Source organism: Canis aureus, chromosome 21, assembly GCF_053574225.1.
Source record: "Canis aureus isolate CA01 chromosome 21, VMU_Caureus_v.1.0, whole genome shotgun sequence".
In the NCBI taxonomy this organism is placed as follows: Eukaryota; Metazoa; Chordata; class Mammalia; order Carnivora; family Canidae; genus Canis; species Canis aureus.
The window spans coordinates 15,460,538-15,532,626 of NC_135631.1; the positions used below are offsets into that span (position 1 = coordinate 15,460,538).

At 38.5% G+C, this 72,089-nt stretch overlaps 2 protein-coding genes and 1 pseudogene across 2 annotated transcripts; 2 read left to right on the plus strand and 1 right to left on the minus strand.

Annotated features, from left to right (window-relative positions):
* Window positions 1-9,919: 9,919 nt before the first annotated feature.
* LOC144293283 (olfactory receptor 4C46-like) lies at window positions 9,920-10,849 on the plus strand. Its single transcript, XM_077864368.1, has one exon. It carries the CDS (start codon window positions 9,920-9,922, stop codon window positions 10,847-10,849), a length of 930 nt encoding a protein of 309 aa, XP_077720494.1.
* A 20,124-nt stretch (window positions 10,850-30,973) lies between these two features.
* Window positions 30,974-31,902, plus strand: LOC144293284 (olfactory receptor 4C11-like; annotated as a pseudogene).
* A 19,030-nt stretch (window positions 31,903-50,932) lies between these two features.
* Window positions 50,933-51,865, minus strand: LOC144293286 (olfactory receptor 4C11-like). The gene has a single exon (XM_077864369.1). The coding sequence runs from the start codon at window positions 51,863-51,865 to the stop codon at window positions 50,933-50,935; it is 933 nt and encodes a 310-aa protein (XP_077720495.1).
* Window positions 51,866-72,089: the final 20,224 nt, after the last annotated feature.

Here is a 72,089-nt window from a genome sequence, read left to right on the forward strand (position 1 = left end):
ATTCTAATCCTCTGCTCTCGAGAGAAAGTTTTCCATTCTCTAGGATTCATTTTCTTTACCCAAAAAAGTAAGTAATGGGGGGGGGGAATCACATTAAAGATCCTCACTGCAGTTCTAAGTTCCCATTCATATGTTCTGCTACCTGACTAATCATGACTTCTCTTGTAGCTAGTACAACCCAACCTACATAAAGGGACTAAAATGAAAAACTGAAGAAACTGAATGAAAACAAGAACATCCGATATGAGTAGGTGACTTGATTCAAACAATAGGGCAAATACAAGGCTGAAATGCATGGCTAGGAAAAGATATTTTCTCCAATGTGATAATCAAACAGGCTTTACTGAATACAGTGAGCCATGTATCACACATCTCTCCTTCACTTCCTGCAAACGGAATTTCCTATATATTTTTCTCTAACAAATGAACACATCACTGAATATTACTCTCATTTTTTAATTGTCTTTTTCTTTACAAATCTGATTATTCTAGTTATTGCCTGTACCTGGGTATTTATGGTGGAGTGTGTGTTTGTGTGTGTAGGTGTGTGTGTGTGTGTGTGTGTGTGTTTCTGTGTGTATACATTTCATTAAGAACTGCACATAGTGCTTTAAAAAAAATCTCTGATGTTGATGCATTCACAGAGCTAAAGATAAGAAAGACCTAAGTTATCACCATTTTTGGTGGAAGTTAGAATTAAGAAACCCTGGCCCTGGAAGCACACAAAATCATGCTTATTGTCCCAGCTTGGAATCTCAATGGACTTCCACCTGTTCATTGTTTAATGACGACTAGATCAATGTTTCTCAAACTTGTTTGATCATGGGTGTCATTTGGAGAAATGTTTGAACAGATAACAATATCTGTGCTATGAGATTCTAATCCATTAGGTGATAGTTATGGGGTATTCAAAATCTATAATTATAACAAGCTCGTCTTGTAATTATTACAGTCAGTAGCACATCTGAGCACTTAATTTGGAAGCAGCAGGACTGGATGATACTTGGTATACTTATATTTTCTTATACCTGGTCCCTAAGAAGGTAAAGGTTATAAATTAATTACTCTCAAAGACCAAGAAGCAGGGTATATGAAATCGTATTTTAGCTTCTATCCTTGGCTTTATACATTTATTCCTATTGAATAAGGTCCTCGGGGTCAATCCCAAACAGAAGAACTCAAAAAATCTACTCTTGGATTCTTGGAAAAGATGACTAAAAATTATTAGAACCTAGATTCTCCCCGCTTTCATTAAGGATAAATCTGGTTTATACCATTCTATTTCATAGACATATGATCACAGCCTTGGCAGTCAACCACTCTTGGAATTTTATAGTTTTTTACCTTTACAACTTGCTGCTGCAAGATAACAGATATTATTTTTATTAGAGCCTTCAGTAATGATAAAAATATGGAATCCCCTTCTCATTTTCCAGTTGAATTAATTAGTTTAGTTCATAATGGAAAACAATAAAAGTGTATCTCCCTATGTCTTCTTAGTAACGGTTATACTTCTTTACAAGGGAGTAGCAAACATTTTTGAAACATGTTTCTTCTACTACTCAATTTAATATGTAAAAACAATTTTCATGTTCCTCCCTATGTCATCCTTAATGCAAGAGACAGTTCAATAACCGCACATAGAAGATAATATAGATTTTAGAAAAATAACTTTATTTTTTAAAAGATTTTATTTATTTATTCCTGAGAGAAACACACACAGAGAGAAGCAGAGACACAGGCAAAGGGAAAAGCAGGCTCCATGCAGAGAGCCTGATGTGGGACTCAATCCTGGGACTCCAGGATCATGACCTGAGCTGAAGGCAGACACTTAACCACTGAGCCACCCAGGTGTCCCTGAAAAATGACTTTAAAAAATCACTTTGTCACCCAGCAAACACAATTCAAAAAATAATTCCCTCATAAAGTCAGAACATTACCAGGATGTCCATTCTCAATATTTATGTTCAATGTTTAATGAAAAGACTTTTACTAGAGAAATTAGGTTTAAATATAAATAAATCATCCTATTGAGAAAGGAAGAAGTAAAACTATTTCTATTAACAAATGACATGATCTCATATATAGAAAATCCTAAAGCTTCCACCAAAAATATATGAGAAATAAGAAGTGAATTCAATAAAATTGAAGGATAAAAATATTAACACAAATCAGTTGCATTTCAGATGCAAACATCAACCTACTTAAAAGAGAAATGAAGAAAGCAATCCCATGTACAATAGCTTCAAAATCAATAAAATACTTTGGAAGAAATTTAACCGAGGAAGGGAATGGCTTGTAGACTGAAAACCATAAGGCACTGATGATACAAATGGAACAATGCATAAATAAACGGAAAGATAGCCTGTGCTTATGTATTAGTAAGATTAATATTGTGAAAATGTCCAGACAACCCAAAGCAATCTATAGATTCAATGCAATCCTGATCAAAATTCCAAAGGCATTTTTCACAGGAAGAGGAAAAAAAAAAACTAGTGTTGGTTTCTTTGGAACCACAAAAATACCCTCAATGACCAAAGCAATCTTGAGAAAGAAGAATAACCTGAATATGCTGAGGTATTATGCTGAGTGAAGTAAGTCAATTGGAGAAGGACAATCATTATATGGTTTCACTCATATGGGGAGTAAAAGAAATAGTGAAAGAGATTATAGGGGAAAGGAGGAAAAATGAGTGGGAAAAATTAGTGAGGGTGACAAAACACCCTCCTGAGAGACCCCTAACTCTGGGAAATGAACAAGGGAAAGTGGAGGGGAGGCCGGCGGGGGTATGGGGTGACTCGGTGACAGGCACTGAGGAGGGGACTTGACAGGATGAGCACTGGGTGTTATACTATATGGTAGCAAATCTAACTTCAATTAAAAATATATTAAAAAAAGAAAAATCTGGAGACATCCCATACTTGATTTCAAGCTATATGACAAAGGTATATATTCAGTATGATATTGACATAAAAAACAAGCACATTAGACCAGTGTCACAGAATGAAGAACCAAGACAATTACATACACATATACAGTCAACTGATTTTTGACAAGTGTTCCAAAACACACAATAAGGAATTAATAGAATCTTCAAAAACAGGTTTTGAGGAAATTGGATATTCATGAAAAAGAATAAAATAGGACACCTATCTTATACGAATCACAAAAATAACTTGTAGTGAATAAAAGTCTTAAACAGAAGACCTAATAAGATAAAATTACCCAAAGGAAACAGCGAGAAAAGATTTTTGACATTAGTCTTGTAAATTATATCTTGGATTAGACAGAAAAAAAAAACAGAAAAAAAAGCAAAATGAACAAGTGGGACTACATTAAAACAAAGACTTCTGCACAGAAAAGGCAACAGGACATTGAAAGGCACACTACAGAATGGGGAAATATTCACAAAATATATAACTGATAAGTTTAAAAATCATAAAAGAAAACACATACTGAATTCATACAACTTAATAGCAAGTAAATAAATAATTCAATTAAAATTGAGCTAAAAAACCTAATAGCCATTTTTTTCAAAGAAAACTTATAAATGGCCAAGGATATATGAAAAGGTGCTCAACATCACTATCAGGGAAATGTAAATCAAAACTACAATTGAATATCACCTTACACCTGTTCAGACTGTTATTTAAAACAACACTAAAGCTAACAAATATTAGCAAGAATGTGGACAAAAGAAAACTTTTATACACTGTTGGTGAAAATTCAAAATGGCACGGCCATTAGGGAAAACAATATGGTGAGATTTCAAAAAATTTTAAAATGTACTACTGTAAATATGATGTGCCAATCCTACTTGTGGCAGTATTTAAAAGACTTAAATTCAGTATCTTGGGGGTGCCAGGCTGTCTTAGTTTGTAGAGTATGAGACCCTTGATCCTAGGGCCTGGAGCTTAAGCCTCACCTATGTGTGAGGCTTAAGAAAAAAAGTCATTTTTTAAAAAATCAGTATCATGAAGATAACTGCACACCCATGTTTACTCTAACATTATTCACAAAAGCTGTAATATGGGGAAAACATAAAAGTTCTTCAATAAATAAATGAATAAAGAAGATAAATATTATTCAGCCATTTAAAAAAAGGAAATCCTGCCTTTTGCAATGACATGGTAAACTGGGAGCATTACGCTATATAAAAGAAGCCAAAAGGGGAAAGACAAATATGGTATGCTATCACTTTTATGTAAAATCTGGAAGGAAAAAAGAGAACAATCAGAGAACTTAATCTGAGGAGAAAAAAGAGAAGTTAAAGAACTTAATCTATCTAATTAAAAGATTTATATTAAGCTCCCATAAACAGTGCTGTGTGGTATTGCTATAAGGATAAACATATAGATCATTGAAATATTAGGTTTCCATAAACAGACCTAAATGTATGATTTTTTAGTAAAGATGTCTAGGTAATTCAACGAAGGAAAGAATAGACTTTTTTCCCTACTGATTATGCTGGGTCAATTACATACCCATATGGAAAAAAAAAATGAACCTCAACTACTACTTCATATCATACCCCAAAATTAACTCAAAATGAGTCAGAGACCTACATGTTAAAAACAAACCTATAAAAATACTTGAAAGAGTATTTTAAACTTTGGGGTAGATCAATGTTTTTTAAATATCTCATAATGGGATACCTGGGTGGCTCAATGGTTGAGAGGCTGCCTTAGCCTCAGGGCATGATCCTAGGATCCAGGGATGGAGTCCTGCATCAGGCTCCCTGCAAGAAGTCGGCTTCTCCCTCTGCCTATACCTTTGACTCCCTTCTGTCTCTCATGAATAAATGAGTAAAATCTTTAAATAAATATCTCACAGTAAGCATGAGCTATAAGTAAAACTGAAAATTGAAACTTGTTAATATTTTAATTCCTTTACTCCCTGAATGACATCTTTCTAAAAATGAAAAAGCAATCCATGGACTAGGGAAAAAACTATGTATATAGACACGCAAACAATTTTATAAAGTATAAATATATAAACATTTTACAGACAATTTATATATATTATATATATAAATTTTATATAAATATATACTTTATATTTATTTTTAATATATAAGATATATATATATATATATGATTAAAAGGCCTATACCTAGAATATATAAAGAACGTTCAGACTTTAGTAATTAGAAACCCAGAATGACTATCTTTATATTGTACAAAGGACGCAAAAAAGAAATTTCCAGAAAAAGATCTACAAATGCTTGATCATAGCGTAGTTCTATTTTTACCTTTTTGAGAAGCCTAATACCATTTCCTAGAGTGGCTGCACTACTTTGCATTCCCACTCAGTGCAAGAGGGTTCCCCTTTCTCCTCATCCCCATCCTCATCTCTTGGCACTCGTATTGTTAATTTTAGCCATTCTGGCAAGTGTGAGGTGAGATCTCATTATAGCTTTGATTTGTATTTCCCTGATAATAAGTGATGTTGAGGTTCTTTTCATGTGTCTATTAGCAATATGAATGTCTTCTTTGGAAAAATGCCTATTGAAGTCTTCAGCCCCTTTGTTAATTGAATTAATTGTATTTGGGGTATTGAGTTTTATAAGTTCTATTTATAGATGGTACTTGGATGGTACTCAACTATCCAGAAATTGCACTGGTAGGTATTTGCTCAAAGAATACAAAAATACTAACTCAAAGGGATAGTGCATCCCAATGTTTATCTACAATAGCCAGATTGTGGAAACAACCCAAGTATCCATCAACTGATGAATGGATAACAAAGATGTGGTAGATATAAAACCTTGTATATATTTACATGTATGTATAATATATATATGATATATACATATGATAGAATATTACTCAGCCGTAAAAAGAATGAAATCTTGCCTTTTGCAATGACATGAATGGAGCTAGAAAGAATTATGCTAAGTTAAATGATTCAGTCAGAGAAATACAAATACTAAAAGATTTCAATCATATGTACAAATAAGAAATAAAACATACAGTATGGGGGCAGGGGGAGAGGGAGGCAAAAAAAAAATGGAATTTTAACCATAGAGAACAAAATGATGGTTACTAGAAGGGAAGTGGGTGACAGTAAATGATGGGAATTAAGAAGAACACCTGTTCCAACGAAAGATGAATGGATAAAGAAGATGTGGTTTATGTATACAATGGAATATTACTCAGCTATTAGAAATGACAAATACCCACCATTTGCTTCGACGTGGATGGAACTGGAGGGTATTATGCTGAGTGAAGTAAGTCAGTCGGAGAAGCACAAACATTATATGTTCTCATTCATTTAGGGAATATAAATAATAGTGAAAGGGAATATAAGGGAAGGGAGAAGAAATGTGTGGGAAATATCAGAAAGGGAGACAGAACGTAAAGACTGCTAACTCTGGGAAATGAACTAGGGGTGGTAGAAGGGGAGGAGGGCGGGGGGTGGGAGTGAGTGGGTGACGGGCACTGGGGGTTATTCTGTATGTTAGTAAATTGAACACCAATAAAAAATAAATTACAAAAAAAAGAAAAAAAAAGAAGAACACCTGTAATGAGACCCAGGTGTTGTGGAAGTTTTGAATCACTATATACTACACATGAAACTATTATTATAATGTATGTTAAGTAACTAGACTCTAAATATACTTTTAAAAATGTACAAATGACAAACAAATGCTCAACATCATTAGTCATCAGGGAAAGCAAATTAAAACCACAATAATATATCAGCACATACCTCCTTGAATGATGACGTGGAAAATAACAATACCAAGTGACAAAAATCTGGAACAATTCTTGTGATTAAAATGAGAACTTTCTGCTTGTATTTTGATATCTCACCATAATTTTAATGTTGCCTAGTATTCCTTATGAACCCATGAGTTCATAGAGATTACTATGAGTCCAAGAGATTACTAATTAGGAGCCTATTAGAGCTTCCGTTTAATTTCATAGCCCTCTGATGAAAATGAAAAACAATGTTTGGAGACAAGGACTTTAATAACTGCCATTCCACTGATTTTAAGCCCTCACTGCACTAGCTCTAATGCAATCAATAACAGGTTTCTAGAAATGTTTTAATATTGTTAGGGAGGCAGGTTCTCTGTGACCCGAGTCAACAGGTTAAAACATTACAGGTCTCCACACTCAAATTATGCCATTTTCCTACTCCCATGATATTTAGCTTTCTTGGAAACTAAAGTTCACAAAGAGAAAGGGGATTCTTGCATGGTTGGGTTCCAAGCAGAGGGAATGCAATTCCCTATTCGAAATTGGGTGATTTTCAAACATGTCTCTTCAGCATACCTGTTTCTAAGACCAAGCCTTTCCACCAAAGGAGATAATTAATTCCAGAGAGAGAAAACAGCAGTTCTAAGCCAAGGTCCTTGAACTTTTTTGGAAACCTCTTTAAATATCCATGCAGTGCCAAAGGAAAATATTGTGGGGGGTTTACATTCCTAGAGCAAGATTCATTATGAGAAGAATGACCCATTTGAAAGTGTTTCCTCCACATTTCTTGCCTCTTGTCTATGGGACCAGAGCCATCTGGAGATCATGTCTCCATAGTGTTTCAAAAGAATTCATTCCAAATTCAAATCCCAGATTCTCAATAAGGAATTTTGAGGCTTTAGGCTAGAAGGAAAGATTGAGACTAGGAGAAACACCTTTTCAAGGACCTTTGATTTGTTATCAAATTACCTCAATAGTCTGTGTCTGAGGTGTGTTCTATCTTTCATACTGAAAGTTTACTATTAAAGAAGAGGCCAGCTTGAAGATGGAATTATTTCTGAAAAATCCTAAACATCATTGTGATCATCTATAAGGTAAGGTTTTCAGCAGCATTGAAGCATCTTAAACATTGGTATTTTCTATAAAGAGTAATCATTATGTTTCAACACCTTACAAACAGTAATATTATAACCATATTCCCATTAGTCAGAAGATAGTTAGTAAATGTCATTAACTTAAACAGACAAATGAAAATGTTGAGGCTTATAGAGATTTTATGAGATTTTATAAAAATTGGAACCCAATTTTTGGTCACAAGACACCTATTTTGACATAAGATGCCTCCTTTAACATTCAAGACTAATCATGAGCATGAAGATTAAATGTGAGTATGCCCCCCACACAGTGGTATATAAATATGTTTATAGATGACATAAATCATTAGTCATTTAGTCCAAGCATGACCAGAGACTGTCCTTCCTAAGGTTAATTACTATGCATAACATGAGTCTCTGTGGTATGCTGAAAAGTAAAATTAGAGATAATTCTTCCAGAGATTATTGCGTGATTAAATGTTTTCTGATTACAGTCAATTACCAATTCTTCCTATCTTCTGTGTGAATACAGTCACAAAAATATGTGAAAGCTCTTCGTGTGCTCACAGTAATGCACTGGGGATATTCATATACATTTACTCAATCAATTCTCATAGCACCTGGGATGTAGATATGATCATTCTCACTTTAGAGATGAGGAAACAAGAACATAAGGTCCCAGGAAATGTACCCTGGATAAAAGAAGTTGCAAGTGGAAAAGGCAAGATTCCAATCGGGTCTCTCTGATTTCAAACCAATACAGTACACTTAACGACCATGGTAGTCATTTTCAACATTGTACAGGAAACTCTGGAGACCCATGTTTTTAAGAGGATTGGGTAGGGAGGAAATGGGCTGCATGAGAGGCCAAGGTAAAAGTGCTCTTCAATGAAAGCAGTACTTCATTTTCATTAATATTTGGAGACTGCAGTGTGTGGTACGTGTGTGTGTGTGTGTGTGTGTGTGTGTGTGTGTGTTTGTGTCTCTTGATGAAATTACTTCATATATATTTGCCTCTGAAGTACCATTAAAGTCCTTTGATTATGGTCATGTCAAAAGAGATTACTAGTTTACACTGTTTATTATCACAGAACAATGTAGAGCAAGGATTAATAATTTGAAGGAAAAAGGTCACAAGTAAAATTTGATTTAGTCTTGGCTCTCCTCATTTTTATCTGCTTGATCTAGGGCAGGATTCTTAACTTCTCTATGTTTGTATCTCCTGCTGTGTAAAGGAAGTGTGATAGTGGTAATTATTTCACAGGAATGTAGTGAGGATTAAACAACCACATTTCTGAAAAAAAAAAACGAACACAGCAAGTGTCTACATTTGTGTTGATATAATTATTATAAAATATATATAATTACATTTTAGTTGATATTATCTTTATTATTATTCTGAACATCTGCAATCATTTCGTCACTTGCAAAAAAGTATGAAACAATGCTAACCACAAAGGTTACTACCATGCCATGCACATAGTAATCAATCATTTAAAATATATTTATCAGTTATTATAATATTTTGGGATTTTGAAAACTTGTATTATCTACTCTTTTATAATAGCTCCTGGAGCCTTTTATTACATTCTCATAAGAAACACACTCTTCCACATTTTTGTTAACTATTATAAATGTTCTGTGACTGGGCTTTCTGTCTCTGGCTGACATCCCCTAACTGAAGCTAATTCAACTTCATCCAAGACACACAAAGGACTTTCACAGAGTTATATCCAAGAGTCACCATTCTTCCAACCCCTGGTCATTCTTCCACTTCTATTCAGTTACCTTCCATGGTTCCCCATTTCCTAAGGGTAAAGAAAGAATTCCTAGCTTTCCATTCATAGCTTGAACATCCATTCTTTACCACTCTTTTGAAACTTAGCTGCCAGTATGATTCCTTCAAGATAGGCTCTTTATCATCTCAGATGATGAAGTATGCCTAGGTGATCTTCAAGAACTCAGAACTTACTTGCTATCTTACAAAACGTCATGAGAATCCACTTCTCATTAGAATACAGGCTGCTACATTTACTAGATGTGGAAGCTTACTAAATGCAAGGTTACATTAACATAAGGGATTTCTTTTTCAGGTCATGTAGTTAAGCATAATACGAAAAAATGGAGATTAGGAACAACGTGACAGAATTTGTGCTACTGGGGCTCACAGAGAATCCAAAGATGCAGAAAATCATATTTGTTGTGTTTCTGGTCATCTACATCGTCTCTGTGGTAGGAAATGTGCTCACCGTGGTCACTATCACTGCCAGCCCGTTATCGGGGTCCCCCATGTACTTTTTCCTGGCCTATCTCTCCCTCATTGATGCCTGCTATTCTTCTGTCAATACCCCCACCCTCATCATAGAGTCACTCCGTGAAAAGAAGACCATCCCATTCAATGCATGCATAATCCAAATCTTTGGGGAACATTTCTTTGGAGGTGCTGATGTCATCCTGCTTACTGTGATGGCCTATGACCGCTATGTGGCCATCTGCAAGCCACTGCACTACATGACCATCATGAATCGGCGGCTATGTGGCCTGCTCATGGCAGTGGTGTGGGTGGGAGGCTTTCTTCATGCAGCCATACAGATCCTCTTTATCATCCCACTACCCTTCTGTGGCCCTAACGTCATAGATCACTTTATATGTGATCTGAATCCTTTGCTCAATCTTGCCTGCACTGATACCCACACTCTTGGGTTCTTTGTTGCTGCCAACAGTGGTTTCATCTGTGTCTTAAACTTCCTCCTCCTCATGGTTTCCTATGTGGTCATTCTGCGCTCCCTAAAGAACCACAGCTTGGAGGCGAGGCGCAAAGCCCTCTCCACCTGTGTCTCTCACATCACAGTGGTCGTCCTATTCTTTGTGCCCTGCATATTTGTGTACATGAGACCCGCAGCTACTTTATCCATTGATAAAGCAGTTGCAGTGTTCTATACTACAATAACTCCCATGTTAAATCCTTTAATCTATACCTTGAGAAATGACCAGATGAAAAATGCCATTAGGAAACTGTGTAGTAGGAATGCTAGTGTGGGTGACAAATAAATGTATCTGGAGCTCAACAGTGATTCAACTGAGGCAAAAAGTCAAACAGACATGTTGGATGATCTCAGCAAGGAATACCTATGACATAAAAAGTGACAACAACAACAACAACAATGACTGCTATTTTGTTTTCAAGAGCAAAAATGGGTGCAAGAAATGGAAAAATAACCCTAGCTCAGGATCTCTCTTTGCATATTTGAATAATGCTAGCAAATTGGGGCTTGTTTCATGAGCTTCATTCATATGCATGGATTCATAAGCTTTCATCCTAATTTTAAAAATTAAAAATAGGGACACCTGGGTGGCTCAGCAGTTGAGCATCTGCCTTGCATCATGGCATGATCCCGGGATCTGGAATCAGGCTCCCCACAGGGAGCCTGTTTCTTCCTCCGCCCGTGTCTTTAGGCCTGTCTCTGTGTGTCTCTTATGAATAAATAAATAAAATCATTTTTTAAAAAATTAAAAATATATTGATATTGAGCTGTTGTCTTTATAACAATCCAAAGAAGTAGGCATTGCTATTATCCCCATTTTATAGGTGAGGAAACAGAAAGGGGGAATTATCAAAATAATTATACTGAAGATTCACTAATCAGAGACTACCTGATTTCTCAGACCATGCTCTTAAATGTTGTGATACAGTGCCAGACAATGATGACAGAAAGATGATTCTAATTCTTACCACTTATTGAGCTAGGTTTTATGCTGGACCACATATATAAGATATAGATACAAATATCTATATATACATATATAGATATACAATATATATCTTATACATATGCATGTTAAATCATTATGTACATGTACTATATATCATAATAATATAGATGATTATATATTGTATTTCTATTAATTCATTACTTACAACTAAATTCCAAGGATATTTCAGTAATAACTCAGGTCAATTTTAGTTATCATTGTTGTGGATAATAAGCTCATTGCAATATTCTGGTTTGTATTTACTTTAGGAAATAAAAGTGAAAGCCCATTAACACTGATGGAGTAGGTGAAGAATATGATACTTTATTTGAAAATTTACTTGTAAAAAGTAAAATAAAATAAAATAAAATAAAATAAAATAAAATAAAGAAAATTTACTTGGGGGCTTCAGAATCCTATCATTGTCATGTCACCCATCTTATGCTGATAAGCTGTTAGAAAATGCGATGACTCAAATCAAAGATCATTTCAATGCCAGATGAGAATTCCTACTTTTTAATATATATTTATACTCCATAGAGATCTTGCCTGCTACCTAGAATACTTTATACAATTAGAAAAATGACTAGTGCATGATAAATAATAACTAAAAAATAAAACTATAAAGAAAGATCAATAAAGTAAATAAAACGTAGAACAAAAAATATATTGAGCTGTAGGGAATAATCTTCCTATTTTGTCTGATTTGGATTCAAGAATTCTAGCTGGGTCTGTTAAACAGACCACAATTTGTTTTAACTCCTGCTTAAACCATGTAATGAGAAAGACATTGAACCTGACATTCTCATCTCGATTCAAGTAACTGAAACTGAACCTACTCTCAGCAAGATTACATCATATGAACATGAGTTGTCCATGTTATTCTTCTCTGTTAATTAGTTTACATTGTGGTAACATATCATCATGAAAGAATATTTTTTAAAATATGTGGCTCAACCCACACACAAAGCAATTTCAGGATAAATATATTCCATTGATCCCATCTATCCATCACCCATTAATCAATAGCAACATCTTGAGTCTGAAGAATAATATATCAGAAACACTGATGATTGTGGGGCTTCAGTGCTAAATAGGGGAACCTGGGTCTTGCCTTCACAGAGCTTCACATCCACTGAAAGAAACCCAGAGGAAAACAGAAAATGACAACACCCTGTTATAAAGGGTAAGGTAGTGGCAGCACAAAGTGCTAGGAAAGGATGAATTAGGGACATACAAGAAAGGTTCAGGAAATGTTCCAAGAGGAAAGGACATATGAAATGGAATTTCAAACTGGAAATCAAGTCAGCAGAGTGAATATGTACACTTCAGTTGGAGTAGGAGCATTCCTAAGAGAGAGAATACATTACAAAGGTCAGGGGTGAAAATCAGTATGCAGGAATTCTGGTGAATGCAGTGTGACCATAGGTGTTAATATATCTATAAATTCAACATCATTTATTAAACCCTCACCATGTGCCAGGCAGTATGCTACAAAATGAACCAACCTATATGGGTAAATAGCAGGACATGAACCTGGTGAGACCAGAACAGGAAAGATGCAGAAGGGTCTCACGATCATGTTAAAGCCTACTGCACAATATCATGGGGCAAACATTGGAAGGCCTTTTGAACCAGTGAGTGATGCAGCTGGATTCGAGCTTGAGATGATAGCTGTATGGGTTATCAGTGTGGGAAGTGGATTGAAGGGAACAAGAGTGGCAGCAGGATGTTATTGTCATGATGTGGGTGTGAAAGGATGGAGCCTGAACTCTGGTGGTGCCAGTGACGATGTTGAAGGTGGTAGGCACTGCTGAGTCTGGATCCACTTCCTTCACTCCTCCAGTGTCTCCTAGCTCTGTGTCTGGGCTACAAACAGCTCAGAGCTCAAAGCCCCACCTTCTCTGTACATTTGCATCAGAACAAAATTATAGGCTATACCCACCACTGTGGGACACGGTAGCAGCCAATAGGCATCAGGCTGGTTCCTTTGCCTCGGGGTGGAGCCAGTCCTGTATCACGGTGTATACCCTAGATTCCTGTGGCATCAGGCTGAAGTCAATCCTCAGTTGGGGCCACACACTTCTTCCTATATCGTAGTAGCTTCCCTCAACCCTTCTCCTTATAAATCACTTTCATGAGAATCCCCATCTCAGAGTATGCATTTGGGAACCCAACTTAACACAGAGACATAGGAAACTTTAAGAAATATCTAAGTATATAAACAGAAGAACTTGACATGGGATGAAGATTTGATAAAGAAGTCATGAATGAAAACCAGACTCTTCTTTAAATTACTGGGAGGAGGGAAGCCCTGGTGGCGCAGCGGTTTAGTGCTGCCTGCAGTCCAGGGTGTGATCCTGGAGACCTGGGATGGAGTCCCACATCGGGGTCCTTGCATGGAGCCTGCTTCTGCCTCTGCCTGTGTCTCTGCCTCTCTCTCTGTATGTCTCTCATGAATAAATAAAATCTTAAATAAATAAATAACTAAATAAATAAATAACTGGGAGGAGGTTAGAACAGAGAAAATGAGTCTTTTTTTGACAGCTCAAGTGGTTTCTACCTCTTTGTACTAAAGGGTTAATGTTGAATTGCCTAAGAAAATGTAATGTTCCCCCTCAAAGGCAGGTGACCTGAGAGAAGGGGCTGATTTTCCTCAGTACTCACTCCCACCATCCTCTTTGCTCCTACACCTATAACAAGACACAAAACACAACAACCTTCAATAGTGAGGTACAAAGTGTAACTCATGAACACAGTACACCCCAAAATAAATGTTTTCTAATGTATGAAGAAAAAAATTGGATAATCATGAAATAAATTCAATCAAGCCAAATTTCTTGATATTGGTTCACTAAGCAGAGATTCTTCATTTAACATTATAGCTGGGGGACTGAGGTAAAGCTAATGGTATATCTGCTTGGTTGGTGGCTAAAGCATGAATCTAAAGGGGGCCCAGTGTAAGCAAAGTAGAAATGCCAGATTTGCCTTGATGTAATGTAGAGGGACACATTGAAAGATATGGGGATATCGGAATGTTAGAATGGATTGTCATAAAAAAATGGATTGTCATTTCAGGGAGGGTCAAGAAGACATACCTTTCTTTTGAAAAATTTATTTATTTATTCATGAGAGACACAGAAAGAGAGGCAGAGACATAGGCAGAGGAAGAAGCAGGCTCCCTGCAGGGATCCAAATGCAAGACCCAAGATGGGGACCCCAGTTCATACCCTGAGCTGAAGGCAGACCCTAAACCACTGAGCCACCCAGATGTCTCTAGGTGTCATACCTTTCGTCATGACCAGAGAACTAAATTTTCAGGCTAGTGCCAGCATCTTTGAAAAACTCTCTGATCACTGTTGTCTGTAGGCCAGACCTTTAGTGTTGCTAAACTGGAAAATCCCAATGCAATGGGAGTGTTTTGATGCCAGATAACAGTTACCAAGTGGTAGCACTGGAGCTTCTTAAAGGCAAGGTGGGCATGCTTTCCATAGAGGACAGAAGAATCAAAATAACAATCAGAATAATTAATACAAGCAGATTTACAGTGCTGGCTCTGTCATGTTGGTGCTCCTAGAAGTGAAATAGGGAAGAAAACTATAGAAGCCTTGATCTGTGTTAGCAAAAATGTACAGGCTTAGTAAACTTAATCATAAAAGAGAGATTCGTGGGATCCCTGGGTGGCTCAGCGGTTTAGCGCCTGCCTTCAGCCCAGAGTGTGATCCTGGAGTCCCAGGATGGAGTCCCACATTGGGCTCCCTGCATGGAGCCTGCTTTTCCCTCTGCCTGTGTCTCTGCCTTTCTCTCTCTTTCTGTGTCTCTCATGAATAAATAAATAAAATCTTAAAAAAAAATAAAAAGAGAGAGATTCGTGATCTTGCAATTAATTCCCAGATGGAACCAGTCTATAAACTCAAAATTCCTAGAACAAAGGGAAGATCGAATCCCCTTGAGGAAGCACCCTGGGACATTGCTAAAAATGTATATATTAATCTTTTTCACCGCATTCCCCAAATGAGGCCTATGGCCTTTTTGTCTGTCAATTTGTGCATTGAGGAATAGAAAAATATCTAGACCTTCAAGGACTGCTGGACACTGATTGTGACCTGAAACTGATTCCAGGAAACCCAGAACAACAGTGTTCCCCTAGATAGAGCAGGAGTTTCCAGAGGACAGGTGGTCATTGGAGTTTTAGCTCAGGCCAAGTTTGCAATGGGTCCAGTAGGTCACTGGACTCATTCTTTGGTACTTCTCCACCTTCAGAATGCATAATCTGAAGAGATATCTTTGCAACTGGCAAACTTGCAATTTGACATGCAGACTGAGGGCTATTATAGTGAAAGCCAAATGGAAACCTCTAGATTTGCCTCTACCTAGGAAAATAGTAAAGAAAAAGCAATACCACATCCCTGGAGGAATCATGGTGATTAGAGCCACCATCAAGGATTTGAAAGATATAGAGGTAGTGATTCCCATAACATACACATTTAACTCACTTATTTGGCCTTCACAGGAGACAGATGGATCTTGGAGAATGACAGTTGATACTTATAACTTAACTAGGTGGAGACTCCAAGAATTGCAACTGCTGTACCAGATGTGGTTTTGTTGCTTCGGTAAATTAACATATTCTTTGGTACCTGGTATGTAGCACATGATTTGACACATGTCTTTAAGATCCACTAGAGGCAATTTGATTGCAGCTTACAAGGCCAGCAATATGCCTTCACTGCCCTCCTTCAGAGTTGTGTCAACTCTCTGGTACTATGCCATAATTCAGTTCATAGAGATCTCCATTGTATTTTATTCTTCTAGATAACCATACTGGTCCATTATATTGATGACAAAACACTGATTGGATCTAGAGGTCAAGGTGTAAATACTCTAAGATTTATTAGTAGGACATTTCTGTATCAGAGGATGGAAAGTAAATACAATTGAAACTCAAGTAACTGAAACTCAGTAAAATGTCCACGATCCAAGGGGGATAAAGCATATAAGGATAGTTCTTTTGAAGTAAATATAAAATAGGATAAAAACAGAGGGGGAGACAAACCGTAAGAGAATCTTAACTATACAGAAAAAACTGAAGGTTGCTGGTGTTGAGGTGGGGTACGCTATGGGCATTAGGGAGGCCATTTGATGTAAGGATCAGTGGGTGTTTTATGCAACTGATGAATCACTAATTTTTACCCCCAAATTAATAATACACTATATGCGGAGGGAGAGGCAAGATGGCGGAAGAGTAGGGTCCCCAAGTCACCTGTCCCCACCAAATTACCTAGATAACCTTCAAATCATCCTAAAATCTATGAATTCGGCCTGAGATTTGAAGAGAGAACAGCTGGAATGCTACAGTGAGAAGAGTTCACGCTTCTATCAAGGTAAGAAGACGAGGGAAAAAAGAAATAAAGAAACAAAAGGCCTCCAAGGGGGAGGGGCCCGCGAGGAGCCGGGCTGAGGCCGGGGCGAGTGTCCCCAGGACAGGAGAGCCCCGTCCCGGAGGAGCAGGAGCTGCACCGACCTTCCCGGGAGGAAAGGGGCTCGCAGGGAGGTGGAGCAGGACCCAGGAGGGCGGGGATGCCCTCGGGCTCCCGGGGACACTAACAGACACCTGCGCCCGGGAGAGTGCGCCGAGCTCCCTAAGGGCTGCAGCGCGCACGGTGGGACCCGGAGCAGCGGGGGAGGGGCTCGGGGGGCGGCTCCGCGGAGGGGGCTGCGGGGCCGGAGCGCGAATCCAACAGCCCAGGCCCCGCAGCACAGGGCGCCGGGACACAGCCCAGGATCCGGCCTCCCCCGGGACAGGCAGAGGCCGGGAGGGCCCAGGACAGCAAGGACGCTCCTGCCCCGAGCTGAGCAGATCAGCGGCCCCGCCCCGGAGCCTCCAGGCCCTGCACACGGAGAGCTCCGGAGTTCCTGCGGGGGCTGACTCCAGGGCTCCAGAGCTGGCCCCGCCACTGGGGCTGTTCCTCCTGGAGCCTCATGGGGTAAATAACCCCCACTGAGCCCTGCACCAGGCAGGGGGCAGAGCAGCTCCCCCAAGTGCTAACACCTGAAAATCAGCACAACAGGCCCCTCCCCCAGAAGGCCAGCTAGACTGACAAGTTCCAGGGGAAGTCAAGGTTTAAAGTATACAGAATAAGAAGATATTCCCCGTCTTACTTTTTTTTTTCTTTTTCATTTCTGTTTGCTTTCCCTACCCTTTTTTCCCTTTCTTTCTTTTTCTTTCTCTTCTCTTCTCTCTTTTTCTTTTTCTCTTCCTTTTTTTTTTCTGTTACTCTTTTCCTTCCTTCTTTCTCTCTTCTCTTTTTCTCCTTTTCCCAATACAACTTGCTTTTGGCCACTCTACACTGAGCAAAATGACGAGAAGGAAAACCTCACCTCAAAAGAAAGAATCAGAAACAGTCCTCTCTCCCACAGAGTTACAAAATCTGGATTACAATTCAATGTCAGAAAGCCAATTCAGAAGCACTATTATACAGCTACTGGTGGCTCTAGAAAAAAGCATAAAGGACTCAAGAGACTTCATGACTGCAGAATTTAGATCTAATCAGGCAGAAATTAAAAATCAATTGAATGAGATGCAATCCAAACTAGAAGTCTTAACGACGAGGGTTAACCAGGTGGAAGAACGAGTGAGTGACACAGAAGACAACTTGATGGCAAAGAGGGAAACTGAGGAAAAAAGATGCAAACAACTAAAATACCATGAGAATGGATTAGGGAAATAAATGACAGCCTGAGGAAGAAAAACCTACATTTAATTGGAGTTCCTGAGGGCGCCAAAAGGACCAGAGGGCCAGAATATGTATTTGAACAAATCATAGCTGAAAACTTTCCTAATCTGGGAAGGGAAACAGGCATTCAGATCCAGGAAACAGAGAGATCCCCCCGAAAATCATAAAAACCGTTCAACACCTCGACATTTAATAGTTAAGCTTGCAAAATCCAAAGATAAAGAGAAGATCCTTAAAGCAGCAAGAGACAAGAAATCCCTGACTTTCACAGGGAGGAGTATTAAGATAACAGCAGACCTCTCCACAGAGACCTGGCAGGCCAGAAAGGGCTGGCAGGATATATTGAGGGTCCTATATGAGAAAAACATGCTACCAAGAATACTTTATCCAGCAAGGCTCTCATTCAGAATTTAAGGAGAGATAAAGAGCTTCCAAGACAGGCAGGAACTGAAAGAAACCAGCTCTGCGAGAAATTTTAAGGGGGACTCCTAAAATTCCCCTTTAAGAAGAAGTCCAGTGGAACAATCCACAAAAACAAGGACTGAATAGATATCATGATGACACTAAACTACTATCTTTCCATAGTAACTCTGAACGTGAACAAGCTAATGACCCCATCAAAAGGCACAGGGTGTCAGACTGAATAAAAAAGCAGGACCCATCTACTTGCTGTCTACAAGAGACTCATTTTAGACAGGACACCTACAGCCTGAAAATAAAATGTTGGAGAACCATTTGCCATTCAAATGGTCCTAAAAAGAAAGCAGTGGTAGCCATCCTTCTATCAGATAAACTAAAATTTACCACAAAGACTATAGTAAGAGATGAAGAGAGACAATATATCATACTTAAAGGATCTATCCAACAAGAGGACTTAACAATCATCAATATATATGCCCCGAATGTGGGAGCTGCCAAATATATCAATTAATAACCAAAGTTAAGACATACTTAGATAATAATACACTTACACTTGGTGACTTCAATCTAGCACTTTCTACACTGGATAGGTCTTCTAAACACAACATCTCCAAAGAAACGAGAGCTTTAAATGATACACTGGACCAGATGGATTTCATAGATATCTACAGAACTTTACATCCAAACTCAAATGAATACACATTCTTCTCAAGTGCACATGGAACTTTCTCCAGAATAGACCACATACTGGGTCACAAATCGGGTCTGAACTGATACCAAAAGATTGGGATCCTCCCCTGCATATTCTCAGACCATAATGCCTTGAAATTAGAACTAAACCACAATAAGAAGTTTGGAAGGACTTCAAACACGTGGTGGTTAACGACCCTCCAGCTAAAAGATGAAAGGGTCAACCAGGAAATAAAGAAAGAATTAAAAAGTTTCATGGAAACTAATGAGAATGAAGATACAACCACTCAAAATCTTTGGGATGCAGCAAAAGCAGTCCTGAGGGGGAAATACATCACAATACAAGCATCCATTCAAAAACTGGAAAGAACTCAAATACAAAAGCTAACCTTACACCTAAAGGAGCTAGAGAAAAAACAGCGAATAGATCCTACACCCAGCAGAAGAAGAGAGTTAATAAAGATTTGAGCAGAACTCAACGAAATCGAGACCAGAAGAACTGTGGAACAGATCAACAAAACCAGTAGTTGGTTCTTTGAATGAATTAATAAGATAGATCAACCATTAGTCAGCCTTATTAAAAAGAAGAGAGAGAAGACTCAAATTAATAAAATCATGAATGAGAAAGGAGAGATCACTACCAACACCAAGGAAGTACAAACAATTTTAAAACCATATTATTAACAGCTATACACCAATAAATTAAGCAATCTGGAAGAAATGGACGCATTCCTAGAAAGCCACAAACTACCAAAACTGGATTGGGAAGAAATACAAAACCTGAACAGGCCAATAACCAGGGAGGAAAGTGAAGCAGTCATCAAAAACCTCCCAAGACACAAAAGTCCAGGGCCAGATGGCTTCCCAGGGAATTCTATCAAACGTTTAAAGAAGAAACCATACCTATTCTACTAAAGCTGTTTGGAAAGATAGAAAGAGATGGAGTACTTCCAAATTCGTTCCATGAGGCCAGCATCACCTTAATTCCAAAACCAAAGACCCCACCAAAAAGGAGAATTACAGACCAATATCCCTGATGAACATGGATGCAAAACTTCTCAACAAGATACTAGCCAATAAGATCCAACAGTGCATTAGGAAAATTATTCACCATGACCAAGTAGGATTTATCCCCGGGACACAAGGCTGGTTCAACACTCGTTAAACAATCATGTGATTCATCATATCAGCAAGAGAAAAACCAAGAACCATATGATCCTCTCATTGGATGCAGAGAAAGCATTTGACAAAATACAGCATCCATTCCTGATCAAAACTCTTCAGAGTGTAGGGATAGAGGGAACATTCCTCGACATCTTAAAAGCCATCTACAAAAAGCCCACAGCAAATATCATTCTCAATGGGGAGTACTGGGAGCCTTTCCCCTAAGATCAGGAACAAGACAGGGATGTCCACTCTCACCACTGCTATTCAACATAGTACTGGAAGTCCTAGCCTCAGCAATCAGACAACAAAAAGACATTAAAGGCATTCAAATTGGCAAAGAAGAAGTCAAACTCTCCTTCTTTGCCAATGACATGATACTTTACATAGAAAACCCAAAAGACTCCACCCCAAGATTGCTAGAACTCATATAGCAATTTGGTAGGGTGGCAGGATACAAAATCAATGCCCAGAAATCAGTGGCATTTCTATGCACTAACAATGAGACTGAAGAAAGAGAAATTAAGGACTCAATCCCATTTACAATTGCACCCAAAAGCATAAGATAACTAGGAATAAACCTAACCAAAGAGGTCAAGGATCTGTGCCCTAAAAACTATAGAACCCTTCTGAAAGAAATTGAGGAAGACACAAAGAGATGGAAAAATATTTCATGCTCATGGATTGGAAGAATTAATATTGTGAAAATGTCAATGTTACCCAGGGCAATTTACACGTTTAATGCAATCCCTATCAAAATACCATGGACTTTCTTCAGAGAGTTAGAACAAATTATTTTAAGATTTGTGAGGAATCAGAAAAGACCCCGAATAGCCAGGGGAATTTTAAAAAAGAAAACCATAGCTGGGAGCATCACAATGCCAGATTTCAGGTTGTACTACAAAGACAGTGTGGTACTGGCACAAAAACAGACACATAGATCAATGAAACAGAATAGAGAATGCAGAAGTGGACCCTCAAATTTATGGTCAACTAATATTCGATAAAGGAGGAAAGAATATCCATTGGAAGAAAGACAGTCTCTTCAATAAATGGTGCTGGGAAAATTGGACATCCACATGCAGAAGAATGAAACTAGACCACCCTCTTGCACCATACACAAAGATAAACTCAAAATGGATGAAAGATCTAAATGTGGGACAAGATTCCATCAAACTCCTAGAAAAGAATACAGGCAACACCCTTTTTGAACTCGGCCACAGTAACTTCTTACAAGATACATCCACAGAAGGCAAAAGAAACAAAAGCAAAAATGAACTATTGGGACTTCATCAAGATAAGAAGCTTTTGCACAGCAAAGGATACAGTCAACAAAACTCAAAGACAACCTACAGAATGGGAGAAGATATTTGCAAATGACGTATCAGATAAAGGGCTAGTTTCCAAGATCTATAAAGAACTTCTTAAACTCAACACCAAAGAAACAATCAACCCAATCATGAAATGGGCAAAAGACATGAACAGAAATCTCACAGAGGAAGACATAGACATGGCCAATACACACATGAGAAAATGCTCTGCATCACTTGCCATCATGGAAATACAAATCAAAACCACAATGAGATACCACCTCACACCAGTGAGAATGGGGAAAATTAACAAGGCAGGAAACCACAAATGTTGGAGAGGATGCGGAGAAAGGGGAACCCTCTTACACTGTTGGTGGGAATGTGAAATGGTGCAGCCACTCTGGAAAACTTTGTGGAGGTTCCTCAAAGAGTTAAAAATAGACCTACCTGGACCCAGCAATTGCACTGCTGGGGATTTACCCCAAAGATTCAGATGCAAGGAAACGCCGGGACACCTGCACCCCGATGTTTCTAGCAGCAATGTCCACAATAGCCAAACTGTGGAAGGAGCCTCTGTGTCCATCGAAAGATGAATGGATAAAGATGTGGTTTATGTATACAATGGAATATTAGCCATTAGAAATGACAAATACCCATCATTTGTTTGACGTGGATGGAACTGGAGGCTGTTATGCTGAGTGAAATAAGTCAGTCAGAGAAGGACAAACAATGTTCTCATTCATTTGGGGAATATAAATAATAGTGAAAGGGAATAGAAGGGGAGTGAGATGAAATGTGTGGGAAATATCAGAAAGGGAGACAGAACATAAAGACTTCTAACTCTGGGAAACGAACTAGGGATGGTGGAAGGGGAGGAGGGCAAGGGGTGGGGGTGAATGGGTGACCGGCACTGAGGGGGTCACTTGATGGGATGAGCACTGGGTGTTATTCTGTGTGTTGTAAATTGAATACCAATAAAAGTAAATTTATTATTAAAAAATTAATAATACACTATATGCTAATTTGAACATAATAAAACAAAAAAATATTTCTCTTTTAAGGAAAAGTGTATGTTGGTCCAACTATCCCTTCCGATACCAAAAGATGTACTATACACACTAGGTATCTTGGATAGGGAAGGCAATCCAAGAATCCAAGAGTCTTCATTTGGATATTTTACTCTTGTCTATTTATTAAGTTACTCAAAAAGCTGCTAATTTGAGTGGAGCTCAGAAAAAAGAAATGTCTCTGTCTCATATCGAGACTGTGGTGTAAGCTACTATTCCACATGGGTGCTATGATTCAGCACATCCAATGGTGCTTGATATGTCAATGGTAGAAAGGGATGCTGCTGGAGTCTTTGGCAGTCCTCCATGTATGAACTGCAGGGCAGGCCCTTAGGATTTTGGAGCAAATTCCTGACGTCCTCTATAGGCAACTACTTTCCTTTTGAGAAATGGCTCTTGCCTGCTACTGGGCCTTGGTAGAGACTAAACACTTAACCATAGGTCACCAATTCTCTGGGAAACCTAACTACTCATCTTGAACATGGTGTTTTCTAACCCCCAAAACCATAAAATTGGGAATGCCGTGCAACAGTCCGTTATCAAATAGAATAGTCTTCATTTATATATGATTTTGCCTTCCATGGTTGCTATTACCTGATGTTCAGAAGCAGATGATCCTTCTGAGATATGTTCAGAAGGTCTTTAGTGGCCTAATGCTACCTCACCATGTCTGTGTTATTCATAGCACTTCATCTCACTAGGACAGCATTTTGTCATCTCACATTATCATAAGAAGGAAGGTGAGTACAGGTATTTTGATAGAGACAAAGACCATATTCACATAATTTGTATTACTATACTGTTGTGGATTTTTGTATTTTATTATTGTTGTTGTTAATCTCTTACTGTGCCTAGTTTATAAATTAAACGTCATCACAAGTATGTATGTATAGAAAAGCAAAGTATATATAGGATTCAGTACTCTACACAGTTGCAGACATCCACCTAGGATCTTGAAACACATCCCTTCACACCAATATAAGGACCGATTACCATATATGTGATCTGGCCCAAGCAAGAACTGCAGAAAATTCAGATGAAGAAGTAGCCAAATGCTCACAGTCTCTACTTTTTGCTATGATACCTTCTCTCTACCTGACTGAGCCCAAAACCTTGTTGGGGGATCACTTTATTAAACTGACAAAAGAGGAAAAGATTTGGTTTGGTATACAGAAAGCCTCAGCAGTGATATGTGGGTAGAGCTCAAAAGTAAATAGATGTAGCACTACAGCCCCATTCTGAAAAATCCACAAAGGTCTGTAGTGAAGGGCAATTCTTTCAATGGGGAGAACTTTAAGCAATGAACCTGGTGTTCACTTCCTTGGAAAGAGAAAAGGCCAGATGTAACAATGTATACTGATTCATGTGCTTGGGCCAAGGATTTAGTTGAATGATCAGGGACATGAAGAAAACACTATTGGAAAATTGGTAACAACAAGAAAATTTGAGGAAGAGATATATTTACATGCCTTTCTGAATCAGTAAAAACACACAAGATATTTACGTCTCCCGTGAATGCTCATCAAAGAATGATCAGCGGAGGAGGATTTTAATTTTAATTTTAACTTGGTTAGTGGATAGAGTGACACATTTCGTGCATACTACTCAGCCTCTTTACCTACCACTTCTCTCATCACCCATTGGGCTCATGAACAAAGTGGCCCTGGTGGCAGGCATGTAGGTTGTACAGGAGTTCAACAATATGGAGTTCACTGACCAAAGTTATCCTTACCAGGACCACTGCTAAGTGCCCAGTCTTCCAGCAGCAAAAGCAAGCCCCCCATAGGACATGATTCCATGGCATGATGAGCCTGGATATAGGTTCATTACATTGTTGCTTCCATAACAGAAGTGCAGTAGCTAATGGCATAGAGACTTTCTTTGGATACAGATTTGCCTTCTCTGCATGCAACTCTTCTGCCAAAACTACCATCCAAGGACGTAGAGAACTTTTAATCCACCATTACAGTATTGCACACAGCATTGGGTCTGACCCATTAACTCAATTCACATCCAATGCAGTGTCACAGTCATCCCATGCTCATGGAATTCACTGGTCTTACTACATTTCGTACTATCTTGAAGCAATTGCCCTGATAAGATGGTGCAGTGAACTTTTGCAGAATTAGTTATACTACCAGCTAAGTAACAATACTTTCCAGGGCTGGAGCAAGCATGTTCAGATCTCTGGAAGGCCATATATGCTCTGAATCAGCACTCATTACATATTGTTCTTCCTCCCAAATAAAGTTCTGTAACCAATAGATAGAAATGGAAGAGGCACCATTCATATTATCGTTAGCGACCCACCAGCAAAATGTTTACTTCCTGTTCCAATTAACTTATGTTCTTCTTGCTTTGAAGTCTTTATTCCAAAGGGAGAAATGCTCCCAGCAGAAGACACAACAAAATTCAACTGAACAAAGAGATGAGACTGCCTTCTCACCCCTGGGCTACTCATGACTTTGAATGAATAGGCAAAGAAGTAAGTTGCTGTGCTGGCTGTGGGGATTGATCCTGGCGACCAAGGGAAATTGGACAACTACTCCTGAATGGAGTTAAGGAAGAGTATAGAAGAATACAGGAGATCCTGTAGGACCACCATTAGTGCCACCAACTCTGTGATAAGGTCAATGGAAAACTACAGCCATTGAGACAGAATTACCAATGACCCAGACACTTTAGTAATGAAGTTCTTTGTCACCCCACCAGCTTAGGAACTATGACCAGCTTGGTACTTGCTGAAAGCACATTCAATACAAAATGATTAACAGAAGAAAACAGGTATAAATATTAACTATGATCATGTGATTGTTACAGAAGTGAAGACTGTATTATTGTATTTGCTCTTTATATTTGTGTGTGAATATTTTAAAATAATTTTTTTAGTTTCTTTCTTTTCTAATTACCTTATCGTGTAACTGAAGATAAATTGGCTTTCTACCATAGGATGGTAGTATCTCTATTTTCCATTATAGTATTCAACTGACTGAATATCAAGGACAAAGTAAAAATCACCCCAAACATCACATTCCCTTTTTTTTTTTTTTTTTGGTATTTTGATTCATTTTCAGTTGTATGTATGCAGGTTAGTTGTATGATGTTAGGTGGAATTATGACCTTGTGTTGTCTTTATTTTGAGATCAAGTAGAGTTTAAGGAGAAGTGTATAGGTGCTAGGTGGATAGGCAATGAACTTGTACTGGCTAATTTTATGTGTCAACTTGCTGGGCCACAGGGTGCACAAATATTTCTTTGACTATTGCTTTGGGTTGTGACTATGAGACTTTTCTGGATGATAGTAACTTTTGAATTGGCAGAAGAATAAAGTAGATTGCTCTCCCTGATGTAGGATTGTCATCAAACCAGATGAAGGCCTGAAAAATCACAAAACGCTAACCTCCCCTGAGTAAGAGGGAATTGTCCTACCTGGAGGACATCAGACTGAACCATTAGCTCTTCATGTCTGACGGCTTGTCACTTTCACATTAATTCTTCTTGATTCTCAGCTTCCTCCTGCCGATAGACTAAACTGGGACATCACCTCTTACTGGATTATAGCACTTTCTAGTCTTTAGACTCAAAATGGGACATAGACTTTGCAGTTCAGTTTTGTAGCATGTGAACAATGGAATATTTTTCAGCATCGAAAAGGAAGGAGTTTCTGACCCATGCTACACACAGATAAACTTTGATGACATATTAATTGAAATAAGTTATCTATTTTTAATAAACATATATTTTATTCAGATCTATATTTTTAGGAAAACTGTGGAAATGATACAAAGTTCCCATATACTCTGCTCTCAGTTTCCCCATTTACCATCCTAAATAACATGGCACATTTGTCACAAATATGAACACACTAGTTTTAACTAACAACTGTACTTTGTTTACTTTGTTTTTAACCAATGCCATTTTTCATTGCCAGAATCTCAGCCAGCATACCACGTTGCATGCAGTAGTCATGTCTTCTTCTCCACCTCCAGACATAACAGTTTCTCCTAATGTTCTTTTCTTTCTTTATTTCAGGTATGATTACATACAGCACTAGTAGTCTCAGGTGTATAGTATAATGATAAAACAATTCTATAGCTTACTCAGTGCCCATTACAATATGTGTAGTCTTAACTTTTCTTGAGCTTTAAAATATTTATTTATTTGTTTGTTTGTTTGTTTATTTATTTATGAGAGAGAGTGTGTATGTGTCTGTGTGTGTGTGCAATCAGTGGGAAGTGCAGAGGGAGAGAGAGGGTGAGGCAGAGAAGCAGACTCCAAGCTTATTGTAGAGCACTACTTGGGCTGGATCCTAGTACCTTGAGATCATGCCAAAACAAGAGTGGGAGGCTTACCCAACAGAGCAACCCGGGGGCTCCTTTCATTTTTTTGTTTTTCATGAACTTGACAGTTTTAAGGAGAACTACGCCAACATTTTATAAAACCTTCACATGGAGTTTGTCTGGTACTGTACTCAGGATTAGACTTGGGTTGTGGGTTATGGGACAAAGGTTACTGGACAAAGTGCCATTTGCATCACATCATACCAGTAGGTACATACTTTCAGTGTGACTCATCACCACTGCTTTTAACCTGATCACCTGGCTAAGGTGGAATTGCTAGATTTCTCCTCTGTAGGTTTAGTCCTCTTTCCTCATTCCACAATGTGACTTTTGGAAGGAACTTAACTTGGGTAGAGCCCACAAATAAGAGATTGAGAATCATCCTGTAACCCTTTGAGAGCAACCTACAAAATCATTAAAAATTCTTTTTTTTAAAAAAGATATGATTTATTTATTCATGAGACACACGCACACAGAGACACACAGAGAGAGAGAGAGAGACAGATACAGAGGCAGAGACAGAGGCAGAGACAAGGGAGAGGGAGAAGCAGGCTCCAATCAGGGAGCCTGACATGGGACACGATCCCAGGTCTCCAGGATCACACCCGGGGCTGAAGTCGGCACTAAACCGCTGAGCCACCAGGGCTACCCGGAAATTCTTTTTAATGTGAGATTTGTCTATTGTCTCTGATTTATTATTTATTTATATAAGCGGTTTTATCAATAACAACTTGTGGATTTTTTAAACAATGAGGTACATTTCAAATCAGTGTCGTTGATTGTGTTACTCAATATTTTTTCCCATTTTTTGGCACTAGGCGATGGAAGGGCTTTCCATTGGCTCCCTCTGTAATATTCTCATTACACTGTGAGTGACTGTGCATGTGCGTGTATGTGTTAGTATCCTTATCTTCTAGCATTACAAGGTACTCCAATTCATCTTGCACATTCCCTGCCCCAAACCTAGAATCAGCCATTTCCTTAAGAAGTATTAATTCGCTTTCTTGGATAATGATATCAGATACCAAGTTCTGGACTCTAGACCACTAGTGGTAATCACAGGTTTCTCATTCTATTCAAAAGATATTATTTATGACCCTACTTAACACCTTTAATTGCAAGAAGAGATCACCTTTTCCCCATAATCTATTAATACATACTGAATTTTAAGTTCTGTATCACACCTAGTTCATGTGCTTTAATTAAAAGAAAAGGGACACTTTAGGGAATGACTTTCCCCAGACTCCTATATTATGCATCATTCCTGTTTAAATACTGCTGCAGGAAAGGCAAAAGAGAAGCATTTCCCAGTAAAAATTCCATGTGAGAGTTGATTTCAGAAGGTGTGGGATGAAATCAAGACCAACTTTATCTTTGGCATGCAGGCAAGAACCTGAGCCTCAGTGACCGCAAAGAGCTCAGACAGAATTTTAGAACACTTTTTTTGTTCTTTAATTTTCATGTGAGTGAGAAATTCTTTTCTTTATTGAGAAGAAAAGAGGATGACTGAACATCCTAACCTTTGGATAAGCTCATATCGAAACTGGTAAGATTTGTGTTGGGGATTAACTTACTTGTATTTAATGCTCAGAGAAAATTTATCTGATCAATGCTACAGTGCACACCTAACACGATTTTACGTGTTAAGTTTGTGGAAAGATAGAAGGTTTAGGGAATTTTCTAGAAGTGTTTTACAATCTAAGGTGAGGAGTTGGAATAAAAGAAATGGACATCAGTTCCTGGTGGAGAGATAATCACATAGAAATAATACCTATTTGAGTGTCCCAGAAAATACTCCACAGAGTTGATGATTTTACTTTGGAAGGAATAGGAGTCTTTTTCAGTGGTAACTGAGTATTGAATAGGACGGAAGAGTATTGGATTGTATCAAGAGTAAATTCTCCTAAAATTTTCATTCATTTTATGAATACTTATTATTAAATATGTACTTCTTTCTAGATGCTTAAAATCAACAGTGAACAAATAAAAATCACTCTCTTTATTTTGCTTCTTTCATGTATGCCACTCTTCTATTATTATGTGAACTATACAAATTTCTAGATAGGTAGATAGGTAGATGGGTAGATAGATGATAGATCAATAGGTGGACTGATAGAATGATAGATAGATAATGCTTTTATAATACTTAATTGTTAGATACCATGAACAAGATTTCATTCCTCTTTACTGGATTTGGACAAAAAATGTATTTGGCCATCTCTGGAAACTAGAGTGGAACCTGTAGTGAATGGCAGTGTTGTTGGGGCATGAGGTGTAAAGTCCCTGAGTCCAGAATTGGCTCTACAGCTGACTCACCCACCTTATCAAACACTTAAACCTTCATGTGGCCCTGGGAATCTTGCTTTTCCCGCAGCCCATGTCAGAAGACAGTTTGTATGAACTAGTAATATGCCAAGGTGATTAATAAACAATCTACAAGGATTAGGTTTTTAAAGCTTTATGTTTAATGCAGCATGACTATGGCATATTTTGAACTCTCAAATGAAATATATTATGGAGAAGGTCATCCTCCTAACTTCTATTCCAAGAATGCAACATATAAATAAATGTACATACATATACATTGATATGTACGTATATAATTTACTATTATATATAATAATTTAATACATTAATGTATAAATTTAAAGATACAAGGTTTTAGGGGTTCCAAGTGGCTCTCTTGGTTAAACATCTGCTTATGCCCCAGATATGATCTCAGGGTCGGGAATCGAACACTGTATCAAACTCCCTTCTCAGGAGAAAGGCTAAACTTCATCCCTCAGCTCCTCCCTTCACTGAAGTCATGTTTACTCTCTCTCTTTTTCTGTCAGTGATCTCTCAAAAAAAGTAATAATTGTTTTAATTAAAACAAAATTAAAATGTTTTATGATAGACACTGAGGAGGGCACCTGACGGATTGAGTGCTGGGTGTTACACTATATGTTGGCAAATTGAACTCCAATAAAAAAAGATATACAAAAAAAAAAAAGAAACTGAATTGAGAACTGTAAAAATACAGAAATTATTAAGAATTAGTAACAGTGAATTAAACTCAGTCGAGGTAGTAAAAGATTAAAAAATACGTTTCACAATGGACTGACCAATTGACTGAATATTCACTGCTAAAATATTGATTGTTTATCTCTTGTCCTCTCTGCCTCTCTCTCTCTTTCTCTCTTTTAGGTTTCATTAAGGAAAACACTATCAAATGTTTCTACATCATTCCTTGAATGTTCAGAATATTTACTGTAAGATACTTTGTAACTAAACTACTATGTTGAAATAGTATGAAAGTGCATAATGTAAATCATGATGAATTTTCCCCATTTTGTAGAGTTGTATCCAAATAGATCCTTGCTAGAAACTAAAACAACACATTCAGCTCAGAAAGATGCCTTCTCTTACCGAATCCTCTAAATTAATGTTTATTATGCCTAAATAATCAGGTCTCTATAGTTATTGCTTTATTTCTTGTTTCATAAGCAACCAAGATAATAAGTTGTGAATAAATGTTGTGGTTTCCACTTTATTCAGAAGAAAACAAATGAATGGTGGGGATTATACACTGGTAGTGGCACTTCCATGATCAAACATATGTATTAAACCTCCAAATACAGAGTATTCATTTCACAGAACGATTCCTTGCAGATTAATTATTTCTAACTTGCATTTTCTCCACTTTGCCTGAAATAATGCAGCAAAATAACAGAACTACTGAGTTCATACTGTTAGGATTGACTCAAGATCCTATGAAAAAGAAAATGGTATTTGTAATATTTTTCATTTTTTATTTGGGAACTGTGGTTGGGAATTTGCTTATTATTGTAACCATCAAGTCCAGCCGGACACTTGGGAGCCCCATGTACTATTTCTTATTTTATTTGTCCCTTGCTGATTCCTGCTTTTCAACTTCCACAGCCCCAAGACTAATTGTGGATTCACTCTCTGCAAAAAATATCATAACTTACAATGAATGCATGACTCAAGTCTTTGCACTGCATTTCTTTGGCTGCATGGAGGTTTTAGTCCTCATCCTTATGGCCTTTGACCGGTATGTGGCCATCTGTAAGCCCTTACATTACCCAACCATCATGAGCTGGCGGGTCTGCACCATCCTAATTGTTCTGGCATGGATTGGATCTTTTATCCATTCTACAGCCCAGATTATCCTGGCTTTGAGATTGCCCTTCTGTGGACCCAATTTGATTGATCATTACTGCTGTGATTTGCAGCCCTTGCTGAAACTTGCTTGCATGGACACTTTTGTGATCAACCTACTGTTGGTGTCTAATAGCGGGGGCATTTCCTCAAGCAGTTTTGTGATTCTGATGATCTCCTACATTGTCATCTTGCATTCACTGCGAAACCACAGTGCGGAAGGGAGGAAAAAAGCTCTACTTGCACTACTCACATCATTGTAGTAATCATATTCTTTGGTCCCTGTATATTCATTTATACACGCCCCCCAACCACTAACCCCATGGACAAGATGGTAACTGTATTTTATACTATTGGGACACCTTTTCTCAACCCACTTATCTACACACTGAGGAATGCAGAAGTGAAAAATGCCATGAGAAAGCTATGGCATATCAATATTACCTCAGAAAGCAGAAGATGAATTGAGGACTTCGGTTGATTACTTAATCTGTACAGATATCAAATATGATACTGTGTATCCTGATTTACCCAACACACTCTAATATATCACACCAGAGTTCCTTACTTTTTTCGGTACTTCTGCCCTTAAACTAGTAGCTTCCTTTATATTGCCAGCCTGGTTCTTTCTTTTATTGAGAGCTCACTTCTGATGTTGCTGATTAGGAAACACTGCTCAAAACTCTGTCTACACTCTGGTATGTTAATAAGAAAGATATTTATACAATCACAAGTGTTCAAAAAATGATCATCCATAAATAAAATATTTTATGACTTGTAATTACCTCTATAGAACGTTTCAAAAAAGGTATCCTACAGTCTTTTCAACACATTCAGAACAATGGAACTATTTTTTGTGTGTTAGAAATTCCTTACATTATATCATTAGTTTGTCTTTATTTTTTTATTTTTCATTTCTTTTTAAGATTTTATTTATTTATTCATGAGGGACACAGAGAGAGAGAGGCAGAGACACAGGTAGAGAGAGAACCAGGCTCTATGCAGGGAGCCTGATGTGGGACTCGATCCTGGGACTCCAGGATCATGCCCTGGGCCAAAGGCAGGCACTAAACCACTGAGCCACCCAGGGATCCCCCATTAGTTTATCTTTAAGAAGTTCCACACAAGTGAACCAAAGGTCTAAAGGTGTGTGTGTGTGTGTGTGTGTGTGTATACATATTGTGCATAAATAAGTATACATATATATATATACACACACACACACCTTAAATATAAATATATAATATACATAAATCCTTTATATATATATTTCTTATTGTTTCTTTTGGCTATTAACATAATTGATGCATTATGTATGGGATTTTTAAAGTGTTATATTACAAAAATATTGAGATATCCAGCTAATCTGTGTGATTGGTATATAAGTGCTATACCAAGAGAATTCTGTAAGCCAATGAGGGAAGGAGAGAAAATAATCTAGGCTGGCAAGACTAAATAAGAATTTAAAATACACCATAGATACAACATATTTTCTGAGATCAAAGTAGAGAAAGGTAAAACCTAGTTTGAAGGGAAAAAATGGGCAAGATGGTGGAAGAGTAGGGGCCTCAATTCCCCTGGCCCCACCAACTTCCAAAAATAACTTTCAAACTATCCTGAAAACCTACAAATCTGACCTGAGATTTTAAAGAGAGAATAGCCTGTACCCTACAGATAGAAAGGTTTTGGCTTCTAACAAAGTAGGAGGGTGGAAAAAAGTAAAAAAGAATTCAGTCGGGGAGCGTCCCTATGAGGAGCGGGTCTAAGGCGGCAGAGGGAGCCTCGGGGACAGGAAATCCCAGCCCCGGAGAAAGGGGAAAATTAAAATTCTGGACCGGATTCTTCCGGGATGGAAAGGAGCTTAGCAAGGGACTCGGGCCGATCGAAGGAGGGGCAATGGAGCCCCCAGGTCCCCGGGGTCACTAACACAGGAGGTGCGCCCCAGGGGAGAGCATGCCACACACCCCGGGCCAAGTGAGGTAAAGGGCTGGAGGGCGCCGGGGGGACCTCGGGGAGAAGCCAGTAGGTCAGGAGGCGGCTCCCTGTGGAGGGGGCTGCACCCTCTGCCTTCGGGTGCTGCGACCCCAGGAGCGCGATTCCAGCAGCGCAGGCCCTGGATCCCAGGGCACCAGGGGGCACAGTCCAGGATCCTGCGCTCCCCCGGGACAGACCGAGGCTGGGAAGGTCCAGGACACCAAAGACGTTCATGCCGCGGTTGGACCCGGAGCTGTGCAGGTCAGCAACCTGTAACCCCTGGAGCATCCAGGCCCTTGCGGACTGGGAGCTGTGGTGGTTACTGCGGGAGCTGACTTCAGGGCTGGAGAGCTGGCCCCCGTCAGTGTGGTTGTTCTTCCTGGTGTCACTCTGTGCCTGGTACAAAGTGGGGCTGCCAGGGAAAAGGGGCATCACAGGATAAACAGCTCCCACGGAGCCTGGAACCCAGTGGGGGGGACGGCAGCTCCCCCAGATGCACACACCTGAGAATCAGCACAGCAGGCCCCTCCCCTTCTGGTCCCCCAGAAGACCAGCTGGAAGGACAGGGGAAGAGCAAGTTCTTGACCGAGCAGCGCTGGAAAGCTCCAGGGGAAGTCAAGGGATTTACAGTATATAGAACTAGAAGGCATCCCTCCTTTTGTTTTTTCCTTTTTCCAGTACAACTCGTTTGTATATCAGACTGTAAATTTCCAATTTTTTTTTTACTTTTCCAACCTTAGCTACAATATTTTACCATTTTTAAGTTTCTTCCTTTTTGACTTTCATATTTAAACCATTAAGACCATTTTCATAGGTCTTAGATATATTTTCCACTTCTAGATTCCCTTCAACATACTCAACCTAATTTTGGGAGATATACAAGATATGTTTTTTTGTTTTGTTTTGTGTTTTTTGTTTTCTCTGCCTCATTTTGTTCTACAATGGTGGAAGTTATTTACCTTCTAAAACATGACCAGAATACACCCAGAACCAAGTGGTATACCATGCTGGATCATTCTGTGAGATTTGTATTCCCATTCTGCCCCCCTCTTTTATCTCATTGGTGCTTTGGTGGTCAGTTTTGGGGCTTTCTACAAGTATTTCCTGTTTATATAAATTTGGGACTGAGTAGATTCTAACATACAGAACTTAATATACACAGAAACAAGAGGATCACCCTCTAGGACCCCTCAGGTAGACTACATTCTCCCTCCACTACACCTTCGTCACCACCAATATTTCCCAATCCCCCTCTCCCTTATTCCTCTCCTTTTTTTTCTTTTATTTTTCCTCTTTACATTTGCTTTTTTCTCTTCTTTTTTCTTCTTTTTCTTTGGGATCCTTGGCCTTTTATTTTTTACTTTTTTTTTTTTTTAAATTTGCTTGTCATTTTAGTGTTCCTTTTGTTTTATTTCATTCTGATCTATGTTCTCAATTTCTAGTCTCTGACCACGGCAGAATCATCTAGGATGAAATTTACTTAGGTTGTAGTTGATATTCTTGGCTCAATCCATTCATACAGCCATTCTGCACTGAGCAAAATGACTAGAAGGAAGAAATTCCCACAAAAGAAAAAATCAGAAACTGTTCTCTCTGCCACAGAGTAACAGAATTTGGGATACAATTCGATGTCAGAAAGCCATTTCAGAAGCACAATTATAAAGCTACTGGTCACTCTGAAAAAAAAAGCATAAAGGATTCAAGAGACTTCATGACTGTAAAATTTAGATCTAATCAGGCTGAAATTAGAAATCAATTAAATGAGACGCAATCCAAACTGGAGGTCCTAACAATCAGGGTTAATGAGGTGGAAGAAAAGTGCGTGACATAGAAGACAAGTTGATGTCAAGGAAGGAAGCTGAGGACAAAAGAGAAAAACAAAAGACCATCAGGAAAGGTTAAGGGAAATAAATGATAGCCCCAGAAGGAAAAATCTACATATAATTGGGGTTCCAGAGAGTGCCGAGAGGGACAGAGGGCCAGAAAAGAATTTGAACAAATCATAGCTGAGAACTTCCCTAACTTGGAGAGGGAAGCAGGCGTTCAGATCCAGGAGATAGAGAGGTCCCCCCATAAAATCAATAAAAACCGTTCCACACCTCAACATTCAGGCTCTCATTCAGAATAAAAAGAGAGATACAGAGCTTCCAAGATAGGCAGAAATTGAAAGAATATGTGACCACCAAACCTATTTCAGCTGTGCAAGAAATAGGAAGGGGGACCCTGTAAAAGAAAGAGGAAGCACCAAGAAATAATCCACAAAAACAGGGACTGAATAGGTATTATGATGACACTAAATTCATATCTTTATATAGTAACTCTGAACGTGAAAAGGCTAAATGATCCTATCACAAAGATGCAGGTTTTCAGACTGGATAAAAAAGCAAGACCCATTTATTTGCTGTCTACAAGAGACTCATTTTAGACCGAAGGACACCAACAGCTGAAAAAGGAAAAGTTGGAGAAACATTTAACATTCAAATAGTCTTCAAAAGAAAGCTGGGGTAGCAATCATCACATCAGATAAAATAAAGTTTATCCCAATGACTGGAGTAAGAGATGAAGAGGGACACTATTTCATACTTAAAGGCTCTATCAAAAAAAAAAAAAAAGGATCTATTAAACAAGAGGACCTAACAATCATGAATATTTATGCCCCTAATATGGGAGCTACCAAGTAAAGCAATCAATTAATAACTAAAGTAAAGACATACTTAGAAGATAATACACTAATAGTAGGAGACTTCAACATGACACTTTCCATAAATGACAGATAGTCTAACCACAACATCACCAAAGAAACAAGAGCTTTAAATGGTACGCTGGACCAGATGGATTTCACAGATATATACAGAACTTTCCATCTGAAAGCAACTGAATACACCTTCTTCTCAAGTGCACATGGAACTTTCTCTAGAATATACCACATAATGGGTCACAAATCAGGTCTCAAGCAATACCAAAATATTGGAATCATCCCCTGCATATTTCAGACCATGATGTGTTGAAACTAGAACCCAATTGCCAGAAGAAATTTGGAAGAAACTCAAACACATGAAAGTTAAAGAGCATCCTTCTGAAAGATGAATGGGTCAACCAGGTAATTAGAGAAGAATCTAAAAGATTCATGGAAACTAATGAAAATGAAGATACCACCGTTCAAAATCTTTGGGATACAGCAAAAGCGGTCCTAAGAGGGAAATACACTGAAACTCAAGCATCCCTCAAAAAATTAGAAAAAACTCAAACACAGAAGCTAACCACACACCTAAAGGAACTGGAGAAAGAACAGCAAATAAAACCTACACCAAGCAGAACAAGAGAGTTACTAAAGATTTGAGAAGAACTCAAATTTCTTTGCACTTAAAAATTACCATGATGGTTTTTGTACTTTGAAGTGTACCCCAAAAATGATGAATATAATATGTACTCTTTTTCTTTATTCCATCATGGCTGGTTAATTTTAGAGAAATGAGAAACAACAACCATACACATGCTTAGAGATCAGAAGAATTATAAAACAGATCATCAAAACCAGGATTTGGTTCCTTGAAAGAATTAATAAGATAGATAAAACATTAGCCAGCCTTATTAAAATCAAAGAAAAGCCTCTAATTAATAAAATAATGATTGAAAAAGGAGAGATCAAAACCAATACCAAAGAAACAAAAACGATTTTAAAAATGTATTATGAGCAGCTCTACATCAATAAATTAGGCAATCTAGAAGAAATAGATGCATTTCTGGAAAACCACGAATTACCAAAACTGGAACAGGAAGAAATAGGAAACCTGAACAGGTCAATAACCAGGGAGGAAATTGAAGCAGTCATCAAAACCTTACAAGACACAAAAGTCCAGGGCCAGAAGGCTTCCCAGGGGAATTCTATCAAACATTTAAAGAAGATACAATACCTATTCTACTAAAGCTGTTCCAAAAGATACAAATACATGGAGTACTTCCAAACTCGTTCTATGAGGCCAGCATCACCTTAATTCCAAAATCAGACAAAGACCCTACCAAAAAAAGAGAATTATAGACCAATTCCCTGATGAACACAGATGTAAAAATTCTCAACAAGATACTGGCCAATAGGATCTAACTGCACTTTAAGAAGATTATTCACCATGACCAAGTGGGATTTATCCCCAGATGCAAGGTTGGTTCAACACTAGTAAAATAATCAACATGATAAGTCATATCAACAAGATGAATAAAGAACCTTATGATCCTCTCAAGTGATACAGAGAAAGCATTTGACAAAATACATTATCTGTTCCTCATCAAAACTCTTCAGAGTGTAGGGATAGAGGGAGCATTCCTCAGCATCTTAAAAGGCATCTACGAAAAACCGACAGCAAATACCATTCTCAAAGGAGAAACACTGAGTGCCTTTCACCTAAGATCAGGAATAAGACAGGGATGTCCACTCTCTCCACTGCTATTCGCATAATACTAGAAGTCCTAGCCTCAGCAATCAGGCAACAAAAAGAAAGAAAAGTCATTTAAATTCGCAGAGAAGGGGTCAAACTCTCCCTCTTCACAGATATGGTACTATACATAGAAAACTTAAAAGATTCCATCCCAAGATTGCTAGAACTCATACAAAATTCGGCAGTGTGGCAGGATACAAAATAAATGCCCAGAAATCAGTGGCATTTCTACATACTAACAATGAGACTGAAGAAAGAGAAATTAAGGAGTCAACCCTATTCACAGATGCAGTGAAATGCTAGAACACCTGTACCCCAATGTTTATAGCAGCAATGTCCACAATAGCCAAACTCTGGAAGGAGCCTCGGTGTCCATCGAAAGATGAATGGATAAAGAAGTTGTGGTCTATGTATACAATGGAATACTACTCAGCCATTAGAAATGATGAATACCCACCGTTTCCTTCACCGTGGATGGAACTGGAGGGTATTATGCTGAGGGAAGTAAGTCAGTTGCAGAAGGACAAGCATTATATGGTCTCATTCATTTGGGGGATATAAAAAATAGTGAAAGGGATTATAGGGGAAAGGAGAGAAAATGAGTGGGAAATATCAGAGAGGGAGACAGAACATGAGAGACTCCTAACTCTGGGAAATGAACAATGGGTAGTTGAAGGGGAGGTGGGTGGGAGGATGGGATGACTGAGTGATGGGTACTGAGTGGGGGCACTGGACGGAATGAGCACTGGGTGTTACACTGTATGTTGGCAAATCGATTTCCAATAAAAATAAATAAATAAATAAATAAATAAATAAATAAATAAATAAATAAATTGATAGAAGATAGATAGATAGATAAAAGGAGGGGAAAATGTATATTATTTCATTTAAATTTGGGTTCTATTGATGGATAAAAGGAAGTACCAGAAACATTCATAAAAGCTCATTTGGCTTGTCTCTATTTAATTAAGTTAGAGAGAACCTACTTTAGTAGTAGGAAGCCACTGTCTTGGGCAGCCCGGGTGGCTCAGCGGTTTAGTGCCGCCTTCAGCCCAGGGACTGATCCTGCAGACCCAGGAGCATCAAGTCCCAAATCAGGATCCCTGCATGAAGCCTGCTTCTCTCTCTCTCTCTCTCTCTTTCTCTCTCTCTCTCTCTGTATCTCATGAATAAATAAAATAAATCTTAAAAAAAGGAATTCACTTTCTTTCTTGTTTGTACTTTCTGAATAAATAGTGTCTATTCACGGGTTAGAGTTGCCAATAGAATATTGATGCTCACAGTGACCAGAAGGATTAAAAGCCATGCCTTGAATATGGGCATGCCAGGTGTAATATCATGAATTTTTAAAATTAATTGACTTCTGTGGATACAGAAATACTAAATCAATGGGATATGTGCACCCAGATGTTTACAGAAGCATTACCTGCAAGTCATTTGCAATGACAAGGAAAGAGCTAGAGAGTATTACGCTATGTGAAGCAACTCATAGAAATATGATTTCTCTTATGTGGAATTTAGAAACAAAACAAATAACTATCAGGAAAAAAAAGAGAGAGGGGGCAAATAAAGAAATAGACTCTTAAATATAGAGAATAAACTGATGGTTGCCAGAAGGGAGGTGGGCAAGTGGATGGGTTAAATAGATGATGGGTAGGAGGATGGGTTAAATACATGATGGGAAATAGCGATACACTTGTTGTGATGAGCTGAGTATTGATGTAAGTGTTGAATTACTAAACTGTACACCTGGAACTTTTATTACATTGAATGTTAACTAAATGGAATTTAAATATCCATTTTTAAATAAATAAATAAATAAATAAATAAATAAATAAATAAATAAACTCCTTGATTTCAGTGTATTCAAAGGTACCACATGCTAGTAACTGTTACAAGAATCCAGGTTTAATTCTTCATTTCATTATTTACCTGAAAAACCTTTTCAATACCAATATTTTCTTCCTGTCAAGGATTATTTTAAAATAAGTTCATTAAAATATCACGTTTTCACTGTTCTCACTACTTTTTGCTTTCTGGGATATTATGAAGCTTAGTGACTGCATTAGAGTTCCAAAGACGGCATATGGACAAACAAAAATATATACATATTTCAGTTGTAAAATGTTATTTTGATATATATATATATAATGTGAAAACATCACCACAATCTAAGTAGCATTCTATTTTTCTCTATATAATTACCATTGTGCATTTGAGTGTGTGTGTGTGTAAGATTTTATTTAAGATCTATCCTTTTTGTAATTTCAAGTATACATTATGGCGTTGTTAACTATAGTGACCATGCTATATATTAGATCTCGAAAATTTATTCATTCTACATAATTGAAACCTTATAACCTGTGGGCCAACTTCTCTTCATTTTTCCATCCCTGGCGCCTGGTAACCACTATTCTACTCTCTGCTTCTGTGAAGTGAACTATAGCATTTCAACCTATAAGTGAGATCATGTAGTATTTCACTTAACATAAAGTCTCCCAGCTCTTTACGTTATTGCAAATGGCAGAACTCTCTTCTTTTTAAAGTCTGAATCATATATATCTCACATTTTCTATATTGATTCATCAGTCAAGGATGAGGTTGTGTTCACACCATGGCTATTGCGAATAATGATGCATTGAACCTAGGAATGCAGATTGCCCTTCACAATCATGATTTCAGGTCCTTTGGATATATACCCAACAGTAGGATTGGTGGGCAGTAGTTCTAGCTTTAATTTTCTGAGAGACCTCTATGCAATTTTCTCTAATGGCTGTAGTAATTTACATACTCATCAATGGCATAGATGAGATCCCTTTATTCTACATGCTCACCAACATTACTGATCTTTTATCTTCCCAATAATAGTCATTCTAACAGATGTGGAATGATATCTCATGATTTTGATTTGCCTTTTCGTGGTGATGAGTGATGCTGAGCTCCTTTTGATGTATCTGTATGCCTTTGCAAAAATGTCTATTCAGTCCCTTTGCCTATTTATAAATCAGAGGAGATGAAGGAAATCTCCATAGCTTCTCTCAATTTTCCTGTAAACCTGAAACTGTCCTTTAAAAAAAGTCTATTATTTCAAAAGATATTAAAAAGATACGATTGACTATTAGACAAAAATCATCTAAATTCGCTCAAAAGAATATAGAAAAGAAATAAAATAGGTTATAAAGGGGACAAAAAGTAAACTACGAAAAGATGAACTTATACCAAAATATTTAACAACGACATTAAATGCAAATACACTACACTTGAAAGGCAGAAGTTGTCAAGATGGACAGAATAATCTTCAGCTAAGTTATGGACTAATGATACACACGTCATTATGATAAAGTTCAGAACAAACACCATGCATGATGATTAAATGCTGTATTTCAATTTACAAAGTTATAGAGTAGACAATACAGAGCTCAGCACAGAGTCTGCTTAAGAATCTCTCTCCCTCTGCACCTCGCCACCTGCCAGCACACACATATGTCCTCTCACTCTTAGAAAAATCAAGAAAAAAAATGAAAGTAGATTGTATTTGTCTAGAACTGCTGTTGATGGTGATGGAGAGGAATAAGTGCGAATGGCTATGCAATTTCTTGTTGGGGGGGCAAAGACATTGTAAAATTAGACAGTATTGATAATTTCATAATTTAAATTGTATACCATTAAATTATATACTTTAAATAATTAAATTATATGATATGTGTAGATTCTATGCCAATAAATCCATTAAAAACCGATAAATTATTGAAAACTCATTTTGAAATGATGAGCTATATGTGGTATAATTGAATTTAAATAAAAAGAATATAATTCTTAAAAACCCAGATAAACGTTAAATATAATGATCATTTGTACAGAATAAAAGGCCATCAGGAACTATTACTAAAAATATACTTACCATGAACAGAAGTTACATAAATGTTGTATTAAAATCACTGCATAATAATGACTTTGGATCTCTTTTAGAATTAAAATGTTAAGTGATAAACATTTCTTTTTTTTTTCTTGGTAATAAATTAATTTTTATTGGTATTCAATTTACCAACACACAGAATAACACCCAGTGCTCATCCCGTCAAGTGCCCCCCTCAGTGCCGGTCACCCATTCACCCCCACCCCCTGCCCTCCTCCCCTTCCACCATAAATAGTGCGACAAATACCCACCATTTGCCTCAACGTGGATGGAAGTGGAGGGTATTATGCTGAGTGAAGTAAGTCAATCAGAGAAGGACAAACAGTGTATGTTCTCATTCATTTGGGGAATATAAATAATAGTGAAAGGGAATATAAGGGAAGGGAGAAGAAATGTGTGGGAAATATCAGAAAGGGAGACAGAACATAAAGACTCCTAACTCTGGGAAACGCACTATTTATCCTACTGGATACCCTATTGGGTATCCTACTATATACCCAATCCTACTGTTGGGTATATATCCAAAGGACATGAAATCATGATTGTGAAGGGCAATCTGCATTCCTAGGTTCAATGCATCATTATTCGCAATAGCCATGGTGTGAACACAACCTCATCCTTGACTGATGACTCAATATAGAAAATGTGAGATATATATGATTCAGACTTTAAAAAGAAGAGAGTTCTGCCATTTGCAATAACGTAAAGAGCTGGGAGACTTTATGTTAAGTGAAATACTACATGATCTCACTTATAGGTTGAAATGCTATAGTTCACTTCACAGAAGCAGAGAGTAGAATAGTGGAGTAGAATAGTGGTTACCAGGCGCCAGGGATGGAAAAATGAAGAGAAGTTGGCCCACAGGTTATAAGGTTTCAATTATGTAGAATGAATAAATTTTCGAGATCTAATATATAGCATGGTCACTATAGTTAACAACGCCATAATGTATACTTGAAATTACAAAAAGGATAGATCTTAAATAAAATCTTACACACACACACACTCAAATGCACAATGGTAATTATATAGAGAAAAATAGAATGCTACTTAGATTGTGGTGATGTTTTCACATTATATATATATATATATCAAAATAACATTTTACAACTGAAATATGTATATATTTTTGTTTGTCCATATGCCGTCTTTGGAACTCTAATGCAGTCACTAAGCTTCATAATATCCCAGAAAGCAAAAAGTAGTGAGAACAGTGAAAACGTGATATTTTAATGAACTTATTTTAAAATAATCCTTGACAGGAAGAAAATATTGGTATTGAAAAGGTTTTTCAGGTAAATAATGAAATGAAGAATTAAACCTGGATTCTTGTAACAGTTACTAGCATGTGGTACCTTTGAATACACTGAAATCAAGGAGTTTATTTATTTATTTATTTATTTATTTATTTATTTATTTAAAAATGGATATTTAAATTCCATTTAGTTAACATTCAATGTAATAAAAGTTCCAGGTGTACAGTTTAGTAATTCAACACTTACATCAATACTCAGCTCATCACAACAAGTGTATCGCTATTTCCCATCATGTATTTAACCCATCCTCCTACCCATCATCTATTTAACCCATCCACTTGCCCACCTCCCTTCTGGCAACCATCAGTTTATTCTCTATATTTAAGAGTCTATTTCTTTATTTGCCCCCTCTCTCTTTTTTTTCCTGATAGTTATTTGTTTTGTTTCTAAATTCCACATAAGAGAAATCATATTTCTATGAGTTGCTTCACATAGCGTAATACTCTCTAGCTCTTTCCTTGTCATTGCAAATGACTTGCAGGTAATGCTTCTGTAAACATCTGGGTGCACATATCCCATTGATTTAGTATTTCTGTATCCACAGAAGTCAATTAATTTTAAAAATTCATGATATTACACCTGGCATGCCCATATTCAAGGCATGGCTTTTAATCCTTCTGGTCACTGTGAGCATCAATATTCTATTGGCAACTCTAACCCGTGAATAGACACTATTTATTCAGAAAGTACAAACAAGAAAGAAAGTGAATTCCTTTTTTTAAGATTTATTTTATTTATTCATGAGATACAGAGAGAGAGAGAGAGAAAGAGAGAGAGAGAGAGAGAGAAGCAGGCTTCATGCAGGGATCCTGATTTGGGACTTGATGCTCCTGGGTCTGCAGGATCAGTCCCTGGGCTGAAGGCGGCACTAAACCGCTGAGCCACCCGGGCTGCCCAAGACAGTGGCTTCCTACTACTAAAGTAGGTTCTCTCTAACTTAATTAAATAGAGACAAGCCAAATGAGCTTTTATGAATGTTTCTGGTACTTCCTTTTATCCATCAATAGAACCCAAATTTAAATGAAATAATATACATTTTCCCCTCCTTTTATCTATCTATCTATCTTCTATCAATTTATTTATTTATTTATTTATTTATTTATTTATTTATTTATTTATTTATTTTTATTGGAAATCGATTTGCCAACATACAGTGTAACACCCAGTGCTCATTCCGTCCAGTGCCCCCACTCAGTACCCATCACTCAGTCATCCCATCCTCCCACCCACCTCCCCTTCAACTACCCATTGTTCATTTCCCAGAGTTAGGAGTCTCTCATGTTCTGTCTCCCTCTCTGATATTTCCCACTCATTTTCTCTCCTTTCCCCTATAATCCCTTTCACTATTTTTTATATCCCCCAAATGAATGAGACCATATAATGCTTGTCCTTCTGCAACTGACTTACTTCCCTCAGCATAATACCCTCCAGTTCCATCCACGGTGAAGGAAACGGTGGGTATTCATCATTTCTAATGGCTGAGTAGTATTCCATTGTATACATAGACCACAACTTCTTTATCCATTCATCTTTCGATGGACACCGAGGCTCCTTCCAGAGTTTGGCTATTGTGGACATTGCTGCTATAAACATTGGGGTACAGGTGTTCTAGCATTTCACTGCATCTGTGAATAGGGTTGACTCCTTAATTTCTCTTTCTTCAGTCTCATTGTTAGTATGTAGAAATGCCACTGATTTCTGGGCATTTATTTTGTATCCTGCCACACTGCCGAATTTTGTATGAGTTCTAGCAATCTTGGGATGGAATCTTTTAAGTTTTCTATGTATAGTACCATATCTGTGAAGAGGGAGAGTTTGACCCCTTCTCTGCGAATTTAAATGACTTTTCTTTCTTTTTGTTGCCTGATTGCTGAGGCTAGGACTTCTAGTATTATGCGAATAGCAGTGGAGAGAGTGGACATCCCTGTCTTATTCCTGATCTTAGGTGAAAGGCACTCAGTGTTTCTCCTTTGAGAATGGTATTTGCTGTCGGTTTTTCGTAGATGCCTTTTAAGATGCTGAGGAATGCTCCCTCTATCCCTACACTCTGAAGAGTTTTGATGAGGAACAGATAATGTATTTTGTCAAATGCTTTCTCTGTATCACTTGAGAGGATCATAAGGTTCTTTATTCATCTTGTTGATATGACTTATCATGTTGATTATTTTACTAGTGTTGAACCAACCTTGCATCTGGGGATAAATCCCACTTGGTCATGGTGAATAATCTTCTTAAAGTGCAGTTAGATCCTATTGGCCAGTATCTTGTTGAGAATTTTTACATCTGTGTTCATCAGGGAATTGGTCTATAATTCTCTTTTTTTGGTAGGGTCTTTGTCTGATTTTGGAATTAAGGTGATGCTGGCCTCATAGAACGAGTTTGGAAGTACTCCATGTATTTGTATCTTTTGGAACAGCTTTAGTAGAATAGGTATTGTATCTTCTTTAAATGTTTGATAGAATTCCCCTGGGAAGCCTTCTGGCCCTGGACTTTTGTGTCTTGTAAGGTTTTGATGACTGCTTCAATTTCCTCCCTGGTTATTGACCTGTTCAGGTTTCCTATTTCTTCCTGTTCCAGTTTTGGTAATTCGTGGTTTTCCAGAAATGCATCTATTTCTTCTAGATTGCCTAATTTATTGATGTAGAGCTGCTCATAATACATTTTTAAAATCGTTTTTGTTTCTTTGGTATTGGTTTTGATCTCTCCTTTTTCAATCATTATTTTATTAATTAGAGGCTTTTCTTTGATTTTAATAAGGCTGGCTAATGTTTTATCTATCTTATTAATTCTTTCAAGGAACCAAATCCTGGTTTTGATGATCTGTTTTATAATTCTTCTGATCTCTAAGCATGTGTATGGTTGTTGTTTCTCATTTCTCTAAAATTAACCAGCCATGATGGAATAAAGAAAAAGAGTACATATTATATTCATCATTTTTGGGGTACACTTCAAAGTACAAAAACCATCATGGTAATTTTTAAGTGCAAAGAAATTTGAGTTCTTCTCAAATCTTTAGTAACTCTCTTGTTCTGCTTGGTGTAGGTTTTATTTGCTGTTCTTTCTCCAGTTCCTTTAGGTGTGTGGTTAGCTTCTGTGTTTGAGTTTTTTCTAATTTTTTGAGGGATGCTTGAGTTTCAGTGTATTTCCCTCTTAGGACCGCTTTTGCTGTATCCCAAAGATTTTGAACGGTGGTATCTTCATTTTCATTAGTTTCCATGAATCTTTTAGATTCTTCTCTAATTACCTGGTTGACCCATTCATCTTTCAGAAGGATGCTCTTTAACTTTCATGTGTTTGAGTTTCTTCCAAATTTCTTCTGGCAATTGGGTTCTAGTTTCAACACATCATGGTCTGAAATATGCAGGGGATGATTCCAATATTTTGGTATTGCTTGAGACCTGATTTGTGACCCATTATGTGGTATATTCTAGAGAAAGTTCCATGTGCACTTGAGAAGAAGGTGTATTCAGTTGCTTTCAGATGGAAAGTTCTGTATATATCTGTGAAATCCATCTGGTCCAGCGTACCATTTAAAGCTCTTGTTTCTTTGGTGATGTTGTGGTTAGACTATCTGTCATTTATGGAAAGTGTCATGTTGAAGTCTCCTACTATTAGTGTATTATCTTCTAAGTATGTCTTTACTTTAGTTATTAATTGATTGCTTTACTTGGTAGCTCCCATATTAGGGGCATAAATATTCATGATTGTTAGGTCCTCTTGTTTAATAGATCCTTTTTTTTTTTTTTGATAGAGCCTTTAAGTATGAAATAGTGTCCCTCTTCATCTCTTACTCCAGTCATTGGGATAAACTTTATTTTATCTGATGTGATGATTGCTACCCCAGCTTTCTTTTGAAGACTATTTGAATGTTAAATGTTTCTCCAACTTTTCCTTTTTCAGCTGTTGGTGTCCTTCGGTCTAAAATGAGTCTCTTGTAGACAGCAAATAAATGGGTCTTGCTTTTTTATCCAGTCTGAAAACCTGCATCTTTGTGATAGGATCATTTAGCCTTTTCACGTTCAGAGTTACTATATAAAGATATGAATTTAGTGTCATCATAATACCTATTCAGTCCCTGTTTTTGTGGATTATTTCTTGGTGCTTCCTCTTTCTTTTACAGGGTCCCCCTTCCTATTTCTTGCACAGCTGAAATAGGTTTGGTGGTCACATATTCTTTCAATTTCTGCCTATCTTGGAAGCTCTGTATCTCTCTTTTTATTCTGAATGAGAGCCTGAATGTTGAGGTGTGGAACGGTTTTTATTGATTTTATGGGGGGACCTCTCTATCTCCTGGATCTGAACGCCTGCTTCCCTCTCCAAGTTAGGGAAGTTCTCAGCTATGATTTGTTCAAATTCTTTTCTGGCCCTCTGTCCCTCTCGGCACTCTCTGGAACCCCAATTATATGTAGATTTTTCCTTCTGGGGCTATCATTTATTTCCCTTAACCTTTCCTGATGGTCTTTTGTTTTTCTCTTTTGTCCTCAGCTTCCTTCCTTGACATCAACTTGTCTTCTATGTCACGCACTTTTCTTCCACCTCATTAACCCTGATTGTTAGGACCTCCAGTTTGGATTGCGTCTCATTTAATTGATTTCTAATTTCAGCCTGATTAGATCTAAATTTTACAGTCATGAAGTCTCTTGAATCCTTTATGCTTTTTTTTTCAGAGTGACCAGTAGCTTTATAATTGTGCTTCTGAAATGGCTTTCTGACATCGAATTGTATCCCAAATTCTGTTACTCTGTGGCAGAGAGAACAGTTTCTGATTTTTTCTTTTGTGGGAATTTCTTCCTTCTAGTCATTTTGCTCAGTGCAGAATGGCTGTATGAATGGATTGAGCCAAGAATATCAACTACAACCTAAGTAAATTTCATCCTAGATGATTCTGCCGTGGTCAGAGACTAGAAATTGAGAACATAGATCAGAATGAAATAAAACAAAAGGAACACTAAAATGACAAGCAAATTTAAAAAAAAAAAAAAGTAAAAAATAAAAGGCCAAGGATCCCAAAGAAAAAGAAGAAAAAAGAAGAGAAAAAAGCAAATGTAAAGAGGAAAAATAAAAGAAAAAAAAGGAGAGGAATAAGGGAGAGGGGGATTGGGAAATATTGGTGGTGACGAAGGTGTAGTGGAGGGAGAATGTAGTCTACCTGAGGGGTCCTAGAGGGTGATCCTCTTGTTTCTGTGTATATTAAGTTCTGTATGTTAGAATCTACTCAGTCCCAAATTTATATAAACAGGAAATACTTGTAGAAAGCCCCAAAACTGACCACCAAAGCACCAATGAGATAAAAGAGGGGGGCAGAATGGGAATACAAATCTCACAGAATGATCCAGCATGGTATACCACTTGGTTCTGGGTGTATTCTGGTCATGTTTTAGAAGGTAAATAACTTCCACCATTGTAGAACAAAATGAGGCAGAGAAAACAAAAAACACAAAACAAAACAAAAAAACATATCTTGTATATCTCCCAAAATTAGGTTGAGTATGTTGAAGGGAATCTAGAAGTGGAAAATATATCTAAGACCTATGAAAATGGTCTTAATGGTTTAAATATGAAAGTCAAAAAGGAAGAAACTTAAAAATGGTAAAATATTGTAGCTAAGGTTGGAAAAGTAAAAAAAAAATTGGAAATTTACAGTCTGATATACAAACGAGTTGTACTGGAAAAAGGAAAAAACAAAAGGAGGGATGCCTTCTAGTTCTATATACTGTAAATCCCTTGACTTCCCCTGGAGCTTTCCAGCGCTGCTCGGTCAAGAACTTGCTCTTCCCCTGTCCTTCCAGCTGGTCTTCTGGGGGACCAGAAGGGGAGGGGCCTGCTGTGCTGATTCTCAGGTGTGTGCATCTGGGGGAGCTGCCGTCCCCCCCACTGGGTTCCAGGCTCCGTGGGAGCTGTTTATCCTGTGATGCCCCTTTTCCCTGGCAGCCCCACTTTGTACCAGGCACAGAGTGACACCAGGAAGAACAACCACACTGACGGGGGCCAGCTCTCCAGCCCTGAAGTCAGCTCCCGCAGTAACCACCACAGCTCCCAGTCCGCAAGGGCCTGGATGCTCCAGGGGTTACAGGTTGCTGACCTGCACAGCTCCGGGTCCAACCGCGGCATGAACGTCTTTGGTGTCCTGGACCTTCCCAGCCTCGGTCTGTCCCGGGGGAGCGCAGGATCCTGGACTGTGCCCCCTGGTGCCCTGGGATCCAGGGCCTGCGCTGCTGGAATCGCGCTCCTGGGGTCGCAGCACCCGAAGGCAGAGGGTGCAGCCCCCTCCACAGGGAGCCGCCTCCTGACCTACTGGCTTCTCCCCGAGGTCCCCCCGGCGCCCTCCAGCCCTTTACCTCACTTGGCCCGGGGTGTGTGGCATGCTCTCCCCTGGGGCGCACCTCCTGTGTTAGTGACCCCGGGGACCTGGGGGCTCCATTGCCCCTCCTTCGATCGGCCCGAGTCCCTTGCTAAGCTCCTTTCCATCCCGGAAGAATCCGGTCCAGAATTTTAATTTTCCCCTTTCTCCGGGGCTGGGATTTCCTGTCCCCGAGGCTCCCTCTGCCGCCTTAGACCCGCTCCTCATAGGGACGCTCCCCGACTGAATTCTTTTTTACTTTTTTCCACCCTCCTACTTTGTTAGAAGCCAAAACCTTTCTATCTGTAGGGTACAGGCTATTCTCTCTTTAAAATCTCAGGTCAGATTTGTAGGTTTTCAGGATAGTTTGAAAGTTATTTTTGGAAGTTGGTGGGGCCAGGGGAATTGAGGCCCCTACTCTTCCACCATCTTGCCCATTTTTTCCCTTCAAACTAGGTTTTACCTTTCTCTACTTTGATCTCAGAAAATATGTTGTATCTATGGTGTATTTTAAATTCTTATTTAGTCTTGCCAGCCTAGATTATTTTCTCTCCTTCCCTCATTGGCTTACAGAATTCTCTTGGTATAGCACTTATATACCAATCACACAGATTAGCTGGATATCTCAATATTTTTGTAATATAACACTTTAAAAATCCCATACATAATGCATCAATTATGTTAATAGCCAAAAGAAACAATAAGAAATATATATATAAAGGATTTATGTATATTATATATTTATATTTAAGGTGTGTGTGTGTGTATATATATATATGTATACTTATTTATGCACAATATGTATACACACACACACACACACACACACACCTTTAGACCTTTGGTTCACTTGTGTGGAACTTCTTAAAGATAAACTAATGGGGGATCCCTGGGTGGCTCAGTGGTTTAGTGCCTGCCTTTGGCCCAGGGCATGATCCTGGAGTCCCAGGATCGAGTCCCACATCAGGCTCCCTGCATAGAGCCTGGTTCTCTCTCTACCTGTGTCTCTGCCTCTCTCTCTCTGTGTCCCTCATGAATAAATAAATAAAATCTTAAAAAGAAATGAAAAATAAAAAAATAAAGACAAACTAATGATATAATGTAAGGAATTTCTAACACACAAAAAATAGTTCCATTGTTCTGAATGTGTTGAAAAGACTGTAGGATACCTTTTTTGAAACGTTCTATAGAGGTAATTACAAGTCATAAAATATTTTATTTATGGATGATCATTTTTTGAACACTTGTGATTGTATAAATATCTTTCTTATTAACATACCAGAGTGTAGACAGAGTTTTGAGCAGTGTTTCCTAATCAGCAACATCAGAAGTGAGCTCTCAATAAAAGAAAGAACCAGGCTGGCAATATAAAGGAAGCTACTAGTTTAAGGGCAGAAGTACCGAAAAAAGTAAGGAACTCTGGTGCGATATATTAGAGTGTGTTGGGTAAATCAGGATACACAGTATCATATTTGATATCTGTACAGATTAAGTAATCAACCGAAGTCCTCAATTCATCTTCTGCTTTCTGAGGTAATATTGATATGCCATAGCTTTCTCATGGCATTTTTCACTTCTGCATTCCTCAGTGTGTAGATAAGTGGGTTGAGAAAAGGTGTCCCAATGGTATAAAATACAGTTACCATCTTGTCCATGGGGTTAGTGGTTGGGGGGCGTGTATAAATGAATATACAGGGACCAAAGAATATGATTACTACAATGATGTGAGTAGTGCAAGTAGAGAGAGCTTTTTTCCTCCCTTCCGCACTGTGGTTTCGCAGTGAATGCAAGATGACAATGTAGGAGATCATCAGAATCACAAAACTGCTTGAGGAAATGCCCCCGCTATTAGACACCAACAGTAGGTTGATCACAAAAGTGTCCATGCAAGCAAGTTTCAGCAAGGGCTGCAAATCACAGCAGTAATGATCAATCAAATTGGGTCCACAGAAGGGCAATCTCAAAGCCAGGATAATCTGGGCTGTAGAATGGATAAAAGATCCAATCCATGCCAGAACAATTAGGATGGTGCAGACCCGCCAGCTCATGATGGTTGGGTAATGTAAGGGCTTACAGATGGCCACATACCGGTCAAAGGCCATAAGGATGAGGACTAAAACCTCCATGCAGCCAAAGAAATGCAGTGCAAAGACTTGAGTCATGCATTCATTGTAAGTTATGATATTTTTTGCAGAGAGTGAATCCACAATTAGTCTTGGGGCTGTGGAAGTTGAAAAGCAGGAATCAGCAAGGGACAAATAAAATAAGAAATAGTACATGGGGCTCCCAAGTGTCCGGCTGGACTTGATGGTTACAATAATAAGCAAATTCCCAACCACAGTTCCCAAATAAAAAATGAAAAATATTACAAATACCATTTTCTTTTTCATAGGATCTTGAGTCAATCCTAACAGTATGAACTCAGTAGTTCTGTTATTTTGCTGCATTATTTCAGGCAAAGTGGAGAAAATGCAAGTTAGAAATAATTAATCTGCAAGGAATCGTTCTGTGAAATGAATACTCTGTATTTGGAGGTTTAATACATATGTTTGATCATGGAAGTGCCACTACCAGTGTATAATCCCCACCATTCATTTGTTTTCTTCTGAATAAAGTGGAAACCACAACATTTATTCACAACTTATTATCTTGGTTGCTTATGAAACAAGAAATAAAGCAATAACTATAGAGACCTGATTATTTAGGCATAATAAACATTAATTTAGAGGATTCGGTAAGAGAAGGCATCTTTCTGAGCTGAATGTGTTGTTTTAGTTTCTAGCAAGGATCTATTTGGATACAACTCTACAAAATGGGGAAAATTCATCATGATTTACATTATGCACTTTCATACTATTTCAACATAGTAGTTTAGTTACAAAGTATCTTACAGTAAATATTCTGAACATTCAAGGAATGATGTAGAAACATTTGATAGTGTTTTCCTTAATGAAACCTAAAAGAGAGAAAGAGAGAGAGAGGCAGAGAGGACAAGAGATAAACAATCAATATTTTAGCAGTGAATATTCAGTCAATTGGTCAGTCCATTGTGAAACGTATTTTTTAATCTTTTACTACCTCGACTGAGTTTAATTCACTGTTACTAATTCTTAATAATTTCTGTATTTTTACAGTTCTCAATTCAGTTTCTTTTTTTTTTTTGTATATCTTTTTTTATTGGAGTTCAATTTGCCAACATATAGTGTAACACCCAGCACTCAATCCGTCAGGTGCCCTCCTCAGTGTCTATCATAAAACATTTTAATTTTGTTTTAATTAAAACAATTATTACTTTTTTTGAGAGATCACTGACAGAAAAAGAGAGAGAGTAAACATGACTTCAGTGAAGGGAGGAGCTGAGGGATGAAGTTTAGCCTTTCTCCTGAGAAGGGAGTTTGATACAGTGTTCGATTCCCGACCCTGAGATCATATCTGGGGCATAAGCAGATGTTTAACCAAGAGAGCCACTTGGAACCCCTAAAACCTTGTATCTTTAAATTTATACATTAATGTATTAAATTATTATATATAATAGTAAATTATATACGTACATATCAATGTATATGTATGTACATTTATTTATATGTTGCATTCTTGGAATAGAAGTTAGGAGGATGACCTTCTCCATAATATATTTCATTTGAGAGTTCAAAATATGCCATAGTCATGCTGCATTAAACATAAAGCTTTAAAAACCTAATCCTTGTAGATTGTTTATTAATCACCTTGGCATATTACTAGTTCATACAAACTGTCTTCTGACATGGGCTGCGGGAAAAGCAAGATTCCCAGGGCCACATGAAGGTTTAAGTGTTTGATAAGGTGGGTGAGTCAGCTGTAGAGCCAATTCTGGACTCAGGGACTTTACACCTCATGCCCCAACAACACTGCCATTCACTACAGGTTCCACTCTAGTTTCCAGAGATGGCCAAATACATTTTTTGTCCAAATCCAGTAAAGAGGAATGAAATCTTGTTCATGGTATCTAACAATTAAGTATTATAAAAGCATTATCTATCTATCATTCTATCAGTCCACCTATTGATCTATCATCTATCTACCCATCTACCTATCTACCTATCTAGAAATTTGTATAGTTCACATAATAATAGAAGAGTGGCATACATGAAAGAAGCAAAATAAAGAGAGTGATTTTTATTTGTTCACTGTTGATTTTAAGCATCTAGAAAGAAGTACATATTTAATAATAAGTATTCATAAAATGAATGAAAATTTTAGGAGAATTTACTCTTGATACAATCCAATACTCTTCCGTCCTATTCAATACTCAGTTACCACTGAAAAAGACTCCTATTCCTTCCAAAGTAAAATCATCAACTCTGTGGAGTATTTTCTGGGACACTCAAATAGGTATTATTTCTATGTGATTATCTCTCCACCAGGAACTGATGTCCATTTCTTTTATTCCAACTCCTCACCTTAGATTGTAAAACACTTCTAGAAAATTCCCTAAACCTTCTATCTTTCCACAAACTTAACACGTAAAATCGTGTTAGGTGTGCACTGTAGCATTGATCAGATAAATTTTCTCTGAGCATTAAATACAAGTAAGTTAATCCCCAACACAAATCTTACCAGTTTCGATATGAGCTTATCCAAAGGTTAGGATGTTCAGTCATCCTCTTTTCTTCTCAATAAAGAAAAGAATTTCTCACTCACATGAAAATTAAAGAACAAAAAAAGTGTTCTAAAATTCTGTCTGAGCTCTTTGCGGTCACTGAGGCTCAGGTTCTTGCCTGCATGCCAAAGATAAAGTTGGTCTTGATTTCATCCCACACCTTCTGAAATCAACTCTCACATGGAATTTTTACTGGGAAATGCTTCTCTTTTGCCTTTCCTGCAGCAGTATTTAAACAGGAATGATGCATAATATAGGAGTCTGGGGAAAGTCATTCCCTAAAGTGTCCCTTTTCTTTTAATTAAAGCACATGAACTAGGTGTGATACAGAACTTAAAATTCAGTATGTATTAATAGATTATGGGGAAAAGGTGATCTCTTCTTGCAATTAAAGGTGTTAAGTAGGGTCATAAATAATATCTTTTGAATAGAATGAGAAACCTGTGATTACCACTAGTGGTCTAGAGTCCAGAACTTGGTATCTGATATCATTATCCAAGAAAGCGAATTAATACTTCTTAAGGAAATGGCTGATTCTAGGTTTGGGGCAGGGAATGTGCAAGATGAATTGGAGTACCTTGTAATGCTAGAAGATAAGGATACTAACACATACACGCACATGCACAGTCACTCACAGTGTAATGAGAATATTACAGAGGGAGCCAATGGAAAGCCCTTCCATCGCCTAGTGCCAAAAAATGGGAAAAAATATTGAGTAACACAATCAACGACACTGATTTGAAATGTACCTCATTGTTTAAAAAATCCACAAGTTGTTATTGATAAAACCGCTTATATAAATAAATAATAAATCAGAGACAATAGACAAATCTCACATTAAAAAGAATTTCCGGGTAGCCCTGGTGGCTCAGCGGTTTAGTGCCGACTTCAGCCCCGGGTGTGATCCTGGAGACCTGGGATCGTGTCCCATGTCAGGCTCCCTGATTGGAGCCTGCTTCTCCCTCTCCCTTGTCTCTGCCTCTGTCTCTGCCTCTGTATCTGTCTCTCTCTCTCTCTCTGTGTGTCTCTGTGTGCGTGTGTCTCATGAATAAATAAATCATATCTTTTTTAAAAAAAAGAATTTTTAATGATTTTGTAGGTTGCTCTCAAAGGGTTACAGGATGATTCTCAATCTCTTATTTGTGGGCTCTACCCAAGTTAAGTTCCTTCCAAAAGTCACATTGTGGAATGAGGAAAGAGGACTAAACCTACAGAGGAGAAATCTAGCAATTCCACCTTAGCCAGGTGATCAGGTTAAAAGCAGTGGTGATGAGTCACACTGAAAGTATGTACCTACTGGTATGATGTGATGCAAATGGCACTTTGTCCAGTAACCTTTGTCCCATAACCCACAACCCAAGTCTAATCCTGAGTACAGTACCAGACAAACTCCATGTGAAGGTTTTATAAAATGTTGGCGTAGTTCTCCTTAAAACTGTCAAGTTCATGAAAAACAAAAAAATGAAAGGAGCCCCCGGGTTGCTCTGTTGGGTAAGCCTCCCACTCTTGTTTTGGCATGATCTCAAGGTACTAGGATCCAGCCCAAGTAGTGCTCTACAATAAGCTTGGAGTCTGCTTCTCTGCCTCACCCTCTCTCTCCCTCTGCACTTCCCACTGATTGCACACACACACAGACACATACACACTCTCTCTCATAAATAAATAAACAAACAAACAAACAAATAAATAAATATTTTAAAGCTCAAGAAAAGTTAAGACTACACATACTGTAATGGGCACTGAGTAAGCTATAGAATTGTTTTATCATTATACTATACACCTGAGACTACTAGTGCTGTATGTAATCATACCTGAAATAAAGAAAGAAAAGAACATTAGGAGAAACTGTTATGTCTGGAGGTGGAGAAGAAGACATGACTACTGCATGCAACGTGGTATGCTGGCTGAGATTCTGGCAATGAAAAATGGCATTGGTTAAAAACAAAGTAAACAAATAAAGTATAGTTGTTAGTTAAAACTAGTGTGTTCATATTTGTGACAAATGTGCCATGTTATTTAGGATGGTAAATGGGGAAACTGAGAGCAGAGTATATGGGAACTTTGTATCATTTCCACAGTTTTCCTAAAAATATAGATCTGAATAAAATATATGTTTATTAAAAATAGATAACTTATTTCAATTAATATGTCATCAAAGTTTATCTGTGTGTAGCATGGGTCAGAAACTCCTTCCTTTTCGATGCTGAAAAATATTCCATTGTTCACATGCTACAAAACTGAACTGCAAAGTCTATGTCCCATTTTGAGTCTAAAGACTAGAAAGTGCTATAATCCAGTAAGAGGTGATGTCCCAGTTTAGTCTATCGGCAGGAGGAAGCTGAGAATCAAGAAGAATTAATGTGAAAGTGACAAGCCGTCAGACATGAAGAGCTAATGGTTCAGTCTGATGTCCTCCAGGTAGGACAATTCCCTCTTACTCAGGGGAGGTTAGCGTTTTGTGATTTTTCAGGCCTTCATCTGGTTTGATGACAATCCTACATCAGGGAGAGCAATCTACTTTATTCTTCTGCCAATTCAAAAGTTACTATCATCCAGAAAAGTCTCATAGTCACAACCCAAAGCAATAGTCAAAGAAATATTTGTGCACCCTGTGGCCCAGCAAGTTGACACATAAAATTAGCCAGTACAAGTTCATTGCCTATCCACCTAGCACCTATACACTTCTCCTTAAACTCTACTTGATCTCAAAATAAAGACAACACAAGGTCATAATTCCACCTAACATCATACAACTAACCTGCATACATACAACTGAAAATGAATCAAAATACCAAAAAAAAAAAAAAAAGGGAATGTGATGTTTGGGGTGATTTTTACTTTGTCCTTGATATTCAGTCAGTTGAATACTATAATGGAAAATAGAGATACTACCATCCTATGGTAGAAAGCCAATTTATCTTCAGTTACACGATAAGGTAATTAGAAAAGAAAGAAACTAAAAAAATTATTTTAAAATATTCACACACAAATATAAAGAGCAAATACAATAATACAGTCTTCACTTCTGTAACAATCACATGATCATAGTTAATATTTATACCTGTTTTCTTCTGTTAATCATTTTGTATTGAATGTGCTTTCAGCAAGTACCAAGCTGGTCATAGTTCCTAAGCTGGTGGGGTGACAAAGAACTTCATTACTAAAGTGTCTGGGTCATTGGTAATTCTGTCTCAATGGCTGTAGTTTTCCATTGACCTTATCACAGAGTTGGTGGCACTAATGGTGGTCCTACAGGATCTCCTGTATTCTTCTATACTCTTCCTTAACTCCATTCAGGAGTAGTTGTCCAATTTCCCTTGGTCGCCAGGATCAATCCCCACAGCCAGCACAGCAACTTACTTCTTTGCCTATTCATTCAAAGTCATGAGTAGCCCAGGGGTGAGAAGGCAGTCTCATCTCTTTGTTCAGTTGAATTTTGTTGTGTCTTCTGCTGGGAGCATTTCTCCCTTTGGAATAAAGACTTCAAAGCAAGAAGAACATAAGTTAATTGGAACAGGAAGTAAACATTTTGCTGGTGGGTCGCTAACGATAATATGAATGGTGCCTCTTCCATTTCTATCTATTGGTTACAGAACTTTATTTGGGAGGAAGAACAATATGTAATGAGTGCTGATTCAGAGCATATATGGCCTTCCAGAGATCTGAACATGCTTGCTCCAGCCCTGGAAAGTATTGTTACTTAGCTGGTAGTATAACTAATTCTGCAAAAGTTCACTGCACCATCTTATCAGGGCAATTGCTTCAAGATAGTATGAAATGTAGTAAGACCAGTGAATTCCATGAGCATGGGATGACTGTGACACTGCATTGGATGTGAATTGAGTTAATGGGTCAGACCCAATGCTGTGTGCAATACTGTAATGGTGGATTAAAAGTTCTCTACGTCCTTGGATGGTAGTTTTGGCAGAAGAGTTGCATGCAGAGAAGGCAAATCTGTATCCAAAGAAAGTCTCTATGCCATTAGCTACTGCACTTCTGTTATGGAAGCAACAATGTAATGAACCTATATCCAGGCTCATCATGCCATGGAATCATGTCCTATGGGGGGCTTGCTTTTGCTGCTGGAAGACTGGGCACTTAGCAGTGGTCCTGGTAAGGATAACTTTGGTCAGTGAACTCCATATTGTTGAACTCCTGTACAACCTACATGCCTGCCACCAGGGCCACTTTGTTCATGAGCCCAATGGGTGATGAGAGAAGTGGTAGGTAAAGAGGCTGAGTAGTATGCACGAAATGTGTCACTCTATCCACTAATCAAGTTAAAATTAAAATTAAAATCCTCCTCCGCTGATCATTCTTTGATGAGCTTTCACGGGAGACGTAAATATCTTGTGTGTTTTTACTGATTCAGAAAGGCATGTAAATATATCTCTTCCTCAAATTTTCTTGTTGTTACCAATTTTCCAATAGTGTTTTCTTCATGTCCCTGATCATTCAACTAAATCCTTGGCCCAAGCACATGAATCAGTATACATTGTTACATCTGGCCTTTTCTCTTTCCAAGGAAGTGAACACCAGGTTCATTGCTTAAAGTTCTCCCCATTGAAAGAATTGCCCTTCACTACAGACCTTTGTGGATTTTTCAGAATGGGGCTGTAGTGCTACATCTATTTACTTTTGAGCTCTACCCACATATCACTGCTGAGGCTTTCTGTATACCAAACCAAATCTTTTCCTCTTTTGTCAGTTTAATAAAGTGATCCCCCAACAAGGTTTTGGGCTCAGTCAGGTAGAGAGAAGGTATCATAGCAAAAAGTAGAGACTGTGAGCATTTGGCTACTTCTTCATCTGAATTTTCTGCAGTTCTTGCTTGGGCCAGATCACATATATGGTAATCGGTCCTTATATTGGTGTGAAGGGATGTGTTTCAAGATCCTAGGTGGATGTCTGCAACTGTGTAGAGTACTGAATCCTATATATACTTTGCTTTTCTATACATACATACTTGTGATGACGTTTAATTTATAAACTAGGCACAGTAAGAGATTAACAACAACAATAATAAAATACAAAAATCCACAACAGTATAGTAATACAAATTATGTGAATATGGTCTTTGTCTCTATCAAAATACCTGTACTCACCTTCCTTCTTATGATAATGTGAGATGACAAAATGCTGTCCTAGTGAGATGAAGTGCTATGAATAACACAGACATGGTGAGGTAGCATTAGGCCACTAAAGACCTTCTGAACATATCTCAGAAGGATCATCTGCTTCTGAACATCAGGTAATAGCAACCATGGAAGGCAAAATCATATATAAATGAAGACTATTCTATTTGATAACGGACTGTTGCACGGCATTCCCAATTTTATGGTTTTGGGGGTTAGAAAACACCATGTTCAAGATGAGTAGTTAGGTTTCCCAGAGAATTGGTGACCTATGGTTAAGTGTTTAGTCTCTACCAAGGCCCAGTAGCAGGCAAGAGCCATTTCTCAAAAGGAAAGTAGTTGCCTATAGAGGACGTCAGGAATTTGCTCCAAAATCCTAAGGGCCTGCCCTGCAGTTCATACATGGAGGACTGCCAAAGACTCCAGCAGCATCCCTTTCTACCATTGACATATCAAGCACCATTGGATGTGCTGAATCATAGCACCCATGTGGAATAGTAGCTTACACCACAGTCTCGATATGAGACAGAGACATTTCTTTTTTCTGAGCTCCACTCAAATTAGCAGCTTTTTGAGTAACTTAATAAATAGACAAGAGTAAAATATCCAAATGAAGACTCTTGGATTCTTGGATTGCCTTCCCTATCCAAGATACCTAGTGTGTATAGTACATCTTTTGGTATCGGAAGGGATAGTTGGACCAACATACACTTTTCCTTAAAAGAGAAATATTTTTTTGTTTTATTATGTTCAAATTAGCATATAGTGTATTATTAATTTTTTAATAATAAATTTACTTTTATTGGTATTCAATTTACAACACACAGAATAACACCCAGTGCTCATCCCATCAAGTGACCCCCTCAGTGCCGGTCACCCATTCACCCCCACCCCTTGCCCTCCTCCCCTTCCACCATCCCTAGTTCGTTTCCCAGAGTTAGAAGTCTTTATGTTCTGTCTCCCTTTCTGATATTTCCCACACATTTCATCTCACTCCCCTTCTATTCCCTTTCACTATTATTTATATTCCCCAAATGAATGAGAACATTGTTTGTCCTTCTCTGACTGACTTATTTCACTCAGCATAACAGCCTCCAGTTCCATCCACGTCAAACAAATGATGGGTATTTGTCATTTCTAATGGCTAATATTCCATTGTATACATAAACCACATCTTTATCCATTCATCTTTCGATGGACACAGAGGCTCCTTCCACAGTTTGGCTATTGTGGACATTGCTGCTAGAAACATCGGGGTGCAGGTGTCCCGGCGTTTCCTTGCATCTGAATCTTTGGGGTAAATCCCCAGCAGTGCAATTGCTGGGTCCAGGTAGGTCTATTTTTAACTCTTTGAGGAACCTCCACAAAGTTTTCCAGAGTGGCTGCACCATTTCACATTCCCACCAACAGTGTAAGAGGGTTCCCCTTTCTCCGCATCCTCTCCAACATTTGTGGTTTCCTGCCTTGTTAATTTTCCCCATTCTCACTGGTGTGAGGTGGTATCTCATTGTGGTTTTGATTTGTATTTCCATGATGGCAAGTGATGCAGAGCATTTTCTCATGTGTGTATTGGCCATGTCTATGTCTTCCTCTGTGAGATTTCTGTTCATGTCTTTTGCCCATTTCATGATTGGGTTGATTGTTTCTTTGGTGTTGAGTTTAAGAAGTTCTTTATAGATCTTGGAAACTAGCCCTTTATCTGATACGTCATTTGCAAATATCTTCTCCCATTCTGTAGGTTGTCTTTTAGTTTTGTTGACTGTATCCTTTGCTGTGCAAAAGCTTCTTATCTTGATGAAGTCCCAATAGTTCATTTTTGCTTTTGTTTCTTTTGCCTTCTGTGGATGTATCTTGTAAGAAGTTACTGTGGCCGAGTTCAAAAAGGGTGTTGCCTGTATTCTTTTCTAGGAGTTTGATGGAATCTTGTCCCACATTTAGATCTTTCATCCATTTTGAGTTTATCTTTGTGTATGGTGCAAGAGGGTGGTCTAGTTTCATTCTTCTGCATGTGGATGTCCAATTTTCCCAGCACCATTTATTGAAGAGACTGTCTTTCTTCCAATGGATATTCTTTCCTCCTTTATCGAATATTAGTTGACCATAAATTTGAGGGTCCACTTCTGCATTCTCTATTCTGTTTCATTGATCTATGTGTCTGTTTTTGTGCCAGTACCACACTGTCTTTGTAGTACAACCTGAAATCTGGCATTGTGATGCTCCCAGCTATGGTTTTCTTTTTTAAAATTCCCCTGGCTATTCGGGGTCTTTTCTGATTCCTCACAAATCTTAAAATAATTTGTTCTAACTCTCTGAAGAAAGTCCATGGTATTTTGATAGGGATTGCATTAAACGTGTAAATTGCCCTGGGTAACATTGACATTTTCACAATATTAATTCTTCCAATCCATGAGCATGAAATATTTTTCCATCTCTTTGTGTCTTCCTCAATTTCTTTCAGAAGGGTTCTATAGTTTTTAGGGTACAGATCCTTGACCTCTTTGGTTAGGTTTATTCCTAGTTATCTTATGCTTTTGGGTGCAATTGTAAATGGGATTGAGTCCTTAATTTCTCTTTCTTCAGTCTCATTGTTAGTGCATAGAAATGCCACTGATTTCTGGGCATTGATTTTGTATCCTGCCACCCTACCAAATTGCTATATGAGTTCTAGCAATCTTGGGGTGGAGTCTTTTGGGTTTTCTATGTAAAGTATCATGTCATTGGCAAAGAAGGAGAGTTTGACTTCTTCTTTGCCAATTTGAATGCCTTTAATGTCTTTTTGTTGTCTGATTGCTGAGGCTAGGACTTCCAGTACTATGTTGAATAGCAGTGGTGAGAGTGGACATCCCTGTCTTGTTCCTGATCTTAGGGGAAAGGCTCCCAGTACTCCCCATTGAGAATGATATTTGCTGTGGGCTTTTTGTAGATGGCTTTTAAGATGTCGAGGAATGTTCCCTCTATCCCTACACTCTGAAGAGTTTTGATCAGGAATGGATGCTGTATTTTGTCAAATGCTTTCTCTGCATCCAATGAGAGGATCATATGGTTCTTGGTTTTTCTCTTGCTGATATGATGAATCACATGATTGTTTAACGAGTGTTGAACCAGCCTTGTGTCCCGGGGATAAATCCTACTTGGTCATGGTGAATAATTTTCCTAATGCACTGTTGGATCTTATTGGCTAGTATCTTGTTGAGAAGTTTTGCATCCATGTTCATCAGGGATATTGGTCTGTAATTCTCCTTTTTGGTGGGGTCTTTGGTTTTGGAATTAAGGTGATGCTGGCCTCATGGAACGAATTTGGAAGTACTCCATCTCTTTCTATCTTTCCAAACAGCTTTAGTAGAATAGGTATGGTTTCTTCTTTAAACGTTTGATAGAATTCCCTGGGAAGCCATCTGGCCCTGGACTTTTGTGTCTTGGGAGGTTTTTGATGACTGCTTCACTTTCCTCCCTGGTTATTGGCCTGTTCAGGTTTTGTATTTCTTCCCAATCCAGTTTTGGTAGTTTGTGGCTTTCTAGGAATGCGTCCATTTCTTCCAGATTGCTTAATTTATTGGTGTATAGCTGTTAATAATATGGTTTTAAAATTGTTTGTACTTCCTTGGTGTTGGTAGTGATCTCTCCTTTCTCATTCATGATTTTATTAATTTGAGTCTTCTCTCTCTTCTTTTTAATAAGGCTGACTAATGGTTGATCTATCTTATTAATTCATTCAAAGAACCAACTACTGGTTTTGTTGATCTGTTCCACAGTTCTTCTGGTCTCGATTTCGTTGAGTTCTGCTCAAATCTTTATTAACTCTCTTCTTCTGCTGGGTGTAGGATCTATTCGCTGTTTTTTCTCTAGCTCCTTTAGGTGTAAGGTTAGCTTTTGTATTTGAGTTCTTTCCAGTTTTTGAATGGATGCTTGTATTGTGATGTATTTCCCCCTCAGGACTGCTTTTGCTGCATCCCAAAGATTTTGAGTGGTTGTATCTTCATTCTCATTAGTTTCCATGAAACTTTTTAATTCTTTCTTTATTTCCTGGTTGACCCTTTCATCTTTTAGCTGGAGGGTCGTTAACCACCACGTGTTTGAAGTCCTTCCAAACTTCTTATTGTGGTTTAGTTCTAATTTCAAGGCATTATGGTCTGAGAATATGCAGGGGAGGATCCCAATCTTTTGGTATCAGTTCAGACCCGATTTGTGACCCAGTATGTGGTCTATTCTGGAGAAAGTTCCATGTGCACTTGAGAAGAATGTGTATTCATTTGAGTTTGGATGTAAAGTTCTGTAGATATCTATGAAATCCATCTGGTCCAGTGTATCATTTAAAGCTCTCGTTTCTTTGGAGATGTTGTGTTTAGAAGACCTATCCAGTGTAGAAAGTGCTAGATTGAAGTCACCAAGTGTAAGTGTATTATTATCTAAGTATGTCTTAACTTTGGTTATTAATTGATATATTTGGCAGCTCCCACATTCGGGGCATATATATTGATGATTGTTAAGTCCTCTTGTTGGATAGATCCTTTAAGTATGATATATTGTCTCTCTTCATCTCTTACTATAGTCTTTGTGGTAAATTTTAGTTTATCTGATAGAAGGATGGCTACCACTGCTTTCTTTTTAGGACCATTTGAATGGCAAATGGTTCTCCAACATTTTATTTTCAGGCTGTAGGTGTCCTGTCTAAAATGAGTCTCTTGTAGACAGCAAGTAGATGGGTCCTGCTTTTTTATTCAGTCTGACACCCTGTGCCTTTTGATGGGGTCATTAGCTTGTTCACGTTCAGAGTTACTATGGAAAGATAGTAGTTTAGTGTCATCATGATATCTATTCAGTCTGGACTTCTTCTTAAAGGGGAATTTTAGGAGTCCCCCTTAAAATTTCTCGCAGAGCTGGTTTCTTTCAGTTCCTGCCTGTCTTGGAAGCTCTTTATCTCTCCTTAAATTCTGAATGAGAGCCTTGCTGGATAAAGTATTCTTGGTAGCATGTTTTTCTCATATAGGACCCTCAATATATCCTGCCAGCCCTTTCTGGCCTGCCAGGTCTCTGTGGAGAGGTCTGCTGTTATCTTAATACTCCTCCCTGTGAAAGTCAGGGATTTCTTGTCTCTTGCTGCTTTAAGGATCTTCTCTTTATCTTTGGATTTTGCAAGCTTAACTATTAAATGTCGAGGTGTTGAACGGTTTTTATGATTTTCGGGGGGATCTCTCTGTTTCCTGGATCTGAATGCCTGTTTCCCTTCCCAGATTAGGAAAGTTTTCAGCTATGATTTGTTCAAATACATATTCTGGCCCTCTGGTCCTTTTGGCGCCCTCAGGAACTCCAATTAAATGTAGGTTTTTCTTCCTCAGGCTGTCATTTATTTCCCTAATCCATTCTCATGGTATTTTAGTTGTTTGCATCTTTTTTCCTCAGTTTCCCTCTTTGCCATCAAGTTGTCTTCTGTGTCACTCACTCGTTCTTCCACCTGGTTAACCCTCGTCGTTAAGACTTCTAGTTTGGATTGCATCTCATTCAATTGATTTTTAATTTCTGCCTGATTAGATCTAAATTCTGCAGTCATGAAGTCTCTTGAGTCCTTTATGCTTTTTTCTAGAGCCACCAGTAGCTGTATAATAGTGCTTCTGAATTGGCTTTCTGACATTGAATTGTAATCCAGATTTTGTAACTCTGTGGGAGAGAGGACTGTTTCTGATTCTTTCTTTTGAGGTGAGGTTTTCCTTCTCGTCATTTTGCTCAGTGTAGAGTGGCCAAAAGCAAGTTGTATTGGGAAAAGGAGAAAAAGAGAAGAGAGAAAGAAGGAAGGAAAAGAGTAACAGAAAAAAAAAGGAAGAGAAAAAGAAAAAGAGAGAAGAGAAGAGAAAGAAAAAGAAAGAAAGGGAAAAAAGGGTAGGGAAAGCAAACGGAAATCAAAAAGAAAAAAAAAGTAAGACGGGGAATATCTTCTTATTCTGTATACTTTAAACCTTGACTTCCCCTGGAACTTGTCAGTCTAGCTGGCCTTCTGGGGGAGGGGCCTGTTGTGCTGATTTTCAGGTGTTAGCACTTGGGGGAGCTGCTCTGCCCCCTGCCTGGTGCAGGGCTCAGTGGGGGTTGTTTACCCCATGAGGCCCCAGGAGGAACAGCCCCAGTGGCGGGGCCAGCTCTGGAGCCCTGGAGTCAGCTCCCGCAGGAACTCCGGAGCTCTCCGTGTGCAGGGCCTGGAGGCTCCGGGCGGGGCCGCTGATCTGCTCAGCTCGGGGCAGGAGCGTCCTTGCTGTCCTGGGCCTCCCGGCCTCTGCCTGTCCCGGGGGAGGCCGGATCCTGGGCTGTGTCCCGGCGCCCTGTGCTGCGGGGCCTGGGCTGTTGGATTCGCGCTCCGGCCCTGCAGCCCCCTCCGCGGAGCCGCCGCCCGAGCCCCTCCCCCGCTGCTCCCGCCCCACCCCCCCTCCGCGGAGCCGCCCCCGAGCCCCCCGAGCTGCTCCGGGTCCCGCCGTGCGCGCTGCAGCCCTTAGGGAGCTCGGCGCACTCTCCCGGGCGCAGGTGTCTGTTAGTGTCCCCGGGAGCCCGAGGGCATCCCCGCCCTCCTGGGTCCTGCTCCAGCTCCCCGCGAGCCCCTTTCCTCCCGGGAAGGTCGGTGCAGCTCCTGCTCCTCCGGGACGGGGCTCTCCTGTCCTGGGGACACTCGCCCCGGCCTCAGCCCGGCTCCTCGCGGGCCCCTCCCCCTTGGAGGCCTTTTGTTTCTTTATTTCTTTTTTCCCTCGTCTTCTTACCTTGATAGAAGCGTGAACTCTTCTCACTGTAGCAGTCCAGCTGTTCTCTCTTCAAATCTCAGGCCGAATTCATAGATTTTAGGATGATTTGAAGGTTATCTAGGTAATTTGGTGGGGACAGGTGACTTGGGGACCCTACTCTTCCGCCATCTTGCCTCTCCCTCCGCATATAGTGTATTATTAATTTGGGGGTAAAAATTAGTGATTCATCAGTTGCATAAAACACCCACTGATCCTTACATCAAATGGCCTCCCTAATGCCCATAGCGTACCCCACCTCAACACCAGCAACCTTCAGTTTTTTCTGTATAGTTAAGATTCTCTTACGGTTTGTCTCCCCCTCTGTTTTTATCCTATTTTATATTTACTTCAAAAGAACTATCCTTATATGCTTTATCCCCCTTGGATCGTGGACATTTTACTGAGTTTCAGTTACTTGAGTTTCAATTGTATTTACTTTCCATCCTCTGATACAGAAATGTCCTACTAATAAATCTTAGAGTATTTACACCTTGACCTCTAGATCCAATCAGTGTTTTGTCATCAATATAATGGACCAGTATGGTTATCTAGAAGAATAAAATACAATGGAGATCTCTATGAACTGAATTATGGCATAGTACCAGAGAGTTGACACAACTCTGAAGGAGGGCAGTGAAGGCATATTGCTGGCCTTGTAAGCTGCAATCAAATTGCCTCTAGTGGATCTTAAAGACATGTGTCAAATCATGTGCTACATACCAGGTACCAAAGAATATGTTAATTTACCGAAGCAACAAAACCACATCTGGTACAGCAGTTGCAATTCTTGGAGTCTCCACCTAGTTAAGTTATAAGTATCAACTGTCATTCTCCAAGATCCATCTGTCTCCTGTGAAGGCCAAATAAGTGAGTTAAATGTGTATGTTATGGGAATCACTACCTCTATATCTTTCAAATCCTTGATGGTGGCTCTAATCACCATGATTCCTCCAGGGATGTGGTATTGCTTTTTCTTTACTATTTTCCTAGGTAGAGGCAAATCTAGAGGTTTCCATTTGGCTTTCACTATAATAGCCCTCAGTCTGCATGTCAAATTGCAAGTTTGCCAGTTGCAAAGATATCTCTTCAGATTATGCATTCTGAAGGTGGAGAAGTACCAAAGAATGAGTCCAGTGACCTACTGGACCCATTGCAAACTTGGCCTGAGCTAAAACTCCAAAGACCACCTGTCCTCTGGAAACTCCTGCTCTATCTAGGGGAACACTGTTGTTCTGGGTTTCCTGGAATCAGTTTCAGGTCACAATCAGTGTCCAGCAGTCCTTGAAGGTCTAGATATTTTTCTATTCCTCAATGCACAAATTGACAGACAAAAAGGCCATAGGCCTCATTTGGGGAATGCGGTGAAAAAGATTAATATATACATTTTTTGCAATGTCCCAGGGTGCTTCCTCAAGGGGATTCGATCTTCCCTTTATTCTAGGAATTCTGAGTTTATAGACTGGTTCCATCTGGGAATTAATTGCAAGATCACGAATCTCTCTCTTTTTATTTTTTTTTTTAAGATTTTATTTATTTATTCATGAGAGACACAGAAAGAGAGAGAAAGGCAGAGACACAGGCAGAGGGAAAAGCAGGCTCCATGCAGGGAGCCCAATGTGGGACTCCATCCTGGGACTCCAGGATCACACTCTGGGCTGAAGGCAGGCGCTAAACCGCTGAGCCACCCAGGGATCCCACGAATCTCTCTTTTATGATTAAGTTTACTAAGCCTGTACATTTTTGCTAACACAGATCAAGGCTTCTATAGTTTTCTTCCCTATTTCACTTCTAGGAGCACCAACATGACAGAGCCAGCACTGTAAATCTGCTTGTATTAATTATTCTGATTGTTATTTTGATTCTTCTGTCCTTTATGGAAAGCATGCCCACCTTGCCTTTAAGAAGCTTCAGTGCTACCACTTGGTAACTGTTATCTGGCATCAAAACACTCCCATTGCATTGGGATTTTCCAGTTTAGCAACACTAAAGGTCTGGCCTACAGACAACAGTGATCAGAGAGTTTTTCAAAGATGCTGGCACTAGCCTGAAAATTTAGTTCTCTGGTCATGACGAAAGGTATGACACCTAGAGACATCTGGGTGGCTCAGTGGTTTAGGGTCTGCCTTCAGCTCAGGGTATGAACTGGGGTCCCCATCTTGGGTCTTGCATTTGGATCCCTGCAGGGAGCCTGCTTCTTCCTCTGCCTATGTCTCTGCCTCTCTTTCTGTGTCTCTCATGAATAAATAAATAAATTTTTCAAAAGAAAGGTATGTCTTCTTGACCCTCCCTGAAATGACAATCCATTTTTTTATGACAATCCATTCTAACATTCTGATATCCCCATATCTTTCAATGTGTCCCTCTACATTACATCAAGGCAAATCTGGCATTTCTACTTTGCTTACACTGGGCCCCCTTTAGATTCATGCTTTAGCCACCAACCAAGCAGATATACCATTAGCTTTACCTCAGTCCCCCAGCTATAATGTTAAATGAAGAATCTCTGCTTAGTGAACCAATATCAAGAAATTTGGCTTGATTGAATTTATTTAGTGATTATCCAATTTTTTTCTTCATACATTAGAAAACATTTATTTTGGGGTGTACTGTGTTCATGAGTTACACTTTGTACCTCACTATTAAAGGTTGTTGTTTTTGTGTCTTGTTATAGGTGTAGGAGCAAAGAGGATGGTGGGAGTGAGTACTGAGGAAAATCAGCCCCTTCTCTCAGGTCACCTGCCTTTGAGGGGGAACATTACATTTTCTTAGGCAATTCAACATTAACCCTTAATTTTTTTTTTAATTTATTTTTTTATTGGTGTTCAATTTACTAACATACAGAATAACACCCAGTGCCCGTCACCCATTCACTCCCACCCCCCGCCCTCCTCCCCTTCTACCACCCCTAGTTCGTTTCCCAGAGTTAGCAGTCTTTATGTTCTGTCTCCCTTTCTGATATTTCCCACACATTTCTTCTCCCTTCCCTTATTTTCCCTTTCACTATTATTTATATTCCCCAAATGAATGAGAACATATAATGTTTGTCCTTCTCTGACTGACTTACTTCACTCAGCATAATACCCTCCAGTTCCATCCACTTTGAAGCAAATGGTGGGTATTTGTCATTTCTAATAGCTGAGTAATATTCCATTGTATACATAAACCACATCTTCTTTATCCATTCATCTTTCGTTGGACACCGAGGCTCCTTCCACAGTTTGGCTATCGTGGCCATTGCTGCTAGAAACATCGGGGTGCAGGTACATTAACCCTTTAGTACAAAGAGGTAGAAACCACTTGAGCTGTCAAAAAAAGACTCATTTTCTCTGTTCTAACCTCCTCCCAGTTATTTATTTATTTATTTATTTATTTAAGATTTTATTTATTCATGAGAGACATACAGAGAGAGAGGCAGAGACACAGGCAGAGGCAGAAGCAGGCTCCATGCAAGGAGCCCGATGTGGGACTCCATCCCAGGTCTCCAGGATCACACCCTGGACTGCAGGCAGCACTAAACCGCTGCGCCACCAGGGCTTCCCTCCTCCCAGTAATTTAAAGAAGAGTCTGGTTTTCATTCATGACTTCTTTATCAAATCTTCATCCCATGTCAAGTTCTTCTGTTTATATACTTAGATATTTCTTAAAGTTTCCTATGTCTCTGTGTTAAGTTGGGTTCCCAAATGCATACTCTGAGATGGGGATTCTCATGAAAGTGATTTATAAGGAGAAGGGTTGAGGGAAGCTACTACGATATAGGAAGAAGTGTGTGGCCCCAACTGGGGATTGACTTCAGCCTGATGCCACAGGAATCTAGGGTATACACCGTGATACAGGACTGGCTCCACCCCGAGGCAAAGGAACCAGCCTGATGCCTATTGGCTGCTACCGTGTCCCACAGTGGTGGGTATAGCCTATAATTTTGTTCTGGTGCAAATGTACAGAGAAGGTGGGGCTTTGAGCTCTGAGCTGTTTGTAGCCCAGACACAGAGCTAGGAGACACTGGAGGAGTGAAGGAAGTGGATCCAGACTCAGCAGTGCCTACCACCTTCAACATCGTCACTGGCACCACCAGAGTTCAGGCTCCACCCTTTCACACCCACATCATGACAATAAAATCCTGCTGCCACTCTTGTTCCCTTCAATCCACTTCCCACACTGATAACCCATACAGCTATCATCTCAAGCTCGAATCCAGCTGCATCACTCACTGGTTCAAAAGGCCTTCCAATGTTTGCCCCATGCTATTGTGAAGTAGGCTTTAACGTGATCGTGAGACCCTTCTGCATCTTTCCTGTTCTGGTCTCACCAGGTTCATGTCCTGCTATTTACCCATATAGGTTGGTTCATTTTGTAGCATACTGCCTGGCACATGGTGAGAGTTTAATAAATGATGTTGAATTTATAGATATATTAACACCTATGGTCACACTGCATTCACCAGAATTCCTGCATACTGATTTTCACCCCTGACCTTTGTAATGTATTCTCTCTCTTAGGAATGCTCCTACTCCAACTGAAGTGTACATATTCACTCTGCTGACTTGATTTCCAGTTTGAAATTCCATTTCATATGTCCTTTCCTCTTGGAACATTTCCTGAACCTTTCTTGTATGTCCCTAATTCATCCTTTCCTAGCACTTTGTGCTGCCACTACCTTACCCTTTATAACAGGGTGTTGTCATTTTCTGTTTTCCTCTGGGTTTCTTTCAGTGGATGTGAAGCTCTGTGAAGGCAAGACCCAGGTTCCCCTATTTAGCACTGAAGCCCCACAATCATCAGTGTTTCTGATATATTATTCTTCAGACTCAAGATGTTGCTATTGATTAATGGGTGATGGATAGATGGAATAAATGGAATATATTTATCCTGAAATTGTTTTGTGTGTGGGTTGAGCCACATATTTTAAAAAATATTCTTTCATGATGATATGTTACCACAATGTAAACTAATTAACAGAGAAGAATAACATGGACAACTCATGTTCATATGATGTAATCTTGCTGAGAGTAGGTTCAGTTTCAGTTACTTGAATCGAGATGAGAATGTCAGGTTCAATGTCTTTCTCATTACATGGTTTAAGCAGGAGTTAAAACAAATTGTGGTCTGTTTAACAGACCCAGCTAGAATTCTTGAATCCAAATCAGACAAAATAGGAAGATTATTCCCTACAGCTCAATATATTTTTTGTTCTACGTTTTATTTACTTTATTGATCTTTCTTTATAGTTTTATTTTTTAGTTATTATTTATCATGCACTAGTCATTTTTCTAATTGTATAAAATATTCTAGGTAGCAGGCAAGATCTCTATGGAGTATAAATATATATTAAAAAGTAGGAATTCTCATCTGGCATTGAAATGATCTTTGATTTGAGTCATCGCATTTTCTAACAGCTTATCAGCATAAGATGGGTGACATGACAATGATAGGATTCTGAAGCCCCCAAGTAAATTTTCTTTATTTTATTTTATTTTACTTTTTACAAGTAAATTTTCAAATAAAGTATCATATTCTTCACCTACTCCATCAGTGTTAATGGGCTTTCACTTTTATTTCCTAAAGTAAATACAAACCAGAATATTGCAATGAGCTTATTATCCACAACAATGATAACTAAAATTGACCTGAGTTATTACTGAAATATCCTTGGAATTTAGTTATAAGTAATGAATTAATAGAAATACAATATATAATCATCTATATTATTATGATATATAGTACATGGACATAATGATTTAACATGCATATGTATAAGATATATATTGTATATCTATATATGTATATATAGATATTTGTATCTATATCTTATATATGTGGTCCAGCATAAAACCTAGCTCAATAAGTGGTAAGAATTAGAATCATCTTTCTGTCATCATTGTCTGGCACTGTATCACAACATTTAAGAGCATGGTCTGAGAAATCAGGTAGTCTCTGATTAGTGAATCTTCAGTATAATTATTTTGATAATTCCCCCTTTCTGTTTCCTCACCTATAAAATGGGGATAATAGCAATGCCTACTTCTTTGGATTGTTATAAAGACTACTGCTCAATATCAATATATTTTTAATTTTTTAAAAAATGATTTTATTTATTTATTCATAAGAGACACACAGAGACAGGCCTAAAGACACGGGCGGA

Bases quoted from the DNA above. Each gene is read 5' to 3' on its own strand.
- LOC144293286 (XM_077864369.1), bottom strand. From the start codon at position 51,865: ATGCAGCAAAATAACAGAACTACTGAGTTCATACTGTTAGGATTGACT.
- LOC144293283 (XM_077864368.1), top strand. From the start codon at position 9,920: ATGGAGATTAGGAACAACGTGACAGAATTTGTGCTACTGGGGCTCACA.